This window comes from Amphibalanus amphitrite, unplaced genomic scaffold, assembly GCF_019059575.1.
Source record: "Amphibalanus amphitrite isolate SeventyFive unplaced genomic scaffold, NRLGWU_Aamphi_draft 000292F_arrow, whole genome shotgun sequence".
Taxonomy (NCBI): domain Eukaryota; kingdom Metazoa; phylum Arthropoda; class Thecostraca; order Balanomorpha; family Balanidae; genus Amphibalanus; species Amphibalanus amphitrite.
Window position 1 is genome coordinate 217,912 of NW_024881787.1, and position 72,089 is coordinate 290,000.

The window sequence follows — 72,089 nt, forward strand, 5'->3', positions numbered from 1 at the left end:
TTATAAGGGCTACAACATTGCGATCTCGGATTTTTGAAATTTTTGGATTTTGACCCCAACAAAATAAAAATAGATTGTTTGAATGTAACAGCCAAAAAATCCAAAAAGTTTTTCTTTTTGAATTTCGAAAAACCGGAATATATGTGATAGTTCCTATCGCCCTCTATCCACATACCAAATTTGAGATCGATACTTCTTTTTTGGCCAAGTTATAGCGAAAAAACTGTTCAAAATTGATGACGTCATAATTTCTGCGGCGTCAAAGGGCCCTGAGCTCGCGTCAAACGACCCTCTGAAGGCCTTAAAGAGTCCTTAGCTTGTGTCAGAGGGCCCCCAGCTGGTGTCAGTGAGCTCTTCTCAGCTGGCGCCAAAAGTCCATCTGAAGGCCTCGAACGGTCCTCAGCTGGAGTACAACGGTCCTTAGATGCCGTCAAGCGGCCCTCAAAAGCCTCAAGGAGCCCTTATAAGGTCTTAAAGGGCCCTCATTTGGCCTCAAAAAGCCCTCAGCTGGCGTTAACTGGACCTCAGAAGGCCTTAAAGGGCCCTTATCTGGTGTCAGAGGGCCCCCAGCTAGTGTCAGAGGGCTTTCAGTTGGCGCGAAATGGCCATCAGAAGGCCTCAAATGGTCCGTAACTGGAGTCCAACGGTCCTCAGCTGGCGTCAAGCGGCCCTCAAAAAGCCTCAAAAGAAATAGAGGGACTTGCTGAGAAAAAGGAGGCCGCAGTGTGCCGACGACCTTAAACTGTACGGCAACGCCAGACAAAGGTAATCAGGGGGCGCTCAGATGATCGGGAGGTTTCAATTGATCAGGGACCCACCAGGTGACCAGGGAACCCTCTGATAACCAGGGGCCCTTCCAGTAACCAAGGACTCCTTCAATAACCAGGGACCCCTCAGTAAACGGGGGCCACTCAAGTTACTGCAAGAGACAGGAGTCCTTATAACCAGGGGCCGGCAAGGTCTCTCAGGTCCGTTTTTGACAAAGCTGTTATTGACGTCATGTGCGAGACTTTTGCCACCAGCAGAGGGCCTTTTCAAGCCTTTTTAGGGCCGTTTAACGTCTCTTGAGTTCCCTTTGAGGCTAAGGGCCTCTTCAGCAGCCGAGGGGTCTTTGAGGCCTTTTTGAGGGCCTCTTAACGTCAGCTGAGGACCGTTGGACGCCATCTGAAGACCGTTTGGGGCCTTCTGATGGCCAGTAGATGCCAACCGAGGGCTCTCTGACACCAGCTGAGGGCCCCCTGACACCAACTGGGGGCCTTCTGACACCAGCTAAGGGCGCTTTTATATCTGACACGAGCTCAGGGCCCTCTGACGCTAGCTCAGGGCCCTTTGACGCCCTTTGAGACCTTCTGAGGTCAGTTTGACGCCTGCAGAGGACCCTTTGCTGCCTTCTAAGTGGCCTTTGAGGCTTTTTTGAGGGCCGCTTGACGCCAGCTGAGGACCGTTGGACTCCAGTTACGGACCTTTTGAGGCCTTCTGATGGCCATTTCGCGCCAACTGAAAGCCCTCTGACACTAGCTGGGGGCCCTCTGACACCAGATAAGGGCCCTTTAAGGCCTTCTGAGGTCCGGTTAACGCCAGCTGAGGGCTTTTTGAGGCCAAATGAGGGCCCTTTGAGACCTTATAAGGGCTCCTTGAGGCTTTTGAGGGCCGCTTGCCGGCATCTGAGGACCGTTGTACTCCAGCTGAGGACCGTTTGAGGCCTTCAGATGGACTTTTGGCGCCAGCTGAGAAGAGCTCACTGACACCAGCTGGGAGCCCTCTGACACAAGCTAAGGACTCTTAAAGGCCTTCAGAGGGTCGTTTGACGCGAGCTCAGGGCCCTCTGACGCAGGTTAAGGGCCCTTTGACGCCCTCTAAGGTCTTCTGAGGTAGGTTTAACGTTGGCTGAAAGCCCTTTGAACCCATCTGAGGGCTCTTTGAGGCCATCTTGTGGCCCTTCATTTGGCCATCTGAGGGTCCTTTGACACCAGATGAGGGCCATTTGACGCTAACGAGGGCCCTTCGAGACCATCTGAGGACCCGGTGACCCCATCTGTGGGCCCTTTGAGGTCTTTTGAGGGCCATTGAAATTTCACCACAATACCCCTGGCTGCGCTACTGGGCATTTATCGATAGGCGTTATCACAAGTGTATTCGCGGCCATTGGGGCGACGTAAGAAAAGAAGAAACCAACTGGCCCCAAGAACTTTAAATTATCATTAGCATGCACCTTTCCTGATTTAGAGAATTTTACCATATTTGTACAGAAAATTGCATTTTAAATCTTCCATTTTGTTTTTTTATCGTTTGCACAATATGTTCTTTTACTAAGCTAGAAACACTAATTAGAAATAGTTCCCGCATCATCAAGAACAATAGGGAAGGCTTGAAGTGAATAAAATAATTTAAACGGTTTTGTAATCTATGTGAAGGCACTTCTAAAATTGCCTGTAGAAATATTGAAGGCAAAAGTTCAACTTTTTCACAAGACGGATGTCTATAAACCTATTTAACTTGTGACAACTCAGCCGGTATTTCGTCGCCTACAGCCCAGCTTTCCCTAGTGACCGATAGAGGCGCTGCTATCGATGTCCGCCGGTGCCGCCTAACGTGGACTCGTAGTCGTATGGGCCTGCTGGGGAACGAGATGGGCCCTCCCGGTCTTTTCAATCATTATTTCAGTTCATCTTACATGGTCTTCGGCGGTCTAAAGATTATGGGCCCCAACTCGAATGGGGGAAGGCCAGTGTGCCCTCTCCTTGTTGGCCTTGCTGACACTACACTGCTTCCCCTCCCTCCGCCATAAACGCACTGCTGTTAGGCGCCGACAAATGGACCGGCGCCGCCACCGGCTCCCCCGCGGCCTGCCTCGCGTTGACATAGCCCTTCCCGAACACCTGCACCAGTGCAACCCCCACGCGGCCTAGGTATCGCCGCGCCCACCTGTCCGCGGCGCGGCCTCTGATGGCGTATCGGATCATTGATGGTGCGATACATGTTTTGGGTCAGATTTTCGCAAGTATCGCGAAAAATTGCCCAAAACACTTTTTAAATTTCATATTGAAAAAAAAAATCAAAAATGACGTGAAAGTGACCGTTTCAACGTGTAAATGTAAAACGCTCTAGCGCAGCCATTTTTTGAAGAAAATTTGAAATTATGACGTCATCAATTTTGAACAGTTTTTTCGCTATAACTTGGCCAAAAAAGAGCTATCGATCTCAAATTTGGTATGTGGATAGAAGGCGATAGGAATTAGGAACTATCACATATATTCCGGCTTTTCGAAATTCAAAAAAAAAACTTTTTGGATTTTCTGGCTGATATATTCAAACAATCTATTTTTTATTTTGTTGGGGTCAAAATCCAAAAATTTCAAAAATCCGAGATCGCAGTTTTGTAGCCCTTTTAACCCTCGCCCTGATGGGGGGGGGGGCAATTTTGCCCCCCCTGTGTTTTCTTAAATAGCGAGAAAACGGCGGCGCGCAGCTCCGCCAAATTTTGAGCACCTTCCTGCGCATCAATTTGACACATTCACACAAAATTTCAAGTCACAGGTCACCTTGGGTCAGGAGTTATTGAGGTCAAACTGAGGTCATGTTCGAGTAAAAATGAGCAAAAACCATGACATCTTGAAACACTCACCAAATCTACAGTTAACAAGCAATTAAGTTCTTTATGTGGTTGTGTAGAGAAAAGACGGCGCTACAATACGGCTATCTCGAATTTTCAAAAGATTGGTATTTTCACCCTCAGAAATAAAGAAATATATATTTTTTTTTAGAAAAACTCAGAAAAATTTAAAAAAATCAAATTTCAAAATACTAGAATATATGTGATAGTCCCTGCGCTCTTCGATATACATACCAAATTTCAGATCGATACCTACTTGTTTGGCCAAGTTAAAGCGAAAAAACTGTTCAAAATTGATAACGTCAAATTTTTGAACTCAATTTTTAGCAATTCTAGACCACGTAGCGCAAAACAAAGACCACCATTGAACTTCCCTGGACGAGCTGCATCGAATCGATAGGATTCGATGCAGCCCATTTTATGTTCGAATTTTATGCCCATTTTATGCCCATTTTATTATTCGAACCTACCCATTTTATGCAAAAATATCAACTTTGAAATTTGACCTAGTTTGAACTGACCTTTACCTGACCTTCACCAAAACATAATATCAACTGACCCCAAGGGCAGCCTGTCCCACATAATCGCATTTGGCATATAAAATGGACCATAAAACATGCATCACATGATATTTTTAATTTGTGACCCTCAGTGACCTGACCTCTGTGACCTGGCCTGGTATCAGTGACCTCAAATAGCAAAATATGTGTGTGACGAAAATTTCCCCATCGATGATTTCAATGAAATGCATTTTACTCGATTGTACAACGCATTTCTTGAAATGCCTGTAAACGGTGAAAATTCGATCTTTGACTTGACCTGTGACGTCATCGGTTAGACCGAGGTCAATGAAATTGGGTTACAAGGTAGTTCCGTTGGGGCTATCCAACGCCGTTTGCCGCTTGTCGCTATGTTGCGTGGTTCTCAAGATCTTAGGGGGGGGGGGGTAAAATGCCCCCCCCCATCAGACCGCGTTGCTCGGCAGACCCCATCAGGGCGCGTGTTAATTCTACACCTTTTATGTATGTCCGGAACATTTTTCTGTGTCTCTAAAGCTGTAGGCCTGACAGCTCTTCCCGCGAAACCTTTTTTGGGTCGAAAATGGCAGAAATAACGTCACTCTGACGTCATTAGCGGCCAACCTATCATAGCCTTTGGAAAAAATTGGTCACAATGTGTAATAGCTATTTACGGGAGGGTACTGAAAGTTTGGTGACGATCGGCGCAGCGGTTCTGGAGATATATCGAAAAAACTAAAGGGGGGGGGGCAAAAAATGCCCCCCCCACACCGCCTGGAAGGCTAATTCTAAACCTTGTGTGGCTGCCTGGTGTGACGAGGAGTGATGAAAACAGCGAGCACAATGGGAGAAAATCTCCTCCCGCAAACACCTTTTGTCGATGGATAAATACTTCATAAGAATTTTACAACTGAGGAAAATATCAAATTTCTTAATGGTCTACTCGTTTAGGGGCATTAATATATTTGTACCAAGCAACCCCAGGAGGATTGCTAGCATATGGCTCCTCAGCGAAGCCACTATTATTGACTGTTCTATAGCAACAATGCAAGCTTACTACATATAATTAATTGTACTTTAAAAATTCCCATAAATGCATGGTTATGCTTCCATTTAGTCGTAATGTAACAATAAATCACCAATCTGGCCCGGAAAACGTTTCCCAGCATAGGTACTTAACAGAAGTTGCCGCACCACCTGGTGTTAGATACAACCCGCCGGCCCGCCCCACTATGGGAGACTGCAACGCCTGAAACGCGAGTGCAGACCTTTGTTCAACAGCAAAGCGCCCATGTAGACACTTTTCCAATCGCACTAAAAATTTGCATGTGATGTTCTAAAGGTATGAGGCCACTTTTGCACTTGTTGTAGGCTGCAGTTTCCAAAAATCGTTTCGAACCACCCTAGTGTATAGCTCTATAATTGGTTCCCGGGGTGTCTAGTCTAGCTCTATAATTGGTTCCCGGGGTGTGTAGCTCTATAATTGGTTCCCGGGGTGTGTAGCTCTATAATTGGTTCTCGGGTTTGTAGCTCTATAATTGGTTCCCGGGTGTGTGCCGGTGTTTCGAAAAAATGTGGAAATAGGCAATATTTTTCATTTAATGACCTCTGGTGACATGACCTTTGAGTTGACCTATAAAATGAATGACATATGTTCGTCCTTATTTTGGACATTTTTTCAAATGCCGTTTACTGCTTGTCACTACGTGACCCAGGATCCGCGTTTAAAGCGCGGGGTGTTGGAACGCCCCCCCCCCCCTCCCCCAGCAGGGCGTGGAAACCAAGTACCCTCAGCGGGGTGCGGGTTAGACATCTTGAGGCGACAACCAAACAGCATGTTTTCTTTTGGACGACAACCACCGAAACACTTTTTTTCAGTCCTGGCGACAATCGTGTCCGGTCCGAGACGCGGCCGGCCGGCGCGGGCGTGTCGCCTCCGTCCTCCGGGAGCGGCGCCGGGGGAGGGGAGGGGGGCGCTGCTCTGCCGTGGATGTACGGTGCGCCCTACAGCCGCCGCAGCCCAGGTGAACCTCCGGCTGCCGACCGGCCGGCCGAGATCAATAGTGCCGCTGACAGCGCGCCTCTGGCGGCTTCCTCATGGAGATGGGTAGTAACTAGTGACTGGCGGCGCCGCGTCCGTCCGTCCGTCTGCCCGCGTGTGGGCGCTCAGCTCTGAGCCCCCACACTGCCGCTTGCTGCTGAGAGCACAACGGGACACCCTGTCGTTTGCTTTCAGCGCCTCTTGAAGAATGAACATGTCACTGAATTTACAGGACCAGGGACATACATGAAAATAGCCCGAATACTTGAATTGACGGATTGGCAGAGCCGGAGCCAAAGCTAACCAGAGCTCGTTGCGCAGGCGCCGACCCATGTCATCCGATCGCGCAATGCCGGCCAACGGTTTTTACGAGAGAGCGAGCTAGCGAAGCAGTCTGTTCAATATAGGTACCTAACGGAAAAATATCAGTATGAGCAGCCCGGCCCGGCCCGGCCTGTTGAGAAGCACACTGTTTTGTTCTGTGTCCCCTCTGAGCTCACTGTGTGGGTAGGGTACGCTTGAACCGGCCGGTTCGAGCCGCGCCCCGCTCGGCACATTGCTCCAACAGACGGTAAATAACTTTTGAAAATACCCTAACCCATCTCCAATTTTAGTGTTTTCTGAACCAATATTTTGCGAGGAATCCGATGGTGTGGTCCCCGAAATCTGAAAAATTTCCATTTTGGAGATATCACCTAGTTTTTGAAAAGTAAATATTCGTCATGCACAAAAGTCAAATAAATTGAAAATATAATGAGTGAATATTTATATTAACACTAGAATGTATCGAACAAAAAATTAGTGACATATTTTAGCTGAGATGATACTATATCTGCGCATACATGTGCATAAACTAGTATATTAACCCTCGCCGGCCGAGAAGGGGTGGGGCGGATGCCGCCTCATAGGTTTTTTCGCGGTAGCTCAAAACACGCTGAGGGAAAACAGCTGAAACTTGGCATACCTAATATTTTTTCAAGCTGGATCTTTTGACACAAACTGCGTTTTCAGGTCAGGTTAGGTCACTGACCTATGACGTCATAAATGAACCTCTGCACGGTCCTCAGAAGTTGCAACTTTGCAACGCCCTCAGTGCCAGAGGAACTTTCACAGGAAGTTGAAACTTACAGGACGTAGTATCCTTTAGAGGTCTCACAAATTGTATATCTCAGATTTTTCCCAAATGTCACATGAGGTCAGTTCGGTCACGTGACCTCACCATAATAAGTCAATGGAGGGAAATATGAAAACGGTTATTTTGGCGCCGGAAATTGTCTAAAAACTGTCCCAAGCACATGAAATCGTGGTTTCATGCACTCTTTGTAAGGTCCGATCATGAAACCACGATTTCATGTGCTTGGGATAGTTAAAGATCATTTCCGGCGCCAAAATAACAGTTTCAATATTTCCCCCATTGACTTATAATGGTGAGGTCACGTGACCGACCTGACCTCATGTGACATTTAGGTTAAATCCGAGATAAACAAGTTGTGAGACCTCAGAAGGATACTACGTCCTGTAACTTTCATCTTCCTGTGAAAGTTCCTCTGGCACTGAGGGCGTTGCAAAGTTGCAACATCTGAGGACCTCGCAGAGGTTTATTTATGACGTCATAGGTCAGTGACCTGACCTGACCTGAAAACGCAATTGAGGTCAAAAGATCCAGTTTGAATAAAAGATTACGTATACCAAGTTTCAGCTGTCTACCCTAAGCGAGTTTTAACCCTCGCATGTGTAGGGGGGGGGGGGGGGGGGGGGGGGGGGGGGGGGGGGGGGGGGGGGGGGGGGGGGGGGGGGGGGGGGGGGGGGGGGGGGGGGGGGGGGGGGGGGGGGGGGGGGGGGGGGGGGGGGGTTGGGGGGGGGGGGGGGGGGGGGGTGGGGGGGGGGGGGGGGGGGGGGGGGGGGGGGGGGGGGGGGGGGTGGGGGTCTCGGATGGACCCCCCCCCCATGTTTTTTTCGCGAATAACTCGCGTAAAAAGCGCAGATCGCGACGAAACTTTCAGTACCCTCGCATTGGATCATTTTAACACCTACCCTGAAAATTTTATGACCCTGACCCAAATGACCTTTGACCTGTGACCTCTTTTCCGAGACCATGTTTGGCGGATCGCGATTTCGCGTATGTCTCTCGCCACTAGCCGCGTGTTTGCAAGCTTTTCGTGGTTTCAAACGTTCAAACATGTGATTTGATGTTACTCCCGTGTGTCAAGGTCACCTGAAGGTCAGTCAGGTCATTGACCTTTGGTGACCTCGGGTGACCTCGGGTCACTTTTTTCGAGTTTTACATGTTTTCTAGGCTAGTTTTTTTGGAGCTGAATTCGAATTTAGCAACCATTTGAACATTTTACGAAGTAGTTTTGGTGACTTCGTAACATGTTACGAAGCTGTCATAGCGTTGACACGTACTACTAATACCCTCACGACGCCTACTGGTTGACCTCCTGACCTGACCCGACCTGGTCTAAATGCTTCAAGACATCATCTGTGATCAAAACTTACACGATATTCGTGATCAGCACCCGAAAAAACCCCTTAGCAGCCACACTTTACGACTTTCTAACAGGTCCCGATTTTCCCGACTTTGGTCATTGACCTGACCTGGGAGTCAACCATGACCTAGACCTTAAAATTGGGTATCATCGCGGCTTCCTCTCGTCACGGGCAACACGCTCGTTTTTCGCGAAGCTCTAGCTCGATCAGGGGCCAAACGGCAAGGGGGGGGGTCCAACCGACCCCCCCCTACACATTAGAAGCTGGCAAACGCCTCACACATGCGAGGGGTTAAGCTAATCGCGAAAAGCCCTATGAGGCGGCACCCGCCCACCCCTTCTCGGCCGACGAGGGTTAATGTACTATTCATGTACATGTATGCGCAGATATAGTATCTCAGCTTAAATATATCTCTAATTCAGTTCGACACATTCTAGTGTTGTTCAAAAATTAACTCATTATATTTTTATTTTATTTGACTATGAAATAAATTGCCTGACGAATATTTATTTTTTCAAAAAAAAATAGGTGCTATCTCCAAAATGGAAATTTTAGATCTCGGGACCACACCATCGGATTCCTCGCAATATTTTGGTCCAGAAAACACTAAAATTGAGATGATATTTTCAAAAGTTATTTTACCGTCTTTTGGGGCAATGTGTCGGGAGTCGCGCGATCAGCGCTTGTCACGTGACCCTTCCCGCCGCCGAGATTTACCTGTGTTGGGGTCGCGCGGCAGAGGGTCAGTCGACCATAAGATCCACCATGAGATCCCGACTTGTCATAACTAGCAGCGAATGCAGTCAGAGGCGACCGAACGCTTACATACGTTCTGGATTTTTTTTCTCCACAAATCACCTTAACCCCGCACCGACGGGGGGGGGCGATATCCGCCCCCCCCTGAGGTTTTTCGCGAATAGCGGAAAACCGCGCGCGTAGCGCCGCGAAATTTGGTATGACTATTCCCTCATCAATTTTACACATGGTGTGCAAGTTTGAACCTCCTACCTTTCAAGGTCAGGTCACCAGGTCACTTTGAATGACCCAACCTCAAGTCACTTTTTTGCAACTTTGTCACCGTGCCAGAGCTACAGTAGATGTCGGGCCTTTGAAAGTCGCAGGATGTTATTAGGTCATTATAGCTACAATTTGTTATATCTCGGAATTTTGATATCGGTGACCTAAGGTCAGGTCAATTTCGCGACCTCCCCATTAAAGTCAATGGGGGAAAAATCAACTCCCTGTTTTTACCACTAAAACGGGTCGGAATGGCCCCATATACCATACAGACTTCATATACGATCACCTTCACTACCTTGAGGTCTGTTTTGCTGTTGGGCAGCTGTGAGGTCATGTGACGTCATCAAAGGTCACCAAAGGTTTTTTGGCCAATAACTCCGTACAGGAACAAGATACAGACGCGTGGATGGTCTCATTGTGTTCAGCTCGTCAAGACGCATCGAATGATATACATGATGACCTCGAGGTCACGTGACCTGAGGTCAACCTTTGACCTTGACCTTTCGAGGTCAACATATATATCATTCGATGCGGATTGACGAGAGGATCACGATGATGCCCTTAGTTTGTTCCTATCTTGACTAATTCGAAAGTCATTCGAGAAAAACTCTCTCCATGTTCAGCGCCGCCATTTAGACTTTTTCGACCCCGTGTGACGTCATCTTTGACCTGACCTGAAAATGACCTTTGTAAAAATTGTAGATCTTGACCGTGCGTATCCGATGCCGTTTACCGCTTGTCGCTATCTTGCTTCGTTCTCGAGATCTCAGGGGGGGGGGTCATCCGCCCCCCCCCCCCCCCCGTCGGTACTAAGTTGGCGCAGACCCCCGTCGGTGCGCGGGGTTAAATTCGATGTCTATAGTGCGCGCAGCCCCTACTTGTGGACATGGGTGACTGCATGAGTGCCAGATGGATGATGTGAGACTGTCCCATATAGTGCACTAAGGTAAAGGATGTCCTCGGCCGACGTAGTATAGAAGACGACCTTTGATGATGTGAGTGTGCATGATCGACTTTGAATAAGCGCCATAGATACCTGCTGATCTCACCGAACATTCGCCTTGCGTAATCCCCAGACAAACTATATACATTGAGGGTCAGGTCAATTTGCGACCTCTCCATTACCTATTAGTTAAAGGGACTATCCCACCTTTAACATGGGTTTGAGTTGAGATAGCCACAGAGGCGGATCCAGCTCAAGGTTTGGGGGGGCAAACCATAAAAATTTATCGATTCTTTCCATGCATCGTCCATAGGCGCAATGTTAAAATCATGCCGTTTGGGGGGGCAAATGCCCATTTTGCCCCCCCCCTGGATCCGCCACTGGATAGCCAAGTTTGCGGCGAGGTTCAGAAACCACTATCTATCTAGTTTGCAACCCCCGCGGCCTCTTGGTGTTGAAGAAATTCGTTCCCTTCATTTGAAAATGGGCCTTGTACAAGGTCCTATCTTCAACATGGAGCGACCGTTAGTGTGACGTCACCTCTCGTTTAGTCATTCTGATTTAAATAGGTTTGTTCGTTGAAAAATCGCTTAACCCTCGCCCGTAAACGGCGATCTGCCACCTTCGCCCATGCAGGGGGGGTGCGACCCCCCCCCCTTGGCGTTTGAAAACGGAGCGTCGTAGAGCTTAGCGGAAAAGACCAACGGATTGCTCTCGCCGAGATCTCGCGATTGGTGGTATATTTTTTGGTCCTAGGTCAACATTTGACCTACTTTTGACCGGTCAAAGGTCAAATTTTCGGAAAGAATAGACTTTTTCAACTTTCCGCGGCGATTGCGGCAAAACGGTGGGAGATATCGACTTGAAACCTTCACTATCGTGTTCCTTGATCAATTCTCTATCGTTTGGTATGTATTTCGTTTCCCTAGCTCTAAAAATGGCGCGTTGGGAGCGACGGAAGTCGGCAAGGTCACAGTCGGCGGCAGAAATTCGAAAAATCAAAATTTAAATTTTTGAAATCTGATTGTATTTTTGGATTTGGGAGGTCTATTTGCTCCCTATAGAAGCTAATATTGCTGCATATTCCCATTGAGGTGACAAGAATTAGCAAAATAGTGGTTCGGGCGCTTTTCAAATAGTACCGGACGCTGTTCCTCTTGTGACGTCATAGCTCCGTGACCTGGGCCCTGTTTCACCGGTGATAGCAGCACGCTGCTATCAAATTGCGCGAGCTGACGTAATGTGATGACGTCATACTGCTGACGTAAGGGGCAATTCTGGCGCACGATTGCCGCAATATTGTTTTACGTCATCAGCTAAATGTTCGAAGTTAATGTCCAAATTTTTCCTAAACCCAACTTCTTTTAAATACATCATATTAGAAAAATATATATCAAATATATTACTATCATGACTGCGTAAACTCTTACTTTTAGGCTAATACGTCACTTAATGCCGCCGCCAGGGTCGCGGCAATCGTGCGCCGTAACTACCCATTACGTCAACAGTATGGCGTCACGACATGACGTCAGCTCGCGAAACGTGATAGCAACTTGCTGCTATCACCGGTGAAACAGGGCCCTGACCTGACCCGGTCAAGTTTCTTATACCATATGATAGCCATACTTGCCCTAACATGCATGGGAAGTTTCATCACGATCCATCAACCGATGTCCGTACCACCGGCAGGAAACCTCGGGCGTTGGCACTCAGTTTGTGAAAATCCGGCCGGAGGCTGTTCCCTTTGTGACGTCATAACTCCGTGACCTGACATGACCCGGTCAAATTTTTTTATCAAAAGATGCGCAAGGTTTGCCCCATAAGGTTCCCAAAATTTGGCGGCGCTGCGCGCCGCCGTTTTTGCACTATTTCCGAAAAGCCTCAGGGGGGTTGCACCAACCCCCCCTACATGGGCGAGGGTTAAAACTTCTGAACTTTGTTGTGGTGCCTACAGAGTAAAAAGAATCAGCTTTATGACAGTAATGTGGCCTGGGGAAGGAGGTAATTTTGGGCTGTGACGTCACATATTTGAAAGTTTGTGTTTGGAATATGGGAAGCCTAAGATGTTTGAAAAATAAATGCCAGAACCGTGTTCCTGGTCGTCCAATCTATAAAGTCTGGCACAATTTAACTGGTTTTAACAACATTTTAGAAGGTGGGATAGTCCCTTTAAACCGCGCCATGCTGGTGGCCTGTGTTTTCCGTGTCATGCTGGGGGGGGGGGGGTTCATGTGACCCACTCTAACTTGGCTCCTGGGCCACGTAGCGACACGCGGTAAGCGGCAATCGAAAGAGCGTCAAAATAATGACGGAAACACTTTGTTTAGTTTTCAGGTCAGGTCAAAGGTCAGGTCGCTAGAGGTCATCAAAGGTCAAATTTAGTCCATTTAAACAATTTTGGAAACTGCCAATGGATAAATCGGGAACCAATAGAGCTACAGCGCCGCGGAAAAGCACATTCGATAGCCATTTTACAGACCTTTCTGATTATTGCCCTCAGAATTGACCTCGGGTCCACGGTTTTAGCCTCCAGATGGCTAAACTCCAAAAATATCTGTTTTTAAGAAAAACGTTTTCTGCAATACCTTTGCCTCAAGACAGTGACGAGATTTATTTTGCCAGCATCGTGTTCCTCCCGTCGAGACGCGTCGAAAGAACTATACGTTGACATTGAAATGCCATTTTAAAAATTTGACCTCAGGTCGAGGTCATGACCTGACTGGAAAGGGTCATGCTGCATATCAGTCGATCCGTATCGTTGAGCTGAACACATCTGACGTAGTTTCACCGCTCTAGCATATTTTTATCAAACGTTATAGCCAAAAAAACTGCTGGTGACCGTTCATGGCCTGAGATGACCTCAGGAGCATACAGAAGAGTGACAACTCACTGGTGCATTTTTCCTATTCAGTGTGTTTTGTTTACCTATGAACCGATGTTTGAGAGGGCATTGAACAACATTCGTCCAAAAGAGGCGCATTTCATAGTTTCTCCCATTGACTTGTAATGGAGAGGTCGCAAAATTGACCTGTCAAAAGTCCGAGAAACATGTTATACCTACATATTGCTAAGGTCGTTCTCCACGGTACATGTTTTGCGCGTTTTTAATGTCGTTTTAGCGCTTTTTGATGTTTTGCGAGTTTTTCATGATCCGGCGTTGATCTGTACCATTAAATTACATGGTGCCATCTCTACGGCGGAAGATTTGTCAAAAATCGAAAAACGCGTGACTTCATAAAATCAAAAAACTGCAAAACTCGTAAAACGCGTCAGTTGTGTCGGTTGTGTCATGCAAAACTCGTAAAACTTTTAAAAAGCGCAAAACTCTCATTTGTAAAAACGCGCGATTTTATCCAAACATTTGGATCGAATGTCTTATCAATCTTCTTATCAATCAATCAGTCTTATCAATCTCTGAAAGTTTCAAAGGTGATCGTTCAGTCGGTGTAGCTATCGCGAGTCTTTAAACTTTTTCTGCGGTAAGGTGACTTGACGTGACCTGGTGACCTGACTTTGAACGACCCGGGTCAGAAATTTTCTCAAATTGTTTTGAAAAGATGTATAAACACATGTACCAAAAACGATGGCGCTTGGCGACGCCGTTTTTGAGATATTCGCGAAAAACGTAAGGGGAAGGGCGTAAAAAACGCGCCCCCGTCAGCACGGCGCAGTTTATTGGGAGAAAATTGAAATGCTCTCCTTCTAAACGAAAACACCCTCAGACATCGGCATACAGGTATATATGACACATTTCATCGGAAAATTTCACTCGTGATGTGACCACTTTTATGTTACTGAGGTCATCTCAGGTCATGAAAGGTCTCCAGTAGGTTTTGGACAATAACTTTTGATAGAGATATGGTAGAGCAATGAAACGCCTTATATAATTATTTTCCTTCTCGACAATACGGATCGACTAATACGTAATATGACCTTTCCCGGCTAGGTGATGACCTTCACCTTAGGTCAAATTCTCAAAATGCCCTTTAATGTCAAATTCTATTTCATTTGACTAGTCTCGAAAAATGGAACACGATGCCGGTTAAACTAATCTCGTGCAGGTCTGAACCGAAAGGTATTACAGGTAAACGTCCCCTGCGAATACGTATATTTTACGGCTTAAACGTTTACCTACCTTAGGTCAAATCTGAGATAAGTAATAGGAACGAGCATAAAAAGAGGTATCGATTGCGCTTTGCTGCGGCGCTGTTGCTCAATCTCTTTATGAATCCTGACTTATGCGCCGCTTTGTCGAAAAATGCCAAAATCGGCGAAATTTGATTTGTCTCTGGTGCCCTGACCCTCCACCAGTTCGACCTAACCTTAACAATGACCTAAGTAGTTTGATAATAGTTTTTGACGCTCTTTCGAACGCCGCCTGGCGCCTACTGCGTGTCTCGACGTGGCCCACAAGCCGAGTTAGAAGTGGGTGTTCAAACACCCCCAGCAGGTTCAATTAAAGGTAGTGTGCCAGCTTAGAAATTCGCCCCGACGGGTTGTCGGTCGTACCCCAACCACATTTCACACCACTATCAACAATAAATGCACACACTGAAATCGCTATTACCGATAGGCTCATCCAATCAAGTTTCGATAAACCCGTTCATCATCATCTCCTGCGGTTTCGAACACGCCTGTTAGGTGGTGCGGTAGACCGCGCCCAAAGCCAGGGCCCCGGTAACGTGAGGTAGCCGAGTCGGGGCAGCGTGCGCTGACCCAAGCCGGGGCCGCGCGTCCTCCCGGTGTCATGTGATAGCCCGGGGCTGCCCGGGGATGCAGTAGACCGCGCCCAAAGCCGCGGCCCCGGCTTGGGTCAGCGCACGCTGCCCCGACTCGGCTACCTCACGTTACCGGGGCCCGGGTGAGACTAAATGCTTACTTCGAAATCTAAGCTGCGTTGCGGCATTGGCGGTTATGTGCGGCGTGTATGCCGCATGATTAGTAAGCGGCGACCACTAAATTAAAAATTCAATAGCTTCGACCTGTTTTCAATGGATAACACTGCATACCAAAAATGTCCATCGCTCTCGTCATAGGATATTTAGATTTAAATAACTAACTTATCTACATCATTGTTTTGAACCAAATTAATACTCAGCCGCGAACGTATAAGGTATAACCCCTTGCCGTTTCGCTCCTGATCAAGCTAGAGCTTTGCGGAAAAAACGAGCGTGTTGCCCGTGACGAGAGAAAGCCGATGATACCCAATTTTAAGGTCCTAGGTTATCGGTTGACCTTCCAGGTCAGGTCAATGACCCGGCCAAAAGGCGGGAAAATTGGGACCTGTTAGAACGTCGTAGTGTGGCTGCTATGGGGTTTTTCGGGGTGCTGATCACGAATATCATGCTAATTTTGATCACAGATGATGTCTTCATTCATTTAGGCCAGGTCGGGTTAGGTCAGGTCAGGTCAACCAGTAGAGGTCCTGCCAGGTATTTGTAGTAGGTGTCAACCGCCTCTGACAGCCTCGTAACATGTTACGAAGGCACCAAAACTACTTTGTAAACGTTCATGTGGTTGCTTAATTCGAATTCAGCTCGAAAAAAACTGACCTAGAAACATGTCAAACTCGAAAAAGTGAACCGAGGTCACCAAAGGTCAATGACCTGACCTGACCTTCAGGTGACCTTGACACCCACCCTAATGCATGGGGGCAACATCATATCACATGTTTGAACGCTTGAAACCACGAAAAGACTGCAAACGCGCTGCTAATGCGAGCCGACATACGCTGAATCGCGGTTCCGGCCAAACATGGTCTCGAAAAGTAGGTCACAGGTCAAAGGTCATTTGGGTCAGGGTCATGAAATTTTCAGGATGGGTGTTAAATTGATCAATGCGAGGGTACTGAAAGTTTCGTCGCGATCAGCCGCTTTTTAAGCGAGTTATTCGCGAAAAACCTTAGGGGGGTTGCATCAACCCCCCCCCTGTGCGGGCGAGGTCATGTTTTGATAGCAAGACTGAAACAGACTTTTTTGGGTAGCCAGGAAATCGCATGCCAGAGCCTATTCAAATTCTTTTATCGGCCTTTATATGCACCAGTCGCATACAGGTACGGGATTTAGCATACGATTTCCAGACAATCGAACGACTGTTTGGAGACAACAAAGGAAGGAATGAGTGAGTTAAGTTGAAAGTATTAATTTGGTTCAAAATGATGATGTAGATAACCTAGTTATTTAAAGCTGAATATCTTATGACGAGAGCGGTTGGCATTTTTGGTATGCAGTGTTATTCATTGAGAACCGGTCGGAGCGTTTGAGTCTTTAATTTAGTGGTCGCCGCTTACTAATCATGCGGCATACACGCCGCACATAACCGCCAATGCCGCAACGTAGCTTAGATTTCGAAGTAAGCATTTAGTCCCACCCCCGGGGCCCTGGCTTTGGGCGCGGTCTACCGCAGGTGGCTTCTGCTCATACTTTGTGGTGCGGTGGTGGTGCGTCGGGCCGCGCGCTCTGACTTCGGCCAAGAAAAATGCGTCAGCTGATCATTGTCATTTCTGCCACTTTCATGTGGTGAGATGGGGTCATAACTTTAGAGACGGCTTTTCATATCAATTATTTTACATAAAATAATATTTCAAACCATAGATTAATGTTCGACAGCCAAATTAAAGAAACAATGCCAATACAGGCTTACAGTTTAAATTCGACATTGTTTTGTCTACGATTAGACAGCTGATAACTCATTCCCGTACGTCGTAACTCTATTATAACCTTTGCTTATTGTCACATGTGCGCCGCATTCGCGATTGTTGCCGACGCCTGTTTGCAGGTCAGCCCACTACAGTTGTTATACATATCGAAAAACCGATAAACTTTTAGGCGAAAAAAGCACTATTTTAGGCCCATTTTTGATTTTTTGCGATATTAGGTAAAAACAGAAGCTTCTAATCCTAGGAAAAATAAAATGGGAAATCATTGGAAGGTGGCACACTACCTTTAAAAAACGCATACGCTGGGGGCGGTACCGCACTGCTAGGCGGGGGCGGCATCGCAATAATGGGCGGCACTGCGCCTGAGGGGTACCACTTGCATTGAGGAGTGGCATTGTACGGTGAAGGGGCGGCGTCGCAAATTGAGGGGCGGTATCGCAACGAGGGGTGGCACTAACGAGGGTGCCTTTTAAGAAACGCTTGGCACATCCTAGCCCAGCTCGGCGCCGCCTGGCTGCTGCATCTTGAAAAAGGCCCTTGGTGTCGATGAGAAAGCCCTATTGTCAAATAATTACCTAGCGTCAGTGGTTTCAGGAGAGAGGGGGGGGGGGCGCTATCGATCTTGAATGGGGCGGGGCGCCATTGATCTCGGATGGTCTGGCGGGGATTTTCAGAGGGGCGCCAGTGGTTTCACAGGGTCGCCATTGATCTAGGATGGGCCGACTGAAGTCCCGGTTCAGATGGGCGCCAGTGGCTCTTGAGGGGCGCCAGCGATCTCTGATTGATGGGGCGACTGTGATCTTTAGACTGTGTTGAATGCACCATTGGGCATGGATGGGGCCACTGTTGTCTTCAGCAGGGCGCCGCACGCTCTGGAGGGGCGCTTTGAGCTTGGGTGGGGCGACTGTAGTGTCAAGGGGCGTTGTCTCGGATGGGGCGACCTCGGATGAGGACGACTGTGATCTTCAGAAGCGCGCCGGACGCTCTGGAGGGGCGTCGTTGGGCTTGAATGGCGACTTTAGTCTCAATCGGAACAACTTCAGCCTCAAGGGGGGGGGGGCGCTAGTGGCTCTTGAGGCGCTATATTGATCTCGGATAGGGCGCTGTGATCTTGAGAAGAATGCGGGTGCCTTAGAGGGGCGCCAGTGGTTTCAGGGGGCGCCATCGATCTTGAATGGGGCTGATTGGGGCAGCTGTGAACTTCAGAGGGGCGCCGGTTACTCTAGAGGGGCGCCATCAACCTTTAAAGGGGCGACTGTTCCGTTCAGCTGGGTGCCAGCGGCTCTTCAGGGGTGCCATCGACACTGGGGGGTGCGGAATATTCTGGTTTCCGGAGGGGCGCCCTTCATAATTGAGGGCTCATGTCCTAGTTGGGGGTGTCCTGGAGAACATTCGGGTGTCCAGGCACCCCCAAAGAGATATTGAGTTCGATCCCTGCCTTCACATCACTCTTTAATTCATGTTCCCTCTGTAAAACGGCATCAGCCTAGTCGGCGCTAATTGGGGCGCCATCTGGGCGGCTGGGCGGAAAGGGGGTAGGCCATGGCCCCCATGGCCCCTTCCCCTGAAAACGCCACTGCCCACTAGGCACTGCATATCCATGTGCCAGAGTTGGGGTGCTGCTGCACGTGCGCACGTGCAGGGGTCGTTTCCAGATCTCGAGAACGGCTCGACCGATTGCGCTCAAATTTGGTACAGTTAGGTACCGGTTAGAAGGGTGCCGTGCAAAAGTCAGTTGGTACCCATTTTGCACGTGCGCACGTGCAGGGTACCGCTTCCAAATCTCGAGAACGGCTGGGCCGATTGTGCTCAAATTTGGCACATCGCTAGAGACCGGTTAGTAGGGTGCCGTGCACAAGTCAGTTGGAGGTACCCCCTCGCAATTTCACACGTGCAAGGCCCACCCTCTCGCTCGCTCCGTTAGTCGCCCCAAAAGGCGTTGTCTTTATTGTATTGTATTTACATTTAAGAGCGATTCACATACAAAGTGCGTGGCGATTACTGCTCAGAATCCGTATCCGCGGTTGCTAATCTAATCATTCAAAACATTTGCACATTCATTCACGTTAAAACACGGACAAAACACTCGGGACAGCCTCGTCGCTCTTATCCACCCCCGCCCTATTGGTCAGCGACGATGTGCTGATTCATCGTCCACGATTGCGGCTTTAACAGCGCGGGCGAAGCGGGCGGGAGGCAGCTGCGACAGGTGAGGTGGCAGGCTGTTCAGCAGAGCTGCAGCTCGATAGCCGAACCGCCGCTTGCCCGTTTCCAGCCGCGGACGGGGAAAATGGAAGAGGCGATCTTGCCTGGATTATCTCTCGCGGATAGCGCATTTTGCGACGAACAGGACTGCTAGTTGCTCGGGTTCCGGCGCTGTATGACCTTGTGTCCGATGACAAGGGTGTGGAAATCGGACATACCGCGCGGGGACAACCACCCGAGTTTTGTTCGCAGGTCGGAGACATGGTCAAATTTACGGCGGCCGAAAATAACTCTAGCGGCGAAGTTAATAATTTTTTGGAGTCGATCGAAATTTTTTTGGGACCCATTAGGTACCATAAACTGAAAGGCAGTACTGGATACGCGATACAACGAGTGCCGTCACGAGCGTTCGAAACTTCGAATGATGCCATCTGGGAGACAGTGGCGCGCGTGTGAAAGACCAATCAACAGTCCCGTTCACCGGCGGCAGAGTTCAGAGACGTGTGCGTCCCATGACAGAGTGCTGTCAAAAGTGACGCCAAGGTTCCCGACTTGTGCGCACGGTTGCAACGCTGCGTTGCGGAATGGTACTCTAAAGTCTGGTAATTTACGAAGATTTTGACGAGTGCCAAATACAATAAGCTGTGTTTTACTTGCGTTCACTTTGAGGGCGTTAGCGCAAAACCAGTCGTTGAGAGACGCGAGCGAGTCCTCCATGCGCGAGATGAGAACTTCGAGGTCCCGAGCTGGACCGCTAACCATACGTTATACAATATACTGGTTCATCATATTCATCATACATAGCCTTGCCTATATAAGGCAAGGCTATGTAAACCAGGTAGAACGCTCCCGACGAAAAACTGGGGACAAAAATGAATTTAGGAACCGTGACTCTGGAGACCAAACAAACTCAGGTTGCCATAGTAACGGGGCAAATTTGGCATGAGTAGAGTACCCATCTAATAACTCATTTTTCAACGAATTGTTTCAGAAAAAAGTAAAAAGACTTGTCGGACCACTACAAGAATGAATTGCAGTTTTCATAAACGATCCGAGTTTTTATCAGACTGGCCTAAATAATGTCAAAATCAAGTCCTTAACTGAACGGCCCGTGCTGCTATAGGTTACATCTAACGCTCTGGCCCCCCAAATCGTCACTGGCTTATCAGCCAATGATGAATGAGCGTCGAGTATTGACGTACGCTGATCGGTGGGATTACTGCATTTGTTGTTTAGAATGTTCACGGTGCTGACAGCGCTAGCGAAGATGTTTCCACTTTTCGTAATGTTGAAGTTCGGAGCGCACCCCCTGATATAAGGCAAGAAAATAAACGTGAATCAAATGAGGCGTGGTAAAATTGGTGCAAAGACCTCCAGTAAAGGGAATCAAGTAAGAACTCGCCACACCCCAAAAGCTGTTTACTGGCTTTAATAGCACATGATTTGCAAACAGCCCGCCTATTGCTCGATTACTAAACGAAGATCGATTATGTTGTCTCTAGCCGTGCCTGTCTTTCGTTCTGTCACACTCGGGTATGACAGGAGTATGATAAGTGTTGACGGGTGCACTCGTCCACAGTCACACTCTAGGTATGCCCACAGAGGCTGGCTGCGCTGCCGGAGTCCTGTCGTATCGGTGGTGCGCCGTGCGCGTGCCGCCGAAGGAGGGCGGGGGGAGGCGGGGGCCGCCTCTCGCGGTGCCGTGATTAGTGGGAGCTGCAGCTCATATCCTCAGGAGCGGCGCCTTATTAGAAATAGCTGGCGGGCGGCGGCGCGCGGCCGTGCGCCGGTGGCGGTGCTGCTACCTGGCGGTCCCGGCCGGCGCGGAGGTGCGCGGCCACCACTCCACTCGGCAGCCGGCGCGGCGTCGGCGGTGTGTCGGCCGGCCGTAGACAGCCGGCCACCCCATGGCGGATGGAGACCGCCGGCAGCCCCAGCGAGCACAGCGCGGCGCGGCGCCCGCCGCCGACACCACAGGTGGGTCCCAGCGGGCCGGGACAGAGTGTGGTACAGAGGGCCGGGACAGAGTGTGGTACAGAGGGCCGGGACAGAGTGTGGTACAGAGGGCCGGGACAGAGTGTGGTACAGAAGGCCGGGACGGTGTGTAGTGCGGGCAGGGACGGTGTGTAGTGCGGGCCGGGACAGAGTGTAGTGCGGACCGGGACGGTGTGTAGTACAGCGGGCCGGGACGGTGTGTAGTGCGGGCCGGGACAGAGTGTAGTGCGAGCCGGGACAGAGTGTGGTACAGAGGGCCGGGACGGTGTGTGGTACAGAGGGCCGGGACGGTGTGTGGTACAGAGGGCCGGGACGGTGTGTAGTGCAGGCAGGGACGGTGTGTAGTGCGGGCCGGGACGGTGTGTGGTACAGACTACAGAGGGCCGGGACGGTGTGTGGTACAGAGGGCCGAGACGGTGTGTAGTGCGGGCCGGGACGGTGTGTAGTGCGGGCAGGGACGGTGTGTGGTACAGAGGGCAGGGACGGTGTGTGGTACGGGCCGGTTCGGACGAGAGTCTGGACAAATTTGATCCCTGTCGTGATCACGACTCTAGTTTATAGTAGTACACACTGGCGTTGTACTTCAGAATAAGAAGGGGGATATGTTGATTGACGAGTAAAAGTGTTGCAAGTACAAGGTGACCACCACTACTTGCGCTTGAGCGCATTCCACGAGTCATAAAAATACAGTTAAATTCACTTTCATCTGGTTTAGGACAACTTAGCAGGCCCACATATTTTCTATCACATGATTTCCCATTTCCTCGTTTCCAGCTTGCAGTGCCAGGAATCAGCATTGGCCCAAGTCAGGCGATGTCTCGCGTTTGTTTCACAATTTTCATTCAGTCCCACGAGACAACATCAGCTCCGTGATCGTAACCTCAAGTTTCTTGTGCTGTTATCCTCGCACAAAACCCAGAGCATGAAGCCGCCTCCACCGTCTCACTCAGCTGAATCACCAGCATCTGCTGTTGAAGGTCAAAGAGCAAGCAGCTTCATCGGAATCAATTCGGTATCACGACTGTGTCAAGGTCATAATCGGCGTCAATGGGAGATCAGCTTCGAGGAGGTGGAGGAGCTTTCGTTTATGGGTCCTTGTTTGTAAACGTCATATACAGCGTCTTTACGCTGCTAAAAAAACTAATTTGCTGATGCAAATAGGCTTAATAGCTACGTGCCCCACTAAATTCAAACGCGAGCTGGTCACACGATTTAGCATCATGGCACGGTGCCTACAGATGAGCATGCCTGAGTTTGGTTATGCATATTGCAAGTGGCGCGACTAACGAACGCTATGAACAACCAACAAAGCATAGTCTTCGACATAGAAAGTGAGAGCGACTCTGGTTTATCCAGAAGGATGATATCACACACAACAGGGACCTGCAAAAAGTTTGAAAATTTTCGTACCTAAACTCCTCGGATTTCGCTTTCTTTTAACCCGCGCCCTGCTGGGGGTCCTGGATTTCCACGCCCTGCTGGGGGGGGGGGGGGGTGTTTGAACACCCCCCTTCTAACTCGGCTCCTGGGCCACGTAGCGATACGCGGAAAGCGGCGTTCGAAAGAGCGTCAAAAATAATGAGGAAATCACTTCGGTCAATTTTTTGGTCAGGTCAAAGGTCAGGTCACCAGAGGTCATTGAAGGCAAAATTTCGCCGATTTCCAGGTCGAATGTCGACAATTTCCAAGAAGCCAACGCATAACTCGGGAACCAATAGAGCTACAGCGCCGCGGAAAAGCGCATTCGATAGCCCTATTAACGCCCTTTCTGAGTAATTCTCTCAGATTTGACCTAACGTCAACGGTTTTGCCTGCAGGGGGCAAAAACTGCAAAATTAGCCGATTTTTTCGAAAACAGTTTTTCTGCAATAACTTTTGACCCAAGCCTTGTACAAGCTTACTTTTACCGGCATCGTGTTCCTCTCGTCAAGACGCATCGAATGAACTATAACTTGACCTTGAAAGGTCAACTTGAAAATTTGACCTCAGGTCAAGGTCATGACCTGACTGGAAAGGGTCATGATGCATATCAGTCGATCCGTATCGTCGAGCTGAACACATATAAGGCGTTTTCATCGCTCTAGCATGCCTCTATCAAAAGTTATTTGCGAAAAACTGTTAGATACCATTCGTGACCTAAGATGACCTCAGGGCATAAACAGGGGTCACGGACACCATTTTCATGTTCAGTGTGTCTCAACCACTTGTAATTCGGTGTTTGGGAGTGTTTATAGTGTCTTTCGTCCAAAAGAGGCGCATTTCAATTTTCTCCCATTGACTTATAATGGGGAGGTCGCAAAATTGACCTGACCTTAGGTCATCGATATCAAAATTCTGAGATATACATTCTGTACATGCTATTGCTCTTAGCAATCGCTGAAAGTTTCAAAGCGATCGGTCACTCGGTGTAGCTATGACAGACATTGAAACTTTTTATGAGGTGAGGTCACTTCAAGTGACCTGGTGACCTGACCTTGAATGACCTTGGTCTGAAATTTTCACAACATGTGTAGAATTGATGTGTTTTAGTTCTCTTTCTTTATGAAGAAAACGAAACAAAATCGTCAAAGTCGGATCCTGGAACCAATCTTACCATTGCCGTAAATAGGATTTGGCAGCACTGGCCGGAGTTAACTGCACTGATATCAATGATATCCTTTTACATCCAGCTAATCTTGTCCAATGATTTTGATAGCGTGAATGCTTATAGATATTAGATGTTGCCTGAACGAAAGAATAAATGCATGTTGAATAGTTATGAATGTTATCAAATGCCGTGAATGCACATTCACGGCATTTGGTTAGATTTTGCCCGAGTTATAAATGTCCGTAATGTTTCCTGCATCCGCCAGTGGAGGAAGAAGGGAAAAGAGAGCGAGAGAGGAGAGAGTGAGAGAAAGGGAGTAAGAGAGAGAGAGACAGAGACACAGAGAGAGAGAGAGAGAGAGAGAGAGAGAGAGAGAGAGAGAGAGAGAGAGAGAGAGAGAGAAAGAGAGAGAGAGAGAGAGAGAGAGAGAAAGAGAGAGAGGGAGAGAGAGAGAGAGAGAGAGAGAGAGAGAGAGAGAGAGAGAGAGAGAGAGAGAGAGAGAGAAAGAGAGAGGAAAGAGAAAGCGAGATTGCATACCATTGCACAAAAATATCTTCAGCATATTAAACATAAACAGATTGAACAACGTCGAGAACAAACTATTTACTATGGTAGGAATGTATAGACATACATGCATTTTCTAATTATTTTCTACCTTAATTACTAATTTATTTGCAAAAGTCCATGTAGGTGTGTCTTTAGGGATGCACGGGGACAGTCTGGTTAAATTACATATGTTTTGGCACAGTATATCCATAAATACATCTATATAACAATAACTGCTCATATTTTTGACTACGCCAACGCCGAGTGGCAACTATAGTTGCCAAAAAACAAAACAAATATAATACAAATAATTACAAATCACTATAGTGCTTTGAAGTTTTGAGACGCTGGTAGCATGCCTACATCCTTTCTGGATCAAAATAAGCCGAAAATGCTCAGAAATATCGGACACTCTGGAAAATCGGCGTCGTTTTCTTCGGGGCCGTCAAGCCAATATGGCGGCCGTATCTGCACCGTCTGACTATTTCTTGATTTGTGAAGCATGTTGCGCACAAGACATGACCAAAACCGTCTGATCATGATGAGAAATGACTATGCTGATTAGGCATCCCACAATTACTGTTCTGAAGTTACTACCTTGCCTTCAGCAGTAGGTTTTTGTAGCTGGCAACTATAGTTGCCACTCGCCGTTAATTAATGAGTTAATTTCAATCCGCTGTATATTCTCGGAGCTGTGACCAAAACAAATGATAACGTTACTTAGTTATGGGACACCATGCATGTAAGAGAAGCCTATATATTGGCTTCCAGAATTTAGAAGAAACGTTTGGAAAATGTGGCAATGGGATAAAAAACGATAAATGACGTCAACGTAGCGTCCATTGGCGTTTTTATTCGAAGGCACGGACAACGCCCAGGCCGGGCTCCGACAGCGCGTAGTCAACGGACGAGAACACGTCTCTCTGTCTTCATCAGTCAAGCAGTTTAGTGTAACAGACAGTTTCATCGCATTATGTCAAACTAAGGTAAAAAGGTCTCACGGTTGCGGTGTTTCTGGATCTCATTATGTTCGGTCGAGAGCCACGACGAATGTGACAGCCAGTCTCTCTTAGGAGTGCCGGCTGGTCTAAAGGATGGGGCTGGTAAAAAGAGCGGGGCGCTCACCGGTCCGTTTTCGGAGTTCCAAAGGTCGGGATCAGGCTCGTTTGCTGCTCTCCGCTCAGTAGACCAGATCTACTGCTTATTGGACAATGCTATGGCCAGAAAGTTGGCACATACATAGATAAGGTGCAGGCGGCGCTGTTCGCTCGCCAACAGGCTGGTAGATGCTAGAAACCGTCGAGCAAGATGCGCATTATGTCGTCCTTTCTTAACCCGCGCGGGGCTGGGGGGGTAAATTTTACCCCCCTCGCGAATTTTTGCGATATCTCAAAAACGGCGGCGCGCAGCGCCGCCAAACTTTCAGTACCCTTTCTTACATCAATTTGACACCTTCCCTGAAAATTTGAGCGAAATCCGTCGGAAATTTTTTGAGAAATTGACGTTTTAGTGACGTCATGTTCGCCATTTTCGCCTCAAAAACGGCAAAAGTTCAAACGCCGCTAACATCTTCATTTTTAAAGGAATCAAGACGTAACAAAAAAGGTTATACGTAATTTTACTTTGTCTATCAAATGGCTATCTCGGTTTTTTGAAAATTTTGGATTTTGGCCTAAATTTTTCAAAAAACTGATTTTTTTGGGAAAATCATTATAAAATCCAAAATTTTGAGTCTATCGAAAACACCGGAATATATGTCAGAGAAGTGGTCTATGTGCACCTACATACCAAATTTTAGAAGAATCGGTTCAAAAATGTGGGAGTTATTCAAAATTTTATGACGTCACGACACACAAATTTTTTGAAAAATGACTTTTTTGGAAGTTCTAGACCTCGTACGGAAACAAAAATAGCACCATTCGATTCGCCGTGAAAAACTGCATCAGATAGACACCTTTTTAGGCCTTAACAACCAACTTCAAAATTTGACCTCACTTGACCTGACCTTGACCTGACCTCGACCTGAAATTCATCCAGAGGTGGTCCATATCACTTATTGAGTGTGCCTATTGAATTATATGAGTAAAATGACCCATAAAACATGTGTCGCACATGCCCTTTTCTATATTTTGTTTTTTGGTGACCTGACCTGACCTGACCTGACCTTGACCTTGACCTCTGAATGATATTGTATGCAACTAATATTGTCTTGGTAGCCTAAGAACACGTTTTGGGCGATCAGTCTCAGTCCATGACTCCATTCTTCGGCAACTACGGTGCAAGGCCGATACTGTAGAAACTTGCAATTTGTACCCTTGACCTGACCTTGACCTCAAACTTTAAATTAAGTACATGTTTTTAGTAGTTCGTGATGAGAGCTTTCGATTGGCGTTTGAATTTTCCAAATCGGACCATTAGTTCGGGAGATAACAGGGGGGGTGCCCCGCGCGGGTTAAGAGCCAGCTAATGACGTATTTGCCATGGTGTAGGACGCGGGCTCCTATTTTAGGAAGCCAATGCCGGCCTCGTTCAATAGAGGTCGGCGCGCGCTGCCGCTGGCCGCCGCAGCGCGTCGCTCCCCCGGCCGGCTCGACCGGCTGGGTGCTTCGGCACGGGATCGCCCGAGGCGCTGGGCCGGTCAAATTGTCTTAGCCTTTTAATAGCTTAATTAAACTTAACGTTATATTCACAAACTGTATTCACCTTTCTCTCGTTTTGTATTTCCCCTCTTTTTTTCCGACATCAAAAAAAAAAATCTAAGCACAAATTTCTTTAGTTCCTCGCGCATGGAGGCACATGCTATTTCTGCTGTTTTACTTTCGAGAGTAACACCAGAGTATTATCCGGGATCCTCCGGAACATCACCCCCCACTCTGAATGAACCTCCGGTCATTCAGAATCACTTCAGACCACATCAGTTGCATCCCTGGATCATGACAGTCACCCACCGATGGCGTCTACAGTCATCCTCTCCAGACATCCAGCTCCAGTCGAACAGTCTTCGTGACTGGCCTCTTATATACACCTTTTGCCGTCTTAACTTCTACAACACGGACGAGCCCATCTGGTCCTGGGAACGTCTTCGTGACCCTGGCTAGCGGCCACAGTCCTCTGGGTGCATTCGGATCCACCAACAGCACCAGTTCACCTTCACGCAGGTTTTCAGATTGCTCAGTCCATTTTTGCCTGCCTTGCAGAGTTGGGAGGTACTCGCGAATCCAGCGTCGCCAGAACTCCGAGCTCAGTTGCAGCAGGCGGCGCCAGCGTCTTCTTGTCGTTTCTGCATCTCCATCATCATCAGGCATGAAGTCGAGCCTGGTTTGGCCCAACATGAGCGACGCCGGAGAGATGGGCGGCTGGTCATTCGGATCAGATGAGACACTCGTCAAAGGTCTCGAGTTAAGCAGAGCTTCAGCGCGGCAGAACGCTGTCTGTAGCTCCTCATCGCTGAGATGAGCTGATTCCAGCGTCTTCCGAAGCGCACGTTTTGCGCTCCTCACCATTGCTTCACAGCCTCCGTTGAAGTGAGGAGCGCCTGGAGGCGTGAAGTTCCACTTGACACGCAAGTGCGCGGTCCTCGTGATGTCGCCCTGGTCCAGGCTGCTCGCCAGCTTCTGTAGTTCACGGGTCACTCCGATGAAGTTCTTCCCATTGTCTGCGGTCATTTCAGCAGGTACACCTCTGCGAGCTACAAATCGCATGAAAGCTCTGAGAAAGCTGTCTGTGTCAAGGCCAAAGGCGACCTCGAGATGCACCGCTCTGGTCTGCTGAAACAGAAAGAGGCACAAGTAGCGCTTGGTTCTTGACTTGCATCGGCCCTGCTTGGTTTCAAACGGCCCAGCAAAATCCACTGCACATCTCAAGAAAGCCCGATAGGGCCCCTTTACTTCACTGGTGCGTTTTGGAGCCATGAGCTGGCTTCTGGGTAGTCGGCGCCTCTTCACACATTCTGGGCATGACCAAATGCATTTTTTCACTTGCTCTCTGGCGCCGATTATCCACACCCTCTGACGAAGCTCAGAGACGGTGTGTTCGATTCCCAGCTCGTGATCACCATCTTCATGAACGTATCGCACGAACAACTTCGTCACGTCATGATGCTTCGGTAGCAGCACCGGATGTTTGGCGTCGAAGGACAGTCCACTCTGCTGTAGACGGCCGCCAACTCTCACTAATCCGTTGCTATCCAGCACTGGACACAAGCGACGGATCTTGCTGTCTTTGCACACGTGCCTTGAGTGCACTACGTCATTGTCTTCCTCTTGTGCTTGCAGATGACGTCGCTCGTCCTCGAAGCACTCCTGAGCTTTCAGGAACCAGAAATACTCGGCCTGAGTCAGTTCTTCACTCGAGAGAGAACCACAGGAGCTATCCGAGTTCTCAGATTCAGCCTCGGTTCTTCTTTGTTTCAGCCTTTTCACGAAGCGGAACACCCATGCTGTCACTCTGATGAGCTTCATCCACTTCGAGTAGCGTGCTGGCTGTAGCCGGAAGTCTGTGTCCATCTTCTTTGCCCGCGCTGAGTGAGTAGTTACTTTTTCTTTGCGGAACTCACTGGGGTCGCATGCCTGTTCAGAGATGTCTCTCTGTTTTGGCCAGTTCTCAGGTGACTTCAGAAGGAATGGAGGTCCTTCCCACCAGAGGCTGATGTGCTTCAGGTCTTCCAGCTTGACACCTCTACTGGGGAGATCTGCTGGATTTTCCGTTCCAGGAATGTGTCTCCACTGATCAGGACTCGTGAACTCCCGGATCTCTGAGACGCGGTGGGCGACAAACGGTTGGAAGCGCTTGACGTCATTTTTTATCCAGCAGATAACGTTGAGCGAGTCCGACCAGAACACCACGTCCGTCAGTTGAATCTCAAACGCAGCGCAGACCTTCTTCACGAGCCGCAAACCAAGTAGCGCAGCCATAAGCTCGAGTCGAGGTATGGTGACCTTTCTTGACCTTGGTGTGACCCTAGCTCGAGCCAGAGCTATTCTTGACACGATCCCTTCTTCACAGTCAGTGACGACGTAAATCACAGCGGCGTACGCCTGCTCCGATTCGTCTGAGAATACATGCAGTTGTTGTGCGTTTTCACTGGAAAATGAATGAACGCACCTTGGGACAGTCAATGAGCTCACCTCCTGAATATCTTCAAGCCAGGTCAGCCATTCAGCTTCCATGTCGGGCGGCAGTGGATCGTCCCAATCCAGACCGCGAGCCCAAGTCTCTTGAAAGATGATCTTGGCGGTGATGGTGAGCGGGCAGATCAGACACAGCGGGTCGAAAACCGCAGCTATTTTCTTGAGACAGAGTCTTTTTGTTGGCCGATTTTCAGGCGCGGCGTCTGAGGAAGTGGAAGCACAGATTCCAAGAGTATCTTCATCAGCATTCCACAGAAGACCCAGCGTCTTGCTTGTCTGATTTGGGCCATCTTCGATCTTGAATTCCGGCTCCTTAGCGCGCTCCTTTTCCGGGATACTTGCTGCTACATCCGAGCTGCTGCTTCGCCATTTCCGTATGTGCATGCCTGCCTGCTTCATCACATCAGTGAGCTGCTCTCTTGCTTCTTTGGCTTCCTCTTCAGTTTTGAAGGAGCAGAGCGCATCATCCATGTAGAATGATCTTTCCACGGCTTGAGCGGCGAGAGGGAACTCGGCAGCGTGTATCTGAGCATTTTCCTTCATGACATACTGAGCAGCGAAAGGTGCAGCCGCATTTCCAAATATCCATCGCTGGGCTTCGTATATATCTGGCGCCCTCTCTGCTTCACCGTCGCGCCATAGGACGCGGTGATACTTCTTGTCTGCGGTCGCCAGCTTCACTTGGAGAAACATCTCCTCGACATCACCCGTCAGAGCGATGGGATGACGCCGGAGTCCCAGTAGAATCTCGATCAGATCGCTGCAGATTGAAGGACCTGGGTACAGCTCGTCGTTCAAGCTCCTTTCCTGGTACTTTGCGGCAGCGTCGAAGACCAGTCTGATCTTTGTTGTTGCCCTGTCTTGTCTTGTCACTGGAAAGTGAGGCAAGAACCACCCTTCACAGGTGGCGGCTGTCCAGTTTTCATCACCGGCGGCTATCTTCAGAAAGTAGCCTTTCTTCACGTAATCTTCGAAGATCTCACCGTACTTTTTCTCCATGGCTTCATCTTTACGTTTTTTCATATTTTCCTCCGTTTTTCTCAGCCTGCTGAGCGCATATCCGAAATTTCCGGACAGATTGGGTTCATCATTTCGCCAGGGGACATTCACTTCATATCGCCCTCCTTCATGCTTCATCTTCTCAACTTTCTTCATCGCTTCTTTGTCTTCAACTGACAGAATCTTTTCTTTCTGCTCCCTTACACCGATCACTTCTAGCTCTGTCATCTCTCGCATGGCCTTAATCTCTTCCTGATTTTCCACTTTCAGCTTGCTTCGGATATGGGTTCTCAGGGTCTTGATGCTTTCCATTTCGGCTCCACTGACCGGCCCGAAGGCGGTCCAGCCCAGTGGGGTTTTCACCGCCACTGGATCACCGGGAGGCCCCTGGATGGTTTCCTCAGGTAGAAACAGGGACATGGTGTCGCCCGTCAGGCCGATAAGCATATCAATGCCGCCTTTCCTGGATACGGTCGGGAACGGGATCTTCTTCATATGATCCCAGCGATCTTTCATCAGGTTCCAGTCGATTTTTGTTGATGCGCTGGACAGATCTTTGATGACAAATGCGCTGAGCTTGGCCTTGTAGCCTTCATCCACTGAGCTGAGTTGAATCTGAGTTTTCTTCATCCTCACTTGTGAGCTTCCGTTCTCCGTCTCCAGGTCCACATCTTCATTTTCTCCCTGCAGCTGTAGCTCATTCGCAGCGGCCTCCGTCAGGTAGCTGGCATCAGAACACGGGTCCAGAAGTGCACTCACAATGACTGATCTCCCATTCGCAGAGAGCTTCACTGGCACCGTCTGAAACGCCACTCGATCGGGGTTCGATTGAGCGTCTCCAGATGACTTCTTTGTGCGAAACGACTGCTTGGAACTTCTCTGTGTCTGGGTGGATGGGACGTATTCTGCACCAGCTACTTCAGCTTCGTGAGGTACCGACCGGCCTCCCATGGCTCCCTCACGGCCAGTAGTCGCGGGCTTGGCTGTAGCGTGCAGCAGTGTGTGGTGCGTGCCTTCACATGAATTCACCGAGCAGCTATTGAACTGCCGGCAGTTACGCCCCAGATGATGGCCAGACAGGCAGCGGAAACATATCCTGTTAGTTTTGCAGTAGTGGTAGCGACTGCTGACAGTCCACCGGGTGAAGTGCGGGCAGTTATCCAGACTGTGCGGCTCGTTGCAGTACAGACACGTTGCTCTTCATCAGGCTGTCCGACGGTTTCCGTGCTGAAAACTCTTCTCGGCTTCTTCGGTACGGTCTCCGCCTTGCCTCTGCCTTCAGGTCTCTGCTGACCGGCCAAGCTTATCTCCTGCGCCTCCCGCTCACATACAGCTTCATCTGCCAGCCAGTCAGCGAACAGAATCAAACTGTCCGTCCTGTTCCCATCCTGTTGCCACCGCTTGTAGGTTTTCAAATATGATGCCGGCAGCTTCTCCTTGACCAAAATGTAGTATGCTGACATTTCGGTCAGATCCGCCACACATCCACTGTCTTCCAAATTGGTCACTAGCTTCTGGACGCAGTCAGCAAGATCATCCAAGTCTTTGCAGTTTCCGGCTCGTACCGGCTTCATCGCTCGGATCTCTTCAAGTTGACGTCTGATCCGTCTTCCCGTTCCGCCGTATTTGCGCTCCAGCTCGCTTCTGGCCTTTGTATACCCGGCTGCCGTGGGATTGTATCGGCTGACGAGCTTCAGCGGGTCACCGCCGAGACAGGCTTTGAGCTGTATCATCTTGAATTTTTCCGGGATGTCCTCGTCTCCCACAAATGCGTCGAATGTTATCTTCCAATTTTCATAGTCCTCTCCAGAGAACACCGGCAGTTGAGGACTTCTTAGACCATGGGTGGTCCAGTCCATCTGCGTTCTTCTCACTCCTTTGTTTGCTTGGGTTCCGGACGTGCTCGCATCAGTTGAACTTGGTGCGTTTGCAGGCTGCGGGTTAATCTTCTCGCGAATGGCTTTATTGGTCAACCGAATGGTTTCTCGCGATTCTTTCTCAACCTGCTCCAATTCCTGCCAAAGTTCTTCCTTTTCGCCTTGATCACTTACTTCTTCACAAAGTGATTCCGTCAGTCCATGCATATGCTCGATCAAATCCTCCAGTGATTCGATGGCATCGGTTGAGTTTCCAGTTGTGATCTCACCGCTCTCTACAAGTGAAGTGAGTCGTCTTTGTGTTCGGTGAAATTCACGCATAGTCTTGCTAATGTCCCTTTTCAAAGGCATCGTTGAATCTGATTTATCTGAACTTTCCGAGTTATCTTTATCGGCAGCTTCTGTATTGTCAGCTCTCCTTTTCTTCTTCCCTGCCATCTTGTCAAAGAGTACACTTAATTAATGCTTAACAGATACTTACATTACTCAAAGCCAATTCAAGACACCAGTGACCTACGTTACTTCACATTACTTTACTCTTTAAATTTGCACAAGGCGTTCAAAGATTTCTTAATCACCGGCGAATCCGGGTCAATACGGCTCCAGATGTTGATGATAGTGTTCTCGAGTTGTGTTCTTGTTTCTTAATAGCTTAATTAAACTTAACTTTATATTCACAAACTGTTTTCACCTTTCTCTCGTTTTGTATTTCCCCTCTTTTTTTCCGACATAAAAAACTCTATTTAAGCACAAATTTCTTTAGTTCCTCGCGCATGGAGGCACATGCTATTTCTGCTATTTTACTTTCGAGAGTAACACCAGAGTATTATCCGGGATCCTCCGGAACAAATATAAAGGACAATATAACAGTCTTTGCAAAACAATGTTTGCCAGAATGATTAAAATTTGATTTCCAGTCGCATGGCGTTTAAAAATCATTTCTAGCGTGACCGATTTTCTTCAATTTCTTTTTAACCAAAAGTGTCTCAAATAGCCCAATCCTATGGGATTATTTGAGACAGGCTTTAACTAAAAAATAGCCTTAACCATCGCCCGTATAGGGGGGGGGGAGGTCGAACGGACACCCCCTCGGTTTTTCGCGAATAACTCGCGTATAAAGCAGCTGATCGCGACGAAACATTCAGTACCCTCGCGTTAATCAATTTAGTGGTCTAGGCCCTGACCCAAATGACCTTTGACCTGTGACCTACTTTTCGAGACCATGTTTGGCCGGAATCTCGATTCGGCGTATGTCGGCTCGCATTAGCCGCGCGTTTGCAGTCTTTTCGTGGTTTCAAGCGTTCAAACGTGTGATATGATGTTGCCCCATGCATTGGGGTGGGTGTCTAGGTCACCTGAAGGTCAGGTCAGGTCACTGACCTTTGATGACCTGAAATCACTTTTCGAGTTTTACATGTTTCTAGGCTAGTTTTTGGAGCTGAATTCGAATTTAGCAATCATACGAACATTAACGAAGTAGTTCTGGTGCCTTCGTAACATGTTACTAAGCTGTCAGAGGCTGTTGACACGGACTACGAATACCCGGCAGGACCCCTACTGGTTGACCTGACCTGACCTGACCCGACCTGGCCCAAATGCATAAAGACATCATCTGTGATCAAAACTAACATGGCATTCGTGACCAGCACCCCTAAAAACCATATGGCAGCTACGCTTTACGACATTCTAACAGGTCCCGATTTTCCCAATTTTTGGGTTATTGAATCAATTCTGAACAGTTTTTTTCGCTATAACTTCGCCAAAAAAAGAGGTATCAATCTCACATTTGGTATGTGGATAGAAAGCGGTAAGGACTATCACACATGTTCCGGTTTTTGCGAAATTCAATTTTTTGGATTTTTCGGCTATTATATTCAAAATATTTATTTTTTGATTTTTTGGAGTCAAAATCCAAAAATTTCAAAAATCCGAGATAGCAGTTTTGTAGCCCTGTCAATTCCACAGCTTTTAAGTCTATATCGTTTTTCTGTATTTGCAAGGCTATAGGCCTGACAGCTCTTCCCGCAAAACCCTTTTTTGGGTCGAAAACGGCAGAACATGACGTCACTCTGACGTCATTTCCGGCCAACCTATCATAGCCTTTGGAAAATTTTTGGTCACAATGTGTAAAGTTGATGTCCGGGAGGGTACTGAAAGTTTGGTGACGATCGGCGCAGCGGTTCTGGAGATATATCGAAAAGTCTGGAGGGGGGCAAAAATACCCCCCACGAGGGCGCGGGTCAAAACAACTCAACCTCGAATTTACCCACCACAGAGGTAAAATTATGTGAAAGAAAAGCATTGAACTTTTAGTGCTCGAATATATAGCAAAATGAATGCAAAGTTTTCTTTTTATTTAGGTACGTGGTGTTTCGGCCAGCAGACCATAGAAGAACAATGTCTTCTACATCGTTCTTTCTTTCGCTTGATAATGATCAATAGACCATAACACCAACAGATAATAACAACAGACCAGTACCTATCAAACGAAAGAAAGGACAATGTAGAAGAACAATGTGTTCTATATCGTTGGTTCCAGTTTCGTTTGATAATGGTCTGTTGGCCGAAATATCACGTAAATAAAAGGTAACTTGGCAATAAATTTGCTTTATATTCGAGGAAAAAGGTCAGTGTTTTTCTTTCATATAATTGTATCGATCATGTTCCTCGCCAGAGTACTGGCAAACATTAACATCAGAGCGATGGCTTTGCGTCTGAGAACTTGGTGCAACAGAACTTGTATCGACGTAAGTAAGTTTACTAGGTAGGTATTTTGCCGATCCTACCTAGCTGCTAGTAGATATTCTGGGGCAAGATGCCTCAGCTGAAATGGGAAATTCCTGTATGTACGCATCAGTACTGCAGCACACTGTTATTTCCGGCTGAGGTCGCTCACATTATCGTCGGTTGGCGGCGCCGAGCGTCCGCAGGGACGACGGCCGGCCTTTGCGTCTGGTCCGATACACACAACACAGGCCGCCGCGCCGCCGCGCCGCCGCACACTGGTCGGAAACGCCCTCACGAGAGGCCACGGGCGATTCCGGAGTTTCGGATTATTTTTTATATAGATCGATTTGAAATTGATCAAATTATTATAATTAGGCCAAAAAAACTAATCCGGGTGACCAAAAATAACTGTAATCAGCCCCCGAAGATGGGGTATCCCAGAACTCGGAAACTGACGCGGAGCAAGAGGTTTCTTGAGCCGGATATTCAGAGTCTTATTGCTGATTGACACCAAGTTGAAATCCCACATATTATGCATCAAAATGTTTGTTATGAAGTTGCCGACTGGTCAGTGCAAAATTTTTGGTATACTTTTTCCCTACCTAAGATTTACTGTAGCTTTTTTATGAAGGCTCTCCTACAGTGATTCTGGAATATAACTGCAAAGTTTAGGTAAGGAAACAACAGGTAGTCCCATCTAGTTCCACTCTGATTTTTTTGTGAGATGAAGCAGGATTTAAATTTACACCAGGGCAACATAAAAGCTAACTGCGCATATTTGCGCAAAATTTGCAGGAGCCGCTCTTCCTACCCAACTACCGCCCGCCCCGCCCCAGTTTCGGCTCGGCCGCCGCGCCCGGCTTACGCTGACCTGTGTGGCCTGCACGCATCCATGCGTAGTTGACTGGTCATTAAAAAACAGATGCGCTTGAGTTTATGAATTTGGTGAAAAGCGCGTTTTATGTATGCATTTATGTATGTATTGACATCAAAAGCCTTCCACATATTGCGTGGCGATTACGGCTTGCATTTAGAGAGCCTTGCTATGACAACCATCAGTCATCACTCGGCTGAAGAAAGTGGAAATTGAAACCTTCGTGAATATAAGACGCTGCAAATATAGGACACCTGTCACTGACGTCGGGTTACCTTGGGTCGTCTTTTTAAATTAGATCACAATTCCGGTATTTAACCCTGGCTGGACCGATTGGTTTTCTATATTGACCGGGGAGGGTTGGTACAACTCCCTCGCCGTTTCGCCTCTAATTGAGCTAGAGCCTCGCGGAAAAAACGAGCGTGTGTGCCGTTATAAGACGCACGATTACTAACCGATTTTAAGGTCTTAGGTCAGCCAGTGACCTCTTAGGTCAGGTAAGTGCCACAAGGCACGGGCTCGGTTTTAGGTTAATTACTTTGCCAAAAATGGTCGCACTGCCGCGATTTTGGCATCATCGTGTCTGTCTAGCCCAGGCGCGTTGAATGCTATACTTGGTGTTCGGGTGAAGTCAACTTAAGGTGTTAACCTCGGTTCAAGGTCAGGTCGGAGCCCCTCAGGTCACGAAAATGGTTGAAGGAGGTCATATCGCATATCATTCGATTCGGCAGGTCTTCCTGAGTCCATTGGTGGCTTTCCCGACTCGCTAGCTCCATCTGATCAGGAGTTGTTGACGAAAAACTTACATGGCCTTAGTGACGTCATAAATGACGTCACGCAAAGTCAACAATGCTAAAGTGAAGCACTGGACCTTGCAAGGAGTGCATGAAACCATTCCCGGTGCCCGAATAGCAGCTCCCAATTTCCCTTGTTGACTTAAAGTGGTGCTAGATCCTGTATTATACTCAATTATGACGTCATAACTTAACAGATTCACGTCATATATTTAGTGCTTGACATCCAAATGATAGCTTACATATGACAGAGAAGGTATGCAAAGTTTTATGAAGTTTGCTTTACTAGTTGTGGAATAACAAGCAAAAAACTTTTGCGGAAAGGCCGCTGGCCTCTCGCTGGAGCGTTTCCGACCAGTGTGCGCCGCGCCGCTCGGAGAAGGCGCCGCCGTCGATACGGGCCGGCCGCCGCTCGTCAGCCGCGCCTCAATTATACACGTCTGGCCGCGCGGCCCACGGCACGGGACGCCGCGGCCCTCCGTCACTCAGCAGTGGGCAGGCGGCCGGCCGGCGAGCTCCCTGACTCGGGAATTACCCAGAGGTGGGCAGGCGAGCTCCCTGACTCGGGAATTACCCAGAGGTGGGCAGGCGAGCTCCCTGACTCGGAAATTACCCAGAGGTGGGCAGGCGGCGTTCCCTGCCCGCTCGGCCGACAAGTACCTACCCCAAGTCTGGTACTTACTCCAGCCGAGCTGCGGTGGAGGGCAGGCCCAGGCGCCCCCTCCCTCCCCCCCCCCCGGGTGGGCCAGCGTGGAGTGCGTGCAACAGGCTGGAGTAACCTGTGTGTAGCGGGCCACGGTGAATAATTGTGTGTAACATTCCGGCGGCCGGGACGAACTGCGCGTATAAATTAATATTCCGGCAGCGCCCTCGCTCGGGGCCGCCGGATTCCCACCACTCTATGAAACTCTGTTGTACTGGTTGCAGCACGTTTGGATGCTGAAGCCATAGGCGGCGGAACGGAGGGGGCACCGGGGCACCGTGCCCCCCATTGATTTTGGCCTTTTAACATTAGCCCTATGAGCGTTGCATGGAAAGAATGGGACCAAAAGTCGGCAGTCCCCCCCCCCCTTAATTGAAGGTGTTCCGCCGCTACTGGCTGAAGCAAGTGGCGTCAAAGACGTTTATTAATTATTCAAAAGTGGTGTTGAGCGCCGCTCGCCAGTGCAGCCCGTCATCAAACATAAGGTTCCGAAGTCGGAGTCAGATTCGGAGTCCGAGTCGGTCGGAGTCGACAGTTCTACCTAAGTCGGATTAGGAGTCGGGTTCGACGTTGCATGGCTAAAAGTGATGCTCGATGTCTGTTTGCTCAAAAATAAATGCGCTGGTGAATCTTCGCCCGTTGAGGGGGTTAATGCAGACCCTCCCCTCCAAAATTTGGCATGCCTATCGTCTGGGGCAACATTCGATACCTGTCCTAAAAATTTCAGGTCTCAGTCATTTCAGGTCAGGTCATCAGGTGTCACAAAAACCGGTAAAAGGTCAGAGTAAAATTGGACTAGTTTATGGCGATGGAAGTATATAGAGTCCCAAAAACCGGTGCTTTGTCAAAATGGCACTTAAAATGCACCTTTTCAATGAAATCTAGTGGTCCATCGATTTGATTCAAATTTGTAGGATATGCTAAGCTCAGCGAGTGCCATCTCATGCAGCCCATTTCGTCAAATTCGGTTGACCTGAGGTGATGTGGAGGCCGTCATCAGTTCTAAGGAAATTTGCACGAATGGCTGCAATTGTAAAAACATGAGAAAACATATGCTCCGATTTAATGTTTTTGTGTTGTATTATTGCTTCCAAATTAAGTTCGATCCTCTCCGTGCCGCACCGCTGTATTGGAAACCCCACTGTTAGCGCCGAGACCAAGGATTTACGGGAAGGTAGACTGACTGCAGCACTCAGGTGTTCACCGGGATAGTCTACCATTTCAGGCTCATGCGGCGGGTGCACGTCAGAATAGCTAGCCCGCGCCCTGGTGAAGTCTGTTTATAACGCGACCTGGTGGGGGGGGGGGGCTATTTTTTGCCCCCCTCGAATCTCCGCAACTGCTGGATGGATCCGCAAAATTAAAACGGTGTTCGAAAGCCCTGTCAAATTTGTCTAGGGAAATATAATTTCATTTACCTCGGGGTCACCGATGACGTCAAAGGTCAGGTCAAAGATAAAATGTTTTGCCGGCCACGGGTCTTCTTGGGGATGCGCTTCTTGGGGATCATCTTGGGGACCGAGTAAAACGCATTTTATCGAAAATCAGCGATAGGGCGCCAGTTGCTTAGTACATATGTTGCTATTAGAGGTCACTGATAATACCAGATCAGGTCACAGGTCAGGTCACCAAGGGTCAGCACATTAGCCCAATTTCACCAGGGCTGTGTGATGCATGTTTTATGACCAAATTTTCATTTCAAACTCAATGGTGTTGGTTATAAGAACATCAGGAACGGTTTAGGTCACCTGCTGGTGGAGGTCAGGTCAAGGTCAGGCCAAAAAAAGGTCAAATTTCAAAGTTGATATTTTTGCATAAAATGGGGATGAAATCGTTGCAGCTCCTCGTCACGGCGAGTCTAATGGTGGTCTTTTTTTCGCTACGTGGTCTAGAATTGCTAAGAATTGTGTTTGAAAATTTGACGTCATCAATTTTGAAGTTTTTCGCTATAGCTTACTTGGACAAAAAAAGGTATCGATCTAAAATTTCGTAGGTATGTGAATAAAAGTCGGTAGCGGCTATCACATATATTCCGTTTTTTTCGAAAATCGAAAGCTTTTTGGATTTGTCGGCAATTATATTCAGAAAACATATTGTTTAGAGGTCACAATTCGAACAATTCAAAATTTCGAGATTGCAGGTTTGTAGCCCTAATAATTCTACACCTTTCATGTCTTGAACGTTTTTCTATATCTTCAAATCCATAGGCCTGACAGCTCTTCCCGCGAAACCTTTTTTTGGGCCGAAAACGGCAGAACATGACGTCACTCTGACGTCATTTGCGGACAACTTGTCATAGCCTTTGGAAAATGTTTGTCACAATGCGTAAAATTGATGCCCGGGAGGGAAGGTACTGAAAGTTTGGTGACGATCGGCGAAGCGGTTCTGGAGATACATTGAAAAGTCTGGAGGGGGGGGGGGCATAAAATAGCCCCCCACCAGGGCGCAGGCTAGTGATATTTGAGCTAGTGACTTTTCAGCTAGTAAAAACATAGTACCTCAAAACAGCTGGTGACAAAATCGCTATCGTCGAAATAGCTAGTGAAGAAAAATAGCTAGGGTGATCCGGGTGATCAAAAAAGCTAGTGGCAAAATAGCTTGAGTCAAATGAAAAAACATCCCTCTAATGAGACGGTAAGAAAGACATCGCGGAGGGCCCCATTGGCCGATAATTCAAATTCAATAAATCACGTGCGTTGTTGTAAATGACTCTAGAACTTCGAAGATTTTCGGTATGTTGCCAAAGTTTGTTTTTTGGAAGAAGTGCGGAAACGCATGACGCCCCTCTGAAACCACTTGAGCCCCTCTAAAGCAACCGTTTACAGCCTGCACCTTAGTGCACCTCAATGCCATGTTCACGTCATAATTTGGGGATGGGGCTACCCAGCAAAAAAGACCGCAGGCCATTCGGTCCAGCGGTTGCTGAGATATAAGCCTCTCAAAAGCGTTACAGGCCGGGCTGGGCCGGGCCGCTCATACTGAGATTTTTCCTTTATATTGAAAAGACTTCGCTTCGCTCGCTGCGCTCGCTCGCTCGTAATTATGTTGATATTCGGCAAAATCGTAAATTAACTTTTGATTTGAAGTTTCGTAGAGAAGCTCCGATTTCACGCGATTCAAATATAGTGATAGTTGGGGAATCTGTTGGGTTTTAACGTAAAAATAGTACAAAAAGTAGGTGATATCCCAATTTCAACATTAAATTACTCGTGACTTAGACCGAATTTCGAAAATCTGATTTCAGTTTCGTAAAGTGGAGTGCTGATTCTATTAAATATCAAATTTTGTATTTTAGCTGACAATTTACGTTTAAGGCCGCCCCACACTGGAACTCGCATGCGGGTTGCGAGTTTGCAGGTTTTAAGTTTGCGGGCATAATACTAATTCATAGTGATTAGACCGTTCCCTTATGGTAACTATATGAATGCAGTGAAGCCGGCACACCTTCAGAAACTTACATATAGTCGCAACACCAGCGCAACGAACCAAAATTCGACTTCGACGAAAAACCCGCAAACCTGGCAAAACTCGCAGACCTCGCTGCGAGGGAAATCGAAAGTTTATTAAAATACAACTTTTGGAATGCGATGCAAGGTCGCTCACAAGCTAAAAACATGCAGACTCGCTTGTTAGATGGTAGTGTGGGTCATTTAGCTTAGATTGTATTATTTGATTTTGAAGAAACCGCAAAACCCAAAAACTCGCAACCCGCATGCGAGGTCCAGTGTGGGGCGGCCTTTAAGGCCGCCCCACACTGGAACTCGCATGCGGGTTGCGGGTTTGCGGGTTTTGAGTTTGCGGGCATAATACTAATTCATAGAGTGATTAGACCGTTTCCTTATGGTAACTTCATGAATGCAGTGAAGCCGGTACACCTTCAGAAACTTACATATAGTCGCAATACCAGCGCAACGAACCAAAATTCGGCTCCAACGAAAAACCCGCAAACCTCGCAGAACTCGCAGATCTCGCAGCGAGGAAAATCGAAAGTTGACTCAAAATCAACTTTTGGAATGCAATGCAAGGTCGCTCGCGAGCTAAAAACATGCAGACTCGCTTGTTAGATGGTAGTGTGGGTCACTCGGCAAAGATTGTATTATTTGATTTTGAAGAAAACCGAAAACCCAAAAACTCGCAACCCGCATGCGAGGTCCAGTGTGGGGCGGCCTTAAGGCTCAGTTTCTTCGCTTGCAAAACTGAGTGAAATCAGAGCCGGGAGGTCGTTGACCTTTGTCCATGAATACCGGCGCAGGGCACCGCCGGCCAAGAGGAGACGCCAAATTTATTCTTGCAATAACTCGGCCGTTACTGGGCCGATTTTAATGAAAATCGATTTATTACGCTGTGAGTAATGCTGTCCCTCTACCTATATAAAAATCAAAACGTCTGTAAGTATGTATGTACGTAACGCGTCAGTTTCCTTTGGTGGGCTGTTGCTCCGGAACGATGCAGGCTGCGGGGTTGAAATTTTGGCGCCGAGCCGGACGCGTGCAACCATTTGTCGCATTAAATTTTGGTGGGGGTGCGCTCGGCGGTTTGCACGTGGCGGGTGCATCTTTCCGACATTTTGGGCCGCGGCCGGCGCCGAGCAGACGGCACGCGCCTTAGGCTCAGTTTCTTCGCTTGCAAAGCTGAGTGAAATCAGAACCGGCAGGTCACTGACCTTTGGCAATGAACACCGGCGCAGGGCACCACCGGCCAGAAGGAGACGCCAAATTTATTCTTGCAATAACTCGGTAGCTACTGGGCCGATTTCAATGAAAATTGATTTATTACGCTGCGCGTAATGTTGGGCGCCTAGTCCATATTATAAATCCCAAAAAGTCCGCCGCCGCCGCCACCGCCGTCGGGGTTACTCCCAAAAACGCTTATTGCTGCGCCGTCGATTGACGAAGAAGGGTGAAATTTTACCACTCGTGGGTCACATGATTCAACAGGTCGTATTCAATTTTGGTCACGGTGCGGCCGGGGGTGCGCCCTTGGCGCGTGCTCACGTGTGCAATAGGGTTAGCATTAGAAACGGCAAACACACGCTATTGCTCAGAAACGGTAAGGGCTACGGGGGTGAAATTTTTGCTTGAAGTCGGACGCGTGCACTCATTTGTCGTGTCAGCTTTTCGAGCGGGTGGGTTCAGCGGTGTACACGTGGTGGGGCCGCGGCCGGCACCGAGCAGAATTGCACGTGCTTTAGGCTCAGTTCTTCGCTTGCAAAACTGAGTGAAAAGAATCAGAGCCGGGAGGTCATTGAACTTTGGAAAACAAACGCCGACGCAAGGCACCGCTTGCAAAGGGGATTCGCCAGCAAATAAAATAAGCAAATACAGGGTGTCCCAAAAGTAAGGTCATCATTTGTTTTGGCCACACCGCCAAAAATACGCGATGGATATGAATAAATAGGACATCATATGAAAGAACATTTTATAAAATTTTATTCTGATATACATATGAGTCAATACATTGGCTCGTAGCCCCACATTTGCTGCTTTTATACATGGCTACCATTTCGGGCCACGTGCACGAATAGACTGCGTTTTACTTCCTCCACTATTCTGGAGCGATTCTCTGGTGAGATGCCGCTTATGTTTGCTCGGAGGGATCATCCTTTAGTTCTTCCCGGCTCGTTGGGTTGTCCTAAAAGTCAACCTTTCCGTTGTGTACCCAGAGAATAAAAATATGAAGGTGTAACGTCAGGTGACCGCGGAGGCCATTCAATGGCGTTGCCCTGACTGAAAATTACGCGATCTCACATCCACTCTCGGAGACAATGCATGATCTTCAGGACGGTGCAAGCATAGTCTCCATCCTGCTGAAACCACTGCTGGTTGATGGTGTCGGCACAGGTGCGTTGCGACGAGCGGAAGAACCACTGGGAGGACTCTCGGCCACCTCTTTTGATTTATTTTCACCCGATTCCCGCTGTCGTCCTCAGGACCTCGAAGCACACGTGGCTAAGTATAATGCCCTGTGCGTACATTATACCTTTTTTTCTGACGTTTTACCGGTTGAGGCGAAACTATGCATGAGTTCAGAGATAGGGCGAGCTGATAGGGTCTGCTTAGGGCCGAAAACTGGGCGGTATTTACCCTTTGTTTTAATGACGGACCTCTCTAAGAGTTGAATTTCGACCTTCTCAGTTTTATGCCTACTGCTCGGTGTAGTTATGATCAAAAATGGTTTAAGCATGCAATACAATGATTTTATGGATGTACCTTGAACATGTTAAAATTGGAAGTGATTCGGACTCTTACTTCTCGAGATATTTAAGTATTAAATCATGACCTTACTTTTTGGGACACCCTGTAAATGCCTGAAAATCAGGCATTCTACAGAATGCCTGGTGGGTCAGGCCAGGCCCATGTCACTCCACTTTTGATGACATCATAAGGGGGACTCAAGACAATAATGGCGTGGTGCGCCACAATGGCTTCCAAGCTTCTTGCCAAAACTTGCCATTTTTGAAAATATAATTTTGAAATAAAGTTACAAATAATAATAAAAAATATTGTAATAAAGTTATTATTCATATCAATACGTTATCTAAAAATATACTGAAAAATGAATTACTTATAGTAAAAATATAAGCTCTATGTGTTTTTACGTTGCTTTTCTGCAACTGTAGAGGGTTTTTAAATCGCCTCTATCTTCAAAACCGGCCATTTATCAGCATATTGCTGCTCTTTTTTGTCGCTAGAAAATTAGTTGGACTTTCGATTGACATCAACGGTTGAGCAATATGTGAAAAGTACCATCAATAATCTTCAAATGAAGTTTGCCATTTTTACGTTGTTAAGGAATGGAGCACCCCCTGCGAGCATCAGGGATGACGTCACTCAGGATCTGTCTCTGATTGGTCGGCGGGGGAGTGACTGTGCCTTCTATATATGGCCTTGGGTCAGGCATTCTATAGAATACCTAGGGATTCTATAGAATGCCTGGTCGGTCAGGCAGGCATTCTATAGAATGCCTGATTCCACGCATTGCCTGTAACATATACATTGTTAACTAGTTTAAAGCAAGATTTTAGTCCATTCAAGTTCTCTTTTTTCTTTTTCTTTCTTTCTTTAACCTTTTCTCTGTGTCTAGTTTTCATGCTATCCTAGGAAAAAGTCAAATTTTCATCAATTTCGGGAGCTGCAAGGGGGACATTTTCCCAACTGTCCCCTCCCTTGGAACGGCCAGTGATCTGGAACCGCCAGGAACCGCCAGTGACCCTTCCTTCTTTAACAGGAGGTGTGCACGCTGACCGGCACTGCTGAGTGCTGACGTCACCGTCGGGCGCCGCTGACGTCACTGTCGGGCGCCGCTGACGTCACCGCCGGGCGCCGCTGACGTCACTGTCGCCAGGAGATGCCCGGCGCGGTGACGGTCGCCGTGGCTGCCACTCTAGCGCTGGTTCAAATCTGCACATTCCTCAGCAACGCGTGCATTACCACGGGCCTCATCTGGTCCAAACAGGTGGGCAGACCGTCGAGGCGGGACGGCTGGAGCCGGGAGGGACAGCTCGGGAGGGATAACTGGGGCCGGCGGGGGACAGCCAGGACCGGAAAAAGAAACGGGAGCAATGGTCGGCGTGTACCTATTATTGGTGCCAATCGGAATTTCTTTTCTTGGAATTCCAATTTTTGTCCAATTCCAATTTGGAATTTGGACGGAATTCTTAACATTTTTTGGAAATTAATCGGAACACAAGGCCTTTAAAATTTAAAATTTTAAAACGGAGGCCTTTAAAACGCTTTTAAACACTTTTAAAATTTACGCAAAAAATGCAAAAATCGTTAAAAATTGGAATAGCCCCCGCTTTGGACAAACTTGGAAATTTACTTGGCAATTTCTTGGAATTGGATCGGAATTGGAATTGAAATTTCATGAAATTGGCACCACTAGTACCTATACACATTTTGGGCATTTGTAAATCTAGGGAGCGGATTGTTTGATAAGCAAAATTTATTAAACAAGATAGCATATTTTGCGTTTATGAGCTTCTCCCGTGTGCGAATCGCGGCGACTGTGTATTTCACTGGCCGGCGTTTCAAGACTTTTTTCAAAAGGTCGGAGGTTTCTCAGCTGTTTTTATACAATTTTTGTGTGCTGAATCCGCAAAAGCTGTCCATTTTTCTCGATTAGCTCGAGTTTTAAAACTATGTCAAGGATAAAAGTTCACACACTGATGCATTCATATGCACATTGGAGTGGGCATGCTGATATATTTTCCCCAAGGTTGGATGTTTATCAGCTGTTCTAATACAAGTTTCGTGTGCTAAATTCAAAAAAGCTATCCATTTTTCTCGATTAGCTCGAGTTTTCACACTATGTCAATGATAAAAGCTCACACACTGATGTATTGATATGCACATTGGAGTGGGCATACTGATACATTGTTCCCCAAAGTTGGATATTTCTCAGCTGTTCTATAATACAAGTTTCGTGAGCTGAATCCAAAAAAGCTATTCATTTTTCTCGATTAGCTCCAGTTTTCACACTATGTCAAGGATAACAGCTCACACACTGATGTATTAATATGCATATTGGAGTGGGCATACTGACACATTTCCCCCCAAGATTGAAGATTTCTCAACCGTTCCAATGCAAGTTTTGTGTGCCGAATTCGGAAAAGGTATCCATTTTTTCGATTAGCTCGAGTTTCCACACTATGTCAAGGATACACACCGATGCATTAATATGCACATTGGAGTGGGCATACAGATACATTTTGAGCTTTTTTAGGTCCCATTTTGATTATTTCCCAGAAAACTGGTGATTATAGTGAAGAGCAGATAGAATGTTTCCACAAAGACATACGCTTGATGAAAAAAACGGTACGAGGGTCGGTGGGACGTCAACTTCCTGGCGGACTATTGCTGGTGCTTGAAGAAGGACGTCCCATGTGCTCAACACAGTCGGAAATCCGTGAAAAGGCCATTTGTGTCGCAACAGTGCGTGTGTAATGGGATCGGAATTCACTTATAGTGGGTCAGTTTGCAGTTTTAACATATATATGCTTCTGTGTAATTAACTAAACTAAGCCAATCAGCATGGCTTTGTTCATATCGGCAAAACAACGTATCTTTAAAAATCGAGCTAATCGAGGAAAACGGATTCCATTTCCGGAATCAGCGTGAAAAACTGACCTGTGAACAGTTGAGAAACCATTGACCTTATAAATCACACAGACCAGTGTTTTTGTTTCACATCCATACACAGCACAGCAAACCGTGCTGTGTGAAGGCGAACGTCACAAGGCTAGGATTCGGGTTCAACGTGGCGCCGGTGATCATGCGTGCCGTGCTGGAGACCGTCCTGAAGCAGGACCCACAAGTGTACGCAGGGACGTCTGCGTACATCGACGACGTGCACGTGGACGAGAGCACCGTTTCAGCAGAGATAGAGCAATCACATCTGAACCGATTCGGCCTCACGTGTAGGGCAGCGGAGCGACCCCGCATCGGCGCTCGAGTGCTCGGCTCGGAGTCAGGGTGCAAGAGGGTGTCGCTCTGGTGTGGAAGTGGGACAACGCCTTAGGTGGATTTCCCGCCAAACTGATCGTCGGAGCGTCTTCTCTCTCTCTCTCTCTCTCTCTCTCTCTCTCTCTCTCTCTCTCTCTCTCTCTCTCTCTCTCTCTCTCTCTCTCTCTCTCTCTCTCTCTCTCTCTCTCTCTCTCTCTCTCTCTCTCTCTCTCTCTCTCTCTCTCTCTCTCTCTCTCTCTCTCTCTCTCTCTCTCTCTCTCTCTCTCTCTCCTCTCTCTCTCTCTCTCTCTCTCTCTCTCTCTCTCTCTCTCTCTCTCTCTCTCTCTCTCTCTCTCTCTCTCTCTCTCTCTCTCTCTCTCTCTCTCTCTCTCTCTCTCTCTCTCTCTCTCTCTCTCTCTCTCTCTCTCTCTCTCTCTCTCTCTCTCTCTCTCTCTCTCTCCTCTCTCTCTCTCTCTCTCTCTCTCTCTCTCTCTCTCTCTCTCTCTCTCTCTCTCTCTCTCTCTCTCTCTCTCTCTCTCTCTCTCTCTCTCTCTCTCTCTCTCTCTCTCTCTCTCTCTCTCTCTCTCTCTCTCTCTCTCTCTCTCTCTCTCTCTCTCTCTCTCTCTCTCTCTCTCTCTCTCTCTCTCTCTCTCTCTCTCTCTCTCTCTCTCTCTCTCTCTCTCTCTCTCTCTCTCTCTCTCTCTCTCTCTCTCTCTCTCTCTCTCTCTCTCTCTCTCTCTCTCTCTCTCTCTCTCTCTCTCTCTCTCTCTGCGGCAAGTTGGCCGGCCACCTACCAGTATGTGGTTGGCTGCGCGTCGCAGCAGCATACGTCAAGCGGCGCGTCAACTCCATGACAAACGGTTGGGACGACCCGGTGGAAGATGAAGCCTTCGCTGTATGCTGAACGAAATGGTGGAGCGGAGCGTGTTTCACACGCTCCACCATTTCGTTCAACACCCTAGACCCAGCGACGGGAAGATAGGATATCACCAGTAGCACGATGAAAGTTTGCACTGATGCCAGCTCGGTAGCTCCGGCGTCGTGCTGGAAGTCGCAGGTCTGTGGTGGAGGACGCCCGCTGGCTGCGAGCCGAAGACGCGACCCATATAAATCTAGCAGAGCTGGATGCTGCCGTCAAAGGCGTTAACATGGCCATTGCATGGGGAGCGACCAACATCCAGCTGCTGGCGGACTCCAGTACAGCGTTTCACTGGGTCAGTGACGCTCTAAGTGGCAAGGCTAGGCTCAAAACAAAGGCTCCCAGCGAGGGGCTTATCAGACGTCAGGTCGCTCTTCTGGCCTCTCTAGAGCCTCAAATCACCGCCACCGACCGACACGTCATTGTACAGAAGCACAGAGTTTTCCGACTCTAGGGCATGTCCGGCCGGTGGCGACATCTACGAAATAAGGCCACTCGTCTGTGCCGCAAAGCCTAGGCGAAATTCTACGACAGGAAAATACGAGGGATGAGGACAGCAAAGCCGGCTACTTGGTACCGTCAAATCAAGAGTCTGAGACCGGCCGAGTAAAGAGCGAGCAGCTAAACTTCACTGAGTACGAGACTGGTGGGGCGCTAGCGGAAGCAGTCAACCAGCACTTCGCATCTATCTCATCTCAGCTGCCGGCACTCAACCTGGAGGAATTCCCTTCCTACCTACCGGCGGACGCACCCCCACCGGTCATCCGACGAGCTGACGTCCAGAGGGAACAGAGCAGCATCCGCTCCAACATCTCCACCACACCGAATGAACTACCAGCACGGCTGGTCGAATTATCGCAGCCACTCACCCACAGCTTCAGCTCCTCGCTATCCTCGGGAAAATTCCCGTCTGCTTGGAAGCTATCCTTCATCAACCACATTTCCAAGGTCAACCCTCCAACATCTTTCAACGATCTTAGACACATTTCACTCACCCCGCTTTTCTCCAAAATCTTTGAAGGGTCTTTAACAACCTGGATCATGACTGACATTACCCCATCACTTGACCCACACCAGTTCGGAAACAGGCCAGGTTACTCTACGGTAAAATACCTGATCTCGCTATATGACTTTCTGGCTAAGAACATGGATAGCTCTTCAAATGCTGCGGCCATCCTGGCGATCGATTTTTCCAAGGCCTTCGACCTGGTTAGTGATGATGTGCTCAGGAAGCTACTCGACAAGCAAGTCCGTCCCTCCATCGTGCCTACAGTAGCCATCTTCCTCAACAGCCGGAAACAGGTCGTTCGACTTGGTGGTACAACGACGTCCGGCTTGAATCCTGTCTCATCAGAGCTCACTACCACGTGTGGATCGCACCATCTGCTCGACAAAAATCGCACCAACTGCATTTTTGGCTCATATAAATGACTGTGCTGTTAGCGAAGATCATCGGTGGAAGTATGTGGACGACCGGCATCCTGCCACCTGCAGGCTTGCTTTAACCCTCACTGAGATATTAGCTGCGTTTCATAGGGATTGTTGCAAGCTCATAGCTTCGCCCGTTACGTTGCAAAATATGCCAATGATTCTTTACAATTTACAAATCGCAAAATAAATGAGCTTGAGCCTCGTCAAAATGTTATGTAGTAAACGCAACTATTGACTGTTGCACTTGACAAGTGTCTGTGTGTCACGATGCCAACCATAGAGGAGGCAAGGAATGGCGGATCTTTCCACGCATCATGAACCATCCAAGCCGAGGACGTCAGCTGCTCGCTCCCGATCTCGTAACAAGACAGAAGTGTGGATGGTGGGGAGGACCATCCACACCCTGCCATGCTCTCAGCTCCTCACTAACAGACAATGCTTACAGCGGCTCTTCCACATCCACCAGGAGACAGTGCAAAATACGAACACGAAAAAACTAGCCTCTGTTACAAACTTGAAATGCCTTTAAAATGTCCTCCATATCCGCTTTCTCCTTTAGACCGCTGCTTCCTCCTTTAGACCGCTGCTTCCTCCTTCCCGTTTGACGTTTCTTAGATCCTTCCGGGCTTGGAAAGCATCGCTAATCACTTCATTCCAAGGCATATCTTTGGCCTCCTGGATCACTTGCTAGGAGTAAAAAATCCATGCAGGTCTTGACAATAATTTCAAATGGCATCTATCCCATCTTATATACAACAAAACAAAGGAGTTCATTTCGTAGAGCCCTTTCCGCCGCCATTACGCTGTTTTCTATAGCAATTATTTCTTCATCAAGGCTTGAGTTAAGTAAAAATGTTACCTCATTTTACAGTAATCACTGATCAGTTCTTGCGGCGAAGATCCGTCATAAAAATGACGCGGCTCAGAGAAAAATCAAACGATTGCTGCACTTTTGGCCCTACGCAAAACTTAAAATTTGATATTTTTGATGCTTTTGTCGCGTCGATAAAGTCTTCTTAAGTGGTTTGACACAAAACCATTTTTACATCAAAAGTTACTATGACGAATTCTCTTTCAGCTCATAGCAAAAATTACTGGACTTAGAATATAATTCCCATAAAAACAATGCAAATGACGGAACACTTCAAATTACGTACGACTCCTCCGACCAATCCTCTGACAAGACAATAAGAGACGGCTAGGGAGGGGTTTTATCCACCCCCCTCTTCACCGTGGTCGCGAACAGTTCATTAACGTTCACGAACTTTTCCCTGTTTGTACTCTAAAATTTGGCCGATGACGTCACTCGTTAGCGAACACAACTGTTCGTGAACAGTTTGTGTATTTGAATGAAAAAGTAAACAAACAACAAACACTGATGAATATGACTATGACTATGAGGCCTCCTCGGCCAGCCTCACCAGCCTTAAGGCCGCCCCACACTGGAACTCGCATGCAGGTTGCGGGTTTTCGGGTTTTCAAGTTTCTTCAAAATCAAATAATACAATTTATGCTGAGTGACCCACACTACCATCTAACAAGCGATTCTGCATGTTCTTAGCTTGCGAGCCACCTTGCATCGCATTCCAAAAGTTGATTTTGAGTCAACTTTAGATTTTCCTCGCTACGAGGTCTGCGAGTTTTGCGAGGTTTGCGGGTTTTTCGTTGGAGTCCAATTTTGGTTCGTTACGCTGGCATCGCGACTAAATGTAATTTTCTGAAGGTGTAACGGCTTCACTGCATTCATGAAGTTACTATAAGGGAACGGTCTAATCACTCTATGAATTTGTATTATGCCCGCAAACTCAAAACCCGCAAGCTCGCAACTCGCATGCGAGGTTCAGTGTGGGGCGGCCTTTACTCAGGAAGCCAAACGTGCTGTGACACTCCGACTGGAGATGTTCCATAGGAGAAGCAGGCCGGGCGCCCCACCACTGGCCTAACTCTGCTCGCCGCACCGACTCTGCCAATCACCCTGTGCACTCATCGGAAACAATTTCCGCGCCGGCGCGCCTTCTTTGTAGGGCTGGCGCGAGAAATTGGCAGCGGGCGGGCGGCCGACACGCTGAAATGGCGCCCGTCGCTCAGTGGGCAGCGGGTCGGCCGAGCAGAGGCCCTTATGTACAGGTCTCGCGGGTTTAGCGGTATAGGGTTTTTCACCTAGAAAATCTAGTGTACTTCAGGCTATATCTTTGTCGTCTTAAGCTTTTAAGTGTTGAAGATGCGATCGACTTGTTGGTTCACAAGCCGGCCATGATCGTGTAAAATGGCTTTATCGTAGATCGATTAGTTTCTGAGATATAACCGGAAATGTAAAAATGCAAAACCTACCGCCTTATCTTGCGAGAGCCGTACAGTAGGTCTACAAAATAAATCCCCTCCGTATGCGGGCAGGTGGCGCCCGAGTAGCGCTCAGGCGCTAACTGCCCACTGGTGACCTGCATACGACGGGGACTTACTTTGCAGGCCTACTGTACACCGTGGCGGCCGCGCCGGCACCGCAGTGTGTTTGTATCTGGCATCGGACGGCCGGCGCAGTGCTCGGCGGCGTCGGCCCCAGCCGGGTCCCAACGACAGCCGCACGGCCCCAGCCGGGTCCCAACGATAGCCGCTCGGCGCCAGCCGGGTCCCAACGATAGCTGCACGGCCCCAGCCGGTCCCAACGATAGCCGCACGGCGCCAGCCGGTCCCAACGACAACCGCACGGCGCCAGCTGGGTCCCAACGATAGCCGCGCGGCCCAGCCGGGTCCCAATGGTGGCCGCACGGCGCCAGCCGGGTCCCAACGATAGCCACACGGCCCCAGCCGGGTCCCAACGATAGCCGCTCGGCGCCAGCCGGGTCCCAACGATAGCCACACGGCCCCAGCCGGGTCCCAACGATAGCCGCACGGCCCAGCCGGGTCCCAATGATGGCCGCACGGCGCCAGCCGGGTCCCAACGATAGCCGCACGGCCCCAGCCGGGTCCCAACGATAGCCGCACGGCCCCAGCCGGGTCCCAACGATAGCCGCACGGCGCCAGCCGGGTCCCAACGATAGCCGCACGGCCCAGCCGGGTCCCAACGATAGCCACACGGCGCCCGGGTGCGCTACTCCGTCTGTCCGTGCGCTTCATAAATGTCTGATTTATCTGTTTGCTCGCCGTCGCTCAAACCCTTTTCCTTCACCATACGCATATTGAGAAAAAGATGACCTCATAAATAAGAATTGCCCCATGAATTGGTTGCCAGGCCGAGCGAGAGTCTGTTCTATACCACCGGCCACATTAACAATGGACAGCCAGTGGTGGGCGGCGGGCCGCTGGTGGCAGTTCACGTGGGTGGGCCGACCGCTGACCGTCCCACTGTCTGTCGTTCCAGTACCGGAGCGGATCCACCATTCTGATCCTGCACCTGGCTCTGGTGGACGTCGGTCTGAGCGCCACCACGCTGCTGGCCACCGTCCCCAGCTACGTGCAGGTACGTCCGTCCACAGCTACGTGCAGGTAAGTCCGTCCACAGCTGCGTGCAGCCATATACATACATACATATATAGGTACATACATATCACATATACCGGGTGGCCCAGAAAAAACGTTCCGAACTTTGGAGGCCTATATATCAAATTTGAGTACAAATATGGAGCCAAAATTTTCATCAAGTTTGCGACATTTCTTTGCGCATTGGTATGCCAAATTATAACACTATACCATCATTTTCAAGCTGGCAATCTTGAGTAGAATTAAGCAAGACGTTTTTGCTTTTTTGCCGATGTCAAACGATAGTGATGATTGGGTTAGACGTCCCATGTTATAAAAAAGAATAAAAAATAGAGCACGTGAATGAAACCAACACGTATGTTCTTATTTAAAATATTTTTGTCTCACTTATGTGCCAAATATTCAAATACTGAGCCAAAATGGTGCTCATGGATGCCATTCGTTTCAACACCAAATCATGTTTCGAGCAGGAGTGGCACGGTGCATGGATTACTGCCGATTACCCTCCTGACAGTAGATCAAACAGTAAATCGACCGGATAAGGAAAACAAACTAAAGCAGACTGGTTCCTGTGCCAGAGGACCACAGAATAGTTTATGAAAAACAGCATTGCCAGCAGATGACAAAAAATAACTGGTTGAAAAGCTACCTTTTCCCAGGAATGTCAGCCAGGAAAGCATTTGAGCCACAAGATGGTTAGAAAACTGGAAACTTCTTCCGATGCCGCTGGCACAGAGCCATCGTGGTTGCCTGAGGGAATGTGTCATCCTGAGACCGGAACCATCAATGAGACTAGCTGCCAGTAGAAGTCATGGCTCTAGGCCGCGGTGCCGCGGGGTGAAAGGGTTCACCCGCTCATTCACATTTTTTAGTAAGCATCGGAGCAAAAAAGTAATTTTTACATGGCATGCTTGAATCACGAACCGATTGAAAAGTAATTTACCGAACACCATGAAAATCGCACCATTTACTGAAAATGTGTGCCGCATTGACTATTCGAAGTTTCAATGTTGTATCTTTATCACTTTCTGAGAAATATTGATTTAAAGTTGGGAACGTTTTTTCTGGGCCACCCAGTACATGCTAGTACTATAATATGCGTCTCATGCGACTGTACCCAATTATAAATGATCCCGACTTCAGAAGAATGGGCATATGTCTGTGTGCTCTCAGACTGGCGGTTGTGTCCTCTCAGACTGCTTTGTGTCCTCTCAGGCTGGAAGCTGTGTCCTTTCATACTGGTGTCTGTGTCCTCTCACACCTGCGCTGTCCTCTCAGACTGGCGTTGTATGTACTCAGACTGGTCTGTGTCCTCTCAGACTGGCGCTGTCCTCTCAGACTGGCGTTGTATGTACTCGGACTGGTCTGTGTCCTCTCAGACTGGCGCTGTCCCCTCAGACTGGCGTTGTATGTACTCAGACTGGTCTGTGTCCTCTCAGCCTGGCGCTGTCCCCTCCCGCAGGAGAACTGGGTGCCCGGCGGGGCGCAGTGCGCCCTGGTTGGCGGCGTCACGCTGCTCCTGCACGCTGTATCGCTGTGGACCATTTGTGGCCTCAACTACGACAAGTTTTCGGCCATCTGCGTGCCGCTCTCCTACAGCGAGGCCGTGACAAAGTGGAAGGTGTCGGCGGCGCTGGCCGCGTGCTGGGCGCTCTCAGCCGGCTGCGTACTGACGCCGCTGGCGGCCGGCCTCTCGTACCAGCAGCGAGCCGGGCTCTGCCTGCCACACTTCCGCCGGCTGCCCGACGCCGCCTTCGGCATCATCTACATCTGCGGCATGCTGCTGCTGCCCGCCGCGCTCATCGTCTTCTTTAACGTGCGCATCCTGCTGGTGGCGCGCACGCAGCGCAGCCGGATCGTGTCGGCCATCGTGTCGGCGGTGACGATGAACGCGCGGCTGGCCGTCCCTCAGCAGCGGCTCGAGTGCGCGCAGCGCAGCCGCTCGCCACTGGGCACCACCGTGAACGTGCTGCTGCCGCTGCTGCTCATGTACGTGCCGTTCGCCAGCCTGGTCACCTGGCAGAGCGTGGCAGGAGCGCTAGTGGACGAGCGCCTGGCGCTGGGCGCCCACCTGCTGCTCTGCCTCAGTCCGCTCAACGGCCTCATCTACGGGTGTCGCAGCAAAAACCTGCGCCGCGTCTTCAAGAACTTTGTGCGGAAGCAGCTGTACAAGTCGGAGATGCAGCTGGAGATCCAGGCGCGCGCGCCGCGGGCGTGCCTGCAGCGGCCGTCGATCGCCACCCAGCTGACCATGCAGCTTCCCAAGCATCTGCAGCGCCGGCTGTCGGACGCCTTCGTCCGGACGCCCAACCAGCGGCGCCGTCGGCGCCGGCGGCGGCGTCACACGCGACTGCGGCGCCAGGCCTCCGAGCTGACCTGGGCGCAGGTCAGCCAGCAGCTGGAGGGGCGGCCGGAGCCGCTGCGCGCCCACTCCACGGACGCCCTGCCGGCCGACTCGGACAGCTCGGCCGGATCGCCGGTATCGCAGCCCTCGCCGGCCAGGCTGGCCGTGGGCGCGGCGGCGATCGCCGCCCGCGCGTTCCGGTTCCCGGCGGCGATTGGCGGCGCGGTGCAGCGCGCGCCGCTGCCGATCCCGCACGACCCGGCGGCGGTGGCGGCGGCGCGCGGTCAGCTGCAGCCGCGCCGCCACGGCCGGGCCTGCTCCCGCTCGCCGTCGCCGTCGCCGCCTGAGTCGCCGTGGCCGCTCGGGGGCCAGCCGCGGAGGTCGGAGGGCTCCGGCGGCTCGGACAGCAGCGGCCTGTGGCTGCGCCCACTGCAGCACTGCCGGCCGGCCGAGCAGGCGGCGCCGGCGCGCCGCTCGGTTCGGCTGTGGTCGCACCCGGGCGCCAGCCGCGGTGAGCGGTGGCGAGCAGCGGTGCCGCGCGCCCGCTCAGTGGAGCCGCAGACGGTGTGAGCGCCCGATCAGTGGAGCCGCAGACGGTGTGAGCGGTGAGCGCCCGCTCAGTGGAGCCGCAGACGGTGTGAGCGGTGAGCGCCCGCTCAGTGGAGCCGCAGACGGTGTGAGCGCCCGCTCAGTGGAGCCGCAGACGGTGTGAGCGCCCGATCAGTGGAGCCGCAGACGGTGTGAGCGCCCGCTCAGTGGAGCCGCAGACGGTGTGAGCGCCCGCTCAGTGGAGCCGCAGACGGTGTGAGCGCCCGCTCAGTGGAGCCGCAGACGGTGTGAGCGCCCGCTCAGTGGAGCCGCAGACGGTGTGAGCGCCACCGTCTGTGACCTGTGCGACCTGGCGTGGATTGTGACTGACCTCTGTGACCTGACCTCTGTGACCTCTGTGACCTGACCTCTGTGACCTCTGTAACCTCTGCGCGTGGGCAATGTCACTGGCCTTTGTGAGCACTGAGACCTCTGAGAAGGACACCCTACCCACTGACCTCCCGACAGCTGTGATCCGTTCTGAGAAGCAGCCGGCATCCGACACCGACACCGCATCCCCACCCCCTTACCCGCACTGACCATCACCCTCATCAGACAAAGTCCACCTGAATTGGCCAGGGTGGGCGGCCTGCCTGACCGGCTGGGTGCCAGGGCGGGCAGTCCCAGCGGTAGGTACACCCCCGCCCCACCGCTCCGGGACGGCCCCTTACGGTGGTCCGCACAGTCCCAATGGCTCTTTCTAGTCCCATGACCCCACAGAGCTCAGCGGTGCTCGTATTAAACCGAAATAGCCTGCTACCCGCAAAGCGACGGCAGGGCGCTCCTCTGAAGCCTGCAGAGCAGATTCCCCGACACTAATATATTCGGAATTTTAAGCTGGTCGGATCGTTTTAACCCGCGCCCTACTGGGGGCGTTTTTACGCCCCCCCCCCCCAAGTTCTTAGCACAACTTATCATACATTTTTCTGCATAGGTTGTGAAAATTTCGCACCCACGTTGTTCAACGTCAGGTCACCAGGTCACATCAAGTGACCTTACCTCAAAAAAAGTTCCACCCCATGCTATAGCTTAACTGACAGAACGATCGCATTGAGACTTTCAGCGATTAACAAGAGTAACAGTATGCATAAAATGTATTGTATATACCTTAACCCGCGCACCGACAGGGGGCGGTTATCCGCCCCCCCGAGTTTTTTTTCGTTAATAGCGGGAAAATACGGGTGTGCGGGTGTGACTATTTTCACATCAATTTTACACATGGTGTGCAAGTTTGAACCTCCTAACTTTTAAGGTCAGGTCACCAGGTTACTTTGAATGACCCAACCTCAAGTCACTTTTTTGTAACTTTGTCACCGTGTCAGTGCTACAGTAGATGACGGAGGCTTTTGAAAGTCGCAGGATGTTATTAGGCTATTAGCATCTACAATTTGTATATCTCGGAATTTTGATACCGATGACCTAAGGCCAGGTCAATTTCTCACGACCTCCCCATTATAAGTCAAGGGGGAAAATCAACTCCCTGTTTTTACCACTAAAACGGGTCGGAATGGCCCCATATACCATATCGATCAACGATCAACCTTCGATACCTTGAGGTCTGTTTTGCTGTTGGGCAGCTGTGAGGTCATGTGACGTCATCAAAGGTCACCAAAGGTTTTTGGCCAATAACTCCGTACAGGAACGAGATACAGCCGCACGGATGGTCTCATTGTGTTCAGCTCGTCAAGGCGCATCGAATGATACACATGATGACCTCGAGATCACGTGAACTGAGGTCAACCTTTGCCTTGACCTTTCGAGGTCAACATATATGTGATTCGATGCGGATTGACGAGAGGATCACGATGATGCCTTTAGTTTGTTCCTATCTTTAGTAAGTCGAACATTATTCGAGAAAAACTCCATATCTAGCGCTACCATTTTGACTTTTTGACCCCCGTGACGTCATCATTGACCTGACCTGAAAATGACCCAGTAAAAATTGTAGACCTTGTCCGTGCGTACCCCATGCCCTTTACCGCTCGTCGCTACCTTGCTTCGTTCTCGAGATCTCAGCGGTTGTAAGTTGGTGCAGACCCCCGTCGGTGCGCGGGTTAATTTTGCTATCTGTGACCCAAGGTCAGGTCAATTTTGCGACCTCTGCATTATGAGTCAATCGGAGAAAATCGAAATGCGCCTGTTTTAGACGAACGTCATTCTAAACATTCTCAAACATCGGTTTACAGGTAAACATGATACCCTGAATCGGAAAATTACACCAGTGACTTTGTGCCCATGAGGTCATCTCAGGTCATGAAAGGTGTCCGCATTTTTTACAATAACTTTTGATAGATGTTACGTTTCCATGGCACAAGGTTAGCCGACTTTGCAGAATGGCTTTCCTCCATCATATCATTAAGACATCATTAACCCGCGCCCCGCTGGGGGTCCTGGATTTCCATGTCCTGCAGGGGGGGAGGGGGTTTGAGCACCTCCCCTTCTAACTCAGCTTCTGGGCCACGTAGCGATACGGAGAAGGCGGTGTTCGAAAGAGCGCCAAAATAAAGAAGAAATTACTGGCCACTTTTTTGGTCAGGTCACCGGTCAGGTCACCTGAGGTCATTGAAGACAAAAATTCGCCGATTTCCAGGTCACATTTCGACAAATTTCAATAAATCGACGCACAGCTCGGAAACTAATAGAGCTATAGCGCCACGAAAAAGCGCATTTGATAGCCCTATTAACGCTCTTTCTGAGTGATTCCTCGGATTTGACCTGCCGTCAACGGTTTTGCCTGCAGGGGGCAAGAACTACTAAAATAGACACGAGTTTTTCTGCATGCCTTTTGACTGAAACCTTGCACGAATTTTACACGAGTTTTCTGTTACTGGCATCGTGTTCCTCTCCTCAAGACGCATTGAATGGACTATCATTTGGCCTTGAAAGGTCAGCTTCAAAATTTGACCTCAGGTCAAGGTCATAACCTGACCGGAAAGGGTCATGTTGCATATCAGTCGATCCCTATCGTCGAGCCGAACCCAACTAAGGCGTTTTCATCGCTCTAACATGTCTCTATGAAACGTTATTTGCGAAAAACCCTTAGATACCATTCGTGACCTGAGATGACCTCAGGGGCATAAACAGGGGTCACGGACACCATTTCCATGTTCAGTGTGTCTAAATTACTTTTAATTCAGTGTTTGGGAATGTTTATAATGACTTTCGTCCAAAAGAGGCGCATTTCAATTTTCTCCCACTGACTTACACCTAATAGAGAGGTTGCAAAATTGACTTGACCTTAGGTCACCGATACCAAAATTCCTAAACATTTTTTAACATAGGTAGGGGAGAGTGGGGTAATTTGGCCGGTGGTGTAAATTGGCCGCCCCCACCTGTACGAAAGCTGATAAAAGTGAATGAAATAACTTTAGTCTCTATTCATTTGTCATCGGCAGAACTAACTCGAGATCAAATGTCAAAACTTTCCCCCTCTTAGTTTTATTCAAAATTAATAAAAGGTGAATTACGTTAGAAAATGGTAACTTTTACTTCTGTTTAAAAATTTGTATAACATGCAGTATTTGGGCTGTAAACGAATTCCAACATTATAGCGCCATTTTTGAGGGTGTTCAGCGGTTCCAAGAGCAATTTCATCTAGTTCTGTACAGCCATGACGACTTTATAGACAAAAATTTTCAGAATGGCAATGTGGGGTTATTTGGCCGGGACTAGCGGGGCAACTTGGCCGGTGCGCTCAGAGTCACTATGCTGGGACGGCCGAGTTGTCATGGTCAATTATACCATAAAGGACATAATTCATGACCAACTTTGACTACCTTGATACCATATTTCCTATTGGACAGCTGTAATGGGCAATGGCATGTGACGTCATCAAAGTTTACCTAACGCTTTTTTGCTAATAAATACTTACAGAAAAAAGATACAGCCGCGCAAATGGTCTCATTGTGTTCAGCTCGTCAAGGCGCATCGAATGATATACATGATGACCTTGAACTCACGTAACCTTGAGGTCAAGCGACCTGAGGTAACGTGACCTGAAGCCAACCTTTGACCTTGACCTATCAAGGTCAACACATACATGTTTCGATGCGGAATGACGAGAGAATTACGATGGTACTTTTAGTTTTGGCCTAGCTTGATTACTTCAAAAGTTATTCGTAAAAAACTGTCATAGCATCTAGAGCCGCTATTCTGACTATTTTCGACCACTGTGACGGCTGAGTCATCCTCCAAAATGCTTCAAATGCGTCGTAGGACACGCGTCATTGCTGAATGTGAAGCTGACTCGCCTATAACAAAAATCATGGCCTTAAACTAACACCGGCCAAATTGCCCCACACCCCCGGCCAAATAACCCTGCTACTGGGGCAATTTGGCCGCTTTGCAGACCTTTGTAATACGCCACAATTTCAATATAAGTAGTTACTCAATCATTTCAAGTTTACTGTCCAAGAAAGTAAAATGTATGCCACACCTGTCAGCGTTGAGAAAATGCAGAAATGTGCTGTCGTTTTTTAGTTACATCGTTTTCTAAAAAAAAGCGGCCAAATTACCCCACTCTCCCCTACTGTTGCTTTTATCAACCGCTGAAAGTTTCAAAGCAATCGGTCACTCGGTATAGCTATGGCAGATATTGAAACTTTTTATTTAGTGACTAGTGAGTGTTTGGCACGTTCGCAAATGGCACTCGGTTTAGTAGAAAAATTGCTTGAAACTCCCAACATTAAATACGAAGATGTAGATAGCCTTGATTCAGGTGTTGTAAAACATCTGATCTCATAGCCTTGATTCCTTTGCCATTCTTTTACGTGGAAGTATGAATGCTCTGCAAAGTCTGCCGCACGATGCGGGGTCAGTTGATGTTAAAACGATTCGGGCCCTATTACAAAAATTACCGTACAATATGAAGGAGAAATGGAGCAGAATAGTGGACAAAATTGAGCAAACAGATGTTAGACAGGCGACGTTTGAAGATTTTATCGAGGTCGAAGCGAGAATAGCGACAAATCCATCGTACGGAAAATTGATGATGAGAGCAGGACCAATGAGGGAAAATGTTCAAGGGGCAGGACTGTCACGTGGAAAATTATTCACGGGAAACGTACAAGACTCAACTAGGGTACCAGCACGATGCTTGCACTGTGCTGAAGACCACGGCACACATGAGTGTACTGTAATTCTTGAAAAAACGTCAGAAGAAAAACATCGTTTTATTTTGGAAAATCGTTGATGTTTTGCATGTTTATCTACAAATCATATATCTCGCCTTTGTAAAAACAAGAAAAAATGCAATATCTGTGAAGGCTGGCACGCGACAGTGCTTCATCGTGACCAACTGAAGGTGAAATCACCGACCGTTACATCGGGTCACGTAGCTCCGATTTGTCGTGGCGGTGCCAAGTTGCAGGCCGTCGCCGTGCGGGTCACTGTGGGCGTAAGTCGCTCCTTACTTACGCCTTTCTCGACTCGGGAAGCACGCACCGACCCCCACCAAACACGATTTGGCAGCACTGTAAGGACGCCTGCTGGGCGTGAAGTTTTCCCTTCACCATAGGGTTTACACACAAACTGGTCAAAGTTTGAGCCAGGATATACTAGTCTAAAAATGCAAAAAAACGAACAAATTTTGGCATCAATAGATTCAGCATTTCATCGTGTGCCTCAAACCGTCCATCATTTGGCCTCAAAGGAGGTAAAAATTGTTCAAAATCGAAGTTGAAAAGATGCTTTCTGAGCACATAATCTGGTAGCAATCACGTGACCTGCTATAAGCAGCTTATCGATAATTTACAAACATAATTATTAATATGCTGCTTTAAACAACATAAATCATACATTTTGAGCTTTCAGTACTTTAAATAAGGTCAAAACATCGCAAAACACAAAAGTTAATACAATAGTCACGTGGGTGTCAGGAAATGTCACAGGTGCGTCAAATTTGTGACTGGGGCTTTACTTTCAAACATCGGATCTACCTGTTTCTTATAGGTATCTTGGCACGCACAGCTTCATCTGCGCTCGGCTGGTAGACAAATTGACTGTAGATCCAATCGAGAAAACGAGCATCACCCTCTCCACGATTAACAAAGACGAACGAATCAATAGTTATATTGTACCTCACCTTTGGATGGAGAGCCTGGATGGTTCCTGTAGCATGGAATTGCCTCCTTTGTTTGTACTAGAGAAAATTCCAGTGTCACGTGAAGATATTCCTAACAAGACAGACTTACAAAATTGGATTTATTTAGAAGAGAACGGTGTGACATTAGAAGATAAAGTCGAAAGTGAGGTAGGACTTCTAATCGGAAGTAACGCTGCAGCCGTAATGGAGCCAGTTCAAGTTGTCCCAGGTCGGGGTGGTGGCCCTTACGCAATTCTAACTAGATTTGGATGGATTCTGGGCGGCATACCAAAGAGTGACATCGGCTTGAAACTGAACTATGCCGAGCTGATGTCGGAAGATTTCTTTGGTAACCGGGCAGACACCCGGAAGGGATACTCTGTAGAAGACCACGAATGGTGCGCGAAGGTAAAATCCTCGTGCACGCTCAAAAACGGGCAATACGAAATAGCCCTGCCGTTCCGGACCGATAATCCCGCCTTACCGCATAATAGAGTTGTGGCGTAATATAATATTGAATTTCGTAATATTGAAGATGATGTTCAATAAACTTGAAAAAAAATAGAGTTGTGGCAGAGCGCCGACCTGGTTTTCTTAAGAGCAAAATGGAAAGGCAACCAGACATGGCAGCAGAATACCGGAAACAAGTGCAAGAGTTGATCGAAAAAGGTTATGCAGAAAAGGCTCTAAAACTTACAAACCATGTTTGCTTCTTACGGAACCAGTCTGAAAACTGGCCTCAGCTGCCGGAACGGTCAGATTGTAAGGAAACAGACCCAGAAGTGAAAGTCGTCTTCACCGCAACAACTGCATCAACAACAGCATCATCGAGTGAAGAACCCGATCCCACCAGCCGGCTGATTCGACATTACTCTTCTTGGTCTCGGCTCCTCCGAGCGGTAGCCTGGATACAGCGAGTCTTAGCTATACTCAAGAATAAGCGACAGAGTTTCGGACCGCCTCACTTACAAGTATCTGACCTAGAGGGAGCAAAGAAACATATTGTACTGCACGTTCAGGGCACTCATTTCGCAGCGGAACTCAGTGCATTGAAAGCTGGAAAAACGGTTCGACTTACCAGTTCAATAAGCTCACTGGATCCCAAGTTAGAGGATGGCATGCTGCGGGTAGGGGGACATCTTACCAATGCCGACATGGACTATGCCCACAAATGCCCAGTGATACTTCCAAGTAAAGATTTAGTAGTCGACATGATCATCGATAACGCACACGAAAAGGCGGGTCACGAAGGGCGGCAGTACGTTATGAAAGAAGTGCGTGAGAAGTATTGGATATTGAAGGCAAATTTAGCTGTACGGCGCCGTCTGAAACAGTGTTTGAGCTGTAGAAAGCGAATTCGCCCGGTAGAGAAACAGAAAATGGCCGATCTGCCTCCAGAAAGAGACAGGCCGCTGACACCTGTGTCGTCAGATCCGCGGGATCATGTGCCACTGACCCCCAATCACTTACTCGTTTTGAGATGTGTCTCTCTTCCCGCAAGGCGGACGGCTGAAGACCTTGACCTACACGGCAGGAAAAACTGGAGACAAGCATCATATCTCGCCAACCAGTTTTGGAGACGTTGGCGCCTTGAATATGTCCCTCTGCTCCAAACACGGGCCGGACCAGTCGCAAGAAGTCGTGAGAATGTCAAAGTAGGAGATGTGGTCCTGGTAGTGGCCGACTCTGTGCCGAGAGGCACATGGCCTCTAGGTCTAGTTGAAGACGTCCGCACAAGCGACGACGCTAAGGTACGATCAGCCAAAGTGCGATGTCGTGGTACTACTCTATGGCGACCAGTGAACAAGTTGGTGAAGATTACGGAGGCCAGAAGTTGATTTGAGCCCTACGGTCTCAAATGGGCCGCGTGTTTGGACAAATGACTTTATTGGACATCAAAAACACTGCAAGAAATTCGTCACGAGCTAGACAAATTTTGTATGAGCATGACAGAGAAAACTGAAAATACTGAGAAGATTTGAATATTTTGGTTGTTATGATTATGGTTTATGGTTGTTTGAGTTTACGTTTTGTTGTGTTTAAAGTGCGAGTGTTCTCCTAAACTAATTTAAAACGGACCTGTACGAGTAAATTGATTCAAGTTAGTAAAGTCGTCGTGACAATAAATAGTAAAATCTCGCAGGTTCTGTGTTAAATGGGAACTTCATTTGGCTACAAACATCAAGATACAATCACGCACTACGCACGCACAGTGAGGTCACTTGACCTGACCTGGCGACCCGACCTTAGGTGACCTGGGTCTGAAATTTTCACGTGTGCAGAGAAGATGTATAAAAAGGTGTGCTAAAAACCACAAGGGGATGTTCAAACACTCCCTTACACCCCCCCCCCTCCCAGCAGGGCGTGGGTAATTGTAAATATAGGATTAGGTGCTAGCTTAACCCGCGTCCCAGTGGCGGTCTCAGCCAACTTCGCCCTAGTAGTAGGGGAGGGGGGCATATGTTACCACTCACCTCTACCTCAAAAACTAAGAGGGATAGAAAGACGCGGTAAAAAGCAGTCGATAGCTCTTGATGCGTACGTTTGAAATTATTTCGGTCATTTTTCATGTTAGAGCAATATTGGGGTCACCAGAGGTTATCAAAGGTCAAAATTTGCGAATTGTCATTATATATTTTAGAAAACATGCCATTATCCCAGGAACTATGATAGCTAGAAAAACGCAGGGAAAAGCAACCGATAGCTTTTCAGCTCTTCTTTTGATACGGTTATTATCAAAAATGACCTCAGGTCAACGGGCTCAATGACCTCAGGTTTCTGCCTCCAGAGGGCAGAAACTCCAAAAATAGCTATTTTTACGAAAAGTGTTTTTCGACAATAACTTTTGACTGAAAAAAAGCTAGGACATTTCTATTGCCAGAATCGTGTTCCTCTCGCCGAGACGCGTCGAATGAACTATAATTTGACCTTGAAAGGTCAACTTCAAAATTTGACCTCAGGTCAAGGTCATGTTGCATATCAGTCGATGCGTCTCGGCAAGACAAACACCATGAGGCCAACCCCAGCGTTCTATCCTTTTCCAATCGAGAGTTATTGGCAAAAAACTGTTTGTAGCCTCAAATGACCTCTGTGACAAATGACAACCCTAGCAAAAAAATCCTATTGAGTCCTGTAGGACAGTCCTATAGAAATCGTGTAGGACTTCTCAGGGAAAGAATCCTATAGGATGCCTATAGGATACCTATAGGATACCTATAGGATACCTATAGGATACCTATAGGATACCTATAGGATACCTATAGGATACCTATAGGACGTGTTGTTCGATAGGACTTGTGATAGGAATCCTATAGGACCTTTACATAGTCCTTTAGGCATCCTATAGAACGTTATGGCTGTCCTATAGTATTTTTCGGTGTCCTATAGGAATTTTATATAGGAGTCCTATAGGAATCCTATGGGAAACGTAAATAACAGCGGTCCGGTCATACACGGGAATCGAACCCAGGACCCCCCGTACAGCATACCAACGCCCTAACTAACTGCGTACTGGTGGTTTTTATGTCACGGTAAAGGAATGATATCATAGCTCTTAACGACAGTGACTACATAAATGGTCCAACCTGTCAATAGCCTGAAAATGTAATCTTATTACATCAACCATTTCAGTAGGCAGAACTATGGTCAAGCGTACCCATTTTCGGGAACGCATTTTCGTTCCCATGTTTGGGAACGATAAACCCAAATATGGGAACGCCATGTAGGCATTATTTAAAACAAGAAAAAGAACCGTTAAATGACGTCCAAAAAATATAAAACGATCGTGAACCGCCTGATATTTGTCTCAATATTGTTGGGAAAGAGTTTGATATTGTAAGGCCCATCGTAGTTTCAAATTGTTCCCCTATTTCTAAAGCAGTCCATCATCCGGGCCGCGAGCCCAAATTTGGGAACGCTCTCGTACACTGGCGCTGCAAGCGTTCCTTATTATGGGAACGGCGTACCCAAAATTGGGAACGATTTCACCGACGCCTTTCAGGGGCTCTTTTCATTAACAAGCATCACGTCCAACGCCGCAAATTATTGTTAACGCAACAATCATTAGATGACCTTTCCGGCAAGACCGTCGCATGTTTCGCCCGGTCTTCTGCGCTTTTATTCCCGTCGATCTCGCAGCGGGCACGCCCCCCTCTGCAGGATTACGTAATTCACAACGCTCAGCGATGTTCAACAAGGTCTTCCATACCTATATCCACCGTCCGCGCTGAGGGTGGAGACATGTCAAGCACCTGTCTGTTTATCACCGATAGTTGACGAGTACAAGGAAGTATGCAAAAATGGGAACGCTGAATATGTTACACCATCAAAACACCTAGTCCCAATGAAAATCTAGTTTTTTCCTTTCTTGATGAGTATAAGTGGCAAAAGGCCTGGTAGGATGGGCACGAGGAATTATCGAAATCAGCATAAAAATTATAAATAAGCCACACAGAGCGAGCTATATAAGAGAAATTCCCCCAAAACGATCACGCTTAGAAACACGGAAGACAAAAACCACGCTCATGACGCTCCTTATAAAACAACTCTAAACAGCTAGCATCCAAATAAAATATGTCTTTCCGGGATGATAAAATACAGCTGGATAATTTTCAACCGCTTAAACTGAGTTTACAACAGTAGCTCGGTAAATTCACTCACGTTCCACGCGGTCGTCCGCCCCGACACAAAAGTCAACAATATTACCTCGGGACCGTCCGCGTCTTCGCTTACATTTGTCAGCATCTGGTGTCGATAATATGAAAGTTCATAACCAGGCGAACATTATTATACTTTACCTCAAACTAAAAAATGCTTCATTTTCCTTAAAATTGCATGTTAAATGTCGTATAATCCATATTTCCACCATTCTGTCATTTTCAAAAAATCATTAAAAATATCATTCCACGGTCAATTTCCTTGTTCCACGGTCAGATTAAAGATAACTTTATGGAGATTTAGTAGATACTTAAATCAGCGTGCACTTTTTTGAGACGTGATGCACTTTTGAGTTTTAGTGGGAGAACGGCCGAAAAATTGCCTTCCGTTCTCATAAATGGGAACGCCCGTTCCCATATTTGGGAACTCCGTTCCCAAAAATGGGAACGTTCCTATATTTGGGTACTCATGACCATAGTTCCGCCTACTGATTTAGTACCTATTAGAGCGCGTCTGCGAGATGCGAGATCTAGGTGTTCTCGACTCAAATGGCATTTGGTGTAGGTACGCAGTGACAAAGTCGTGGAGTGGGCGCAAACCTTGTCCTGAGTACCTAGGTATGTACCCTCCTAATTTTTTAAGCTGCTTTAGCTATTTACGTGCTTTAAGCTGCTTTAATTTTTTAAGCTGCTTTACCTATTTACGTGCTAAATGTATGCATGAGTTGACCTGATGGTACCTATTTACGTACCTATGTATATGACCATCAGGTACCATCAGGTCAACTCATGCATACATTTAGCATGTATGCATGAGTTGACCTGATGGTACCTGATGGTCATATACATAGGTACGTAAATAGGTAGGGGAGAGCGGGGTGAGTTGTATCATGTCCAAGTTGTATCAGGGCGAATTGTGCCAAACTTATCCAATAGATAGCGCTCGTGACACGACCAGCCGACGAGGTTTTCCGGGCGCCACCTTTCCCTGTTCTGTCGTGTGGCTGGGTGGACGCGTCTCGAGGTGAGAGCCGATTTTATGTTTTTTTAATGTCATTCTAAAAAATTAAGTTGCAGGAAAATGTGTGTTTTGGGCATTTAGATGTGCACGAATTTGAAAGATCTCCGTAGCGGTGGTGAGGGTAGGTTCTAAGGCTGCGTGAGTGAAAATGAATTTCTCCAGCTGTCCGCTGTTTTTGAGCACGAGGAAGTTTTTTTTCCAAGATGGCGGCGAGGTGCATGTTGTATCAGAGCCGGGTGGGGTATGTTGTAACATGTATGTATGTATGTATGTATGGGTATGTTGCTTTTGATCGTGAAAGCTAAGCCCTGGCTCGCGTTTGTAGGTAGCTAGTCAATACTCGTTCCATTTCGGCACAATGTGTTGGCTGCTTTGCTCTTAACGGGTCACTTTTGCGTCTAGTCTGTTGATGTTTCGTTCGTTTCGATGTTTCGTTCGGATTGACCTAAGTTTGGTCTAATAAAAGTGAAGCCTTTGAGCATATACATTGTATTAACCCCATTTAATGTTGTTGTTATGTTCAAAACCAGTAGCAAGCACACTCCCTGGAACGTGAAATAGTGATACAAATTACCCCACCATGTGATACAACTCACCCAAGCCATGGGGCAAGTTGTATCAAAAACATTGTTCTATTCGGCAGACCGTAGAAGAAAAACTAGTAGAGGTAGCGGAAAAGTTACTTTGCACAAAAAAGCAGAAGAATCAAGGAAGGAGATAGTATGGAAATAATGAGTTTATCACGGATAGTTACGAGGTTATGGGTCTCGGAGTAAAAACTGATACAACCCACCCCACTCTCCCCTACCATCAGGTCAACTCATGCATACATTTAGCATGTATGCATGAGTTGACCTGATGGTACCTATTTACGTACCTATGTATATGACCCCGCGTCATTAAAGGGACCCTCCCACCTTCAAAAATGTTAATGAATTTGCATGAAAGTGATGTCGCTCGGTTCAGAAAGAGCAAAAACGAATATCTACCAAATTTCATCGAAAAATATTCACCGGTTTTCAAGATATTAGACTTTTACTTTTGTTTACTTTTTGGGATCTCCGCTGTTCCTAGCGAATTTATTTGAAAGTGCAGCATTTGTTGCGCGCAAAGCAGCATATACCACCGCGTGCTACAAAACGTTTTAGTCAAACATTTAAAAATCGTTAGATATCTGCGATGACGTCACACATTCAGAGGGGTATTCCTATGCATTAGCCCCTCTGAATCAAAATGCTGCAATTTTGAAATTCAATATTTCCGATTTAAGGCATTTCTCGATGTTGTGAGTGCCGAACCCGGTAATTGTGAGCCAGGGACCCCATTTTGGCTGTCTCAACTCAAATCTAATGTTAAGGTGGGAGGGTCCCTTTAATTGGTCATGTTCTGTTGACGGTTGTACCAAATACAGAATACAGAATAGTGTATATAGCGGGCACGCACATGCAAACTACAACATACGCACACAAACAAAAATTTCAATGATCATCCGTCGTTTTTATTTCCAAAGATCCCATGCTTCACACACATGTATATCTGGCGCGAAGAACCACCCCTCTGCTACAAGTTACGCTTGCGAAAGGAGTCCTATAGGAATCATATATGATAGTCAGTGTCCTGTAGGACTCCTATAGGAAAGTGTCCAATAGGCATATCCTATAGGATTACCTTTAGAATCCTTTGGGACATTGTCAGATGGGTGTTTATAGGAAAGTATCATATATGAGTCTTATAACACTCCTATCTATAGGGCAGTATCCTAAAGGTAACTGTCATATAAGAGTCCTACAGCACTCCTATAGGAGGGTCTCCAATAGGAAACTGCCATATAGGATTCCTATAGCACTCTTATAGGACAGTGTCCTATAGGAAAGTGTCCTACAGGTTTCCTATTAAGTCCTACAGGAAATTGTCCTATAGGACAATATCCTATAGAAATCCTATAGGAGTCCTGTAGAAGAGTGTCCTATAGGACAAATTCCTATAGGAATCCTATTGGTCCCATAGGACAGTTCACCAGTCCCATAGGACTTTTTCGCTAGGGAAATGAACTGTTTGTAGCCCTGACACCGAGAAGTGTGATTATTACTGCCTGATGGGGAAATGTGGGGAGGCTACAAACTAATAAAAAGCATGGGTCGGATCGCCTGCTATATTTTTTTTAGTTAAAAAAAATCATGGTGTCAGGGCTGTGATGAAAAATAAGTGGTCTAAATCCGGTGAGAAAACAGGATTTGGGGGTACCCTAGGTTTGGCTCCTTCAGTCTCTGCCCCCCCCCCCCTCAGTGAAAATTCTGACGAGGCCCTGAACTGATACATACTGTTACTCGTATCAATGTCTCAACGCTTTAAAGGCGATCGGTCAGTCGGTGGAGCTAGGACGAGCATTCTAACCTTTTCTGAGGTGAGTTTTTTACGTGACCTGACCTGAATCCGACTATATATAGCTGTGAGGCGCTCCGGGCGACCTGTGCGCGGCGCCGGCGACCCTCCGGGCTCTGGGAGGGCACCCTTCACACGGTCCCTCCGGACGGTATAGGGTGGCCGCGCCGGACGGCTGACGGACACCAAACAAAGAGCATGAAGATGACCGATGTCCTCCAATGGGGCGCAGGCACCATAGTGCACCTGAGACTGACCACCATAGTGCACCTGAGACTGACGAGCTGAGACTGACCAGTGACCAGTGACCAGGGTGTCGCGCACCTTCCAGCGCCGTTGTATGTACTGTTTCTAGTCGATGGCGCGCGAGCTGCGCGAGCGTTCGGTGGCTGGCGGGCGTGCTGATCTGTGGACGATGAGCACACCCTGGGCCCGCGCCCGGTGGCGCACTTGCTGTGATTTTTAGTGTAACTGAGATGTGATGCCGCGAATAGAGATCGACCAAACCTGCTCTGCTTTAAAAGAGAATTAACAGGAGTTTTGCTTACGTGTTTGTTGTATACTTGTGCAAATGTTTGTGCGTTTGTACAAAATGTCCCCATGGTATCGTGAAGGCGCTGCAATAGAAACGGTTCAATCCCTTCAATGCAGATATGAAACTTGATGCATCAATTGAATAAGACACTTCGTGTTCAAAAACTGAGTGTAATTACGGAGCGAGCGAAGCGAGCGTAGTCTTTCCCATATAACGGAAAAATCTCAGTATGAGCGGCCCGGCCCGGCCCGGCCTGTAACGCTTTTGCGAGGCTTATATCTCAGCAACCACTTGACCGATTTATGTACATGCGGTAATTTTTGTAGGGTAGCTTCATTCCTTCTACCAAGTATTGGACTAATCCCGATGCATATGGGTGATGCCTTATGCACGTGCCACGTGCAAAACGAAGAGGTGTCAGTTTTGTAACGATTGCAATATCTCGGTAACTGCTGGGCCGATTGCGCTGAAAGTTGGCATGTACGTAGGCACCCACCAGGCAGTGCATATCCATCTATATGCCAAAGTTGGGGTGCTGCTGCACGTGCGCACGTGCAGGGGTCGATTCCAGATCTCGAGAACGGCTGAACCGATTGCGCTGAAATTTGGTGCATGGTTAGGGCCCGGTTAGTAGTGCGCCATGCAAAAGTCAGTTGGGACCCATTTTGCACGTGCGCACGTGCAGGGTGCCGCTTCCAGATCTCGAGAACGGCTAGGGTGATTGCGCTCAAACCTGGCACATTTTTTTCGTCATCCTTCCAACGGGCCGATATGCCCATTTACAGGAAGGGTCCTCCAACCTACATACCCTTCCCCTCTGGGCTACGGCTAACGTGGGAGCCCACCCCACTCCTGGTGACACAGCTGGGGACGACGCCCGCGGAACGGGCAGCACCGGGGATCCCAGAACCTCCCGCACCGCGGGCTGACACCTTACCAACTGCGCCACCAGGGCCCTAGAGACCGGTTAGAAGGATGCCGTGCGCAAGTCAGTTGGAGGTACCCCCTCACAATATCGCACGTGCAAGGCTCACCCTCTTGCTCGCTCCGTTTGTCGCCCTGTAAGGCGTTTTACTGGTATAATATATATGTTACAGGCAATGAGTGCAGAACCAGGCGTTCTGCAAAATGCCTAGTCATCCAGGCATTCTATAGAATGCCTAGGAAATATACGCATCTTTCCAAAAGTGTATGCTGTATAAGATTAGCTCTTGACGGTTGGTCGAGCAGGTCAGTTCCCACCAATGAGGTCCTGAAAATGATTGAGCTGGTGTTAGAAGGCAACAACTTCAACCTAGATGCGGATAGGCAGTTCGTCCAGTTAGAAGGCACGGCTATCGGGCCACGTCTGGGATGCAATTAGGCGTTCTCGATTGCATCCCAGACTTGTACATATCTGGGGGAATGGGAGAAAGAACTCCTCAAATCATCTGATAAGAAACCGCATTTGTATCTCAGATACATAGACGACATTTTTGGCATATGGTTAGACG

At 48.3% G+C, this 72,089-nt stretch overlaps 1 protein-coding gene across 1 annotated transcript; it reads left to right on the forward strand.

Moving 5' to 3' along the window:
• Window positions 1-44,990: 44,990 nt before the first annotated feature.
• LOC122387622 (putative trace amine-associated receptor 3) lies at window positions 44,991-55,903 on the forward strand. The gene is made up of 4 exons (XM_043377980.1): window positions 44,991-45,174; window positions 52,871-52,969; window positions 54,452-55,600; window positions 55,706-55,903. The coding sequence occupies exons 1-4, from the start codon at window positions 45,067-45,069 to the stop codon at window positions 55,901-55,903; spliced, it is 1,554 nt and encodes a 517-aa protein (XP_043233915.1). The 5' UTR covers window positions 44,991-45,066.
• Window positions 55,904-72,089: the final 16,186 nt, after the last annotated feature.

Coding starts and splice junctions, on each gene's coding strand:
- LOC122387622 (XM_043377980.1), top strand. CDS start 45,067: ATGCCCGGCGCGGTGACGGTCGCCGTGGCTGCCACTCTAGCGCTGGTT. Junction 45,175..52,870: donor GCCTCATCTGGTCCAAACAG/GTGGGCAGACCG, acceptor CTGTCGTTCCAG/TACCGGAGCGGATCCACCAT. Junction 52,970..54,451: donor CCGTCCCCAGCTACGTGCAG/GTACGTCCGTCC, acceptor CCCCTCCCGCAG/GAGAACTGGGTGCCCGGCGG.